The sequence below is a fragment of the Lycium barbarum genome, chromosome 3 (assembly GCF_019175385.1).
Source record: "Lycium barbarum isolate Lr01 chromosome 3, ASM1917538v2, whole genome shotgun sequence".
Classification (NCBI taxonomy): Eukaryota; Viridiplantae; Streptophyta; class Magnoliopsida; order Solanales; family Solanaceae; genus Lycium; species Lycium barbarum.
This window is the reverse complement of record NC_083339.1, coordinates 18,000,662-18,072,514: the sequence shown is the minus strand read 5'-3', so window position 1 is coordinate 18,072,514 and position 71,853 is coordinate 18,000,662. Positions and strand designations below refer to the sequence as shown.

The window sequence follows — 71,853 nt, the reverse complement described above, 5'->3', positions numbered from 1 at the left end:
AGAAAATCTGATTGGAAGTTGCTTGTTTGGAGTTGCTACTTGTTGCTGGGTGATTGGAAGTTACTTGTTTGGAGTTGCTACTTGTTGCTTGGTTGGAGATTCTTTGAGTTGATTTGGTGTGATTTTTTTTTTCAACTCCTAATGAAGATGATGATGATGTTGATGAAGATGAAGGAGAATTAGGTATGGGTTTTCGGATCCTCATATTGAAAATGGAGTATGGAAAATTGGGAGATTTTTTATTTTTTTTTAAGAAGAGTAGATGGATGGAGGAAGGGGGGAAATTAATAAAAAATGGAGGGAAATTAAAGATGTGGCACGTGGGCCAGGCGCGTGTGGACAAGCGCCTGTTAATAATTGGGAGTTGTCATATTGGACTGTCACATCAGCAAAAAAGGGGCATTTTGATACTGAAAGATTTTGTCCAAGGGGGTAATAGGACCCCCGCAAAGGTTAGGTGTGTAGTTGAGATTTTGGTCAAACGTTGGGGGTATTTTGAGTATTTTCTCCCGTGATTTACGACAAGTAACCCCTGAAACCAAACTAAAATTTTGTCAATTTTTTTTCTTGATGTAGGTTGATTTTGGAATTGCAAATTTTAAGTATATTTTACTATTTTTTAAAAAAAAAAAAAACTAAACAAATACTCCATAAATTACATAATGATTCAAATGTTCTAGATTAACAAAACTAAAAGTGAAAATTTTGAAATCTAAGTATTAAACATTTGATATGCACCTTTGATCAAGCCTAATCTCATTTGTACTTAAAAGAATAATACGGACTACCAAATGTGTAATGGAAACACACGAAAGAGTTACAATATAAAATTGAAAATTTCACACGGTATAGCTAATTGTACGAGTTATTTATGGATAATAGTTACTCTTTGTTTTATTTACTTTTCGTAGCTATAATCTTTTTCTAATTTACACTTCGTAACTAGAGCTATACCCAGTGAAAGATACCCCTGTATCTCAATAGTATTCCATTTTCAATTGATTTTCCCTCACCTCCCATATCTCTCTTCTCCCTCACCTCTCTCTCCCCGTTCCCTCTCTCTTCATGCCAAACACACCCAAAGTGTAAAATTTGAAATCAGTAAGGAATTGTTGTTGAAGTCTATATTGCTGCTTTGGATTCACATATTGCTAAAGAAAACATTGTCAACCCTAGCTAAGACATTTGGGTGACACGAAGTGAGAAAAATCTGAAAATCCATTTGAGTTCACCATTTTCATATCTGAAACGGCGGCGGCGGCAAATAGATTTGAGTTTTCATTTTTGAGAAGTGGAGACAATCTCAAGCTTGATATAGCTCCTAAAATACAGTGTATCTGACAATCTTAGGCTTGATATAGCTCCCAAAATACAGTGTATCTTACAATCTCAGGCTTGATATAAGCCTAAGAGCTTCTAAAATTAAAATACAGTGTATATAGCAAATTCTTCATTTTAGTATAAATACACTTTAATTTGTAGATCTGAGAGTATTAGTCTGGCTGGAATCCAAGGCTTCTTCTCCTCCTTGTATCTCAGATCTGCATGTATTTGAGTGGCTTTGTCATTTTTTAGTGTAAATACAAGTTGTATGTATTTTGTTGATTATATTTTTGGGCAAAACTAGATGTATTTGACTGTATGTATTGTTTGAATGATCAATATACAATTTTTTTTTGAGTAAACACAGCGTATCTGAAATTTTGTTGTTTGTATAAAAATTTACCCATGTCATTGTTTGATAAAGTCTACTTACGTTCTGAATACACCCAAATACACTCTATGTCAGTGAAATACTAGCCGGTGACAACACAAATACATTCAAATACAGTTGAATACATTCAACCTTGCGTCGTTCGGGATCGACCTTGGTGATCGGAGCTCGAATACATTCAAATACAGTCAAAGACAAAAGGATAGATCAATATATAAATACACTGGAATATACAACTCCGTCGTGTATTTAAATTCATTGGAATTCAATCTATTTGAATACGCATGTATTCAAAGAAATTAAGGTTGCATGAACACTGTGTATATTCAAATACACTCAAATACAACGAATTGCCCTAAACTAGCTCCGAAATTTAAATACATAAAATGTAGTTACGGATTGTTAAAAGCTCTTAAAACGCAGTGGTTTATGTAAGTTACCCTATAAAAAATTTACTTAGATTCTTGAAATTTCAACTTTGAAAAGGTATAATCACAGGTCATCACGACTAAATTTAATAAAAAACTATTATTTTTTTATAATATAAATCACAATTATTACATTGAATTAGATTTAAGAAGAAATAAATATCATAAGCCACAAGATGGCTATAATCATGACGACAATTTGGACAGATTATTGCCTAAGCATCTCAATTAAAATGCAAACATGAAGAAATATATAATTGCACAGGAGGATGCATATACTCAATCTGTTCAAACTCAGTCAACTAGATGTGACAAGTATCATCTGCGAAGTTTATGTCACCTTGTACTAATAAATATTGTACATAAAGAAATAGAATGATGACTCGTTTGATAGAGTCATTATTATATCCTACTATATATAAATGGGAGTTGGGAGGACAAACAGGGTTAATTATGGAATTTCAAAAGTTTACTTTGATTGTACATCATTTATTTTCTGTTTGTACATTTCGTTATGCTGGAACAAATTGATATATTTTGACCAAATTCTATTTGCATCCCTCTAACTTCAAAGAGCAAACACGTGGTTCCATTTTAATTCCTCTTCGTTCATTCTGAAGGATGTGTGTACTATGTAAGACACGTGATACTATCTCTTTGGTGTTCCAATTACCCACACTTTTTGTCATTTTTCATTGTCGTTTGGTTTCTAATTATGTTGTGATAGTTGTTTATTCAATTGTTCTGCTATTCCCGTGGCTGTGAGTTTCGTTTTGATTGCTTACAAATTTTGCTTATATTTCACATGTATCATTTATAGTTGACTGTTGTTGGCTAATGCAAATCTTTAATGCTTTAGATTAGATAGCTGATTTGAAACGTATATTTTGCCTTTCAACTTCACTCTTTTTTGCCCTCTATTCTTGATTCAGTATGGATTTTGAATGTGTTGCTTCACATGTATTTGTTTAATTTTGATATGTAATTTTGTGATTTTCTCACACTGTTCCATCCAAATATGCTTGTAGTGCAGATAGAACAGCATAACTTGAGAGAAAGGACAATAAAGTACTCAAAACCGTCTCAGGTGATAACACTTCTTCCCACACGATATGTCTTTGACTTCACTGTTACAAGTACATTAATGGAGAACTGGATCACAAATGGTGTTCGTGATAATACATTTTGATTCTATGAAAGGAGGCTTCTTTTTTAGAGGAAATAAGTACTTGATAGCACCAAGTGACTGTTAAATGACAGTTAATGTACAATTAGGCAAAGGCATCCCTCTGCAGCTATGCATGGAGGAAAAACAGGAGATGTTCGATAATATGGCCCATAGGGATACGTTGCCTGCTGTTTTCTAAAATGGAATTGATGTTGGTTGGTGATGATTTGAAAGCACGTCTCCAGCAGTTATGACTTCTTCGGATGAATTTGCAGCATGCGAAAGTTTTATCCTTTCAATTAAAAAATTTAATGTGCTTGGTGAACTTTGGTTGCCTTTTTGGTTTCACAATAAAACATGTTTTATATTATGAGTGCTTGATGATGGACTATAATTTTCATGATTACTATTTATTGGTAACATTACTTCTGGATTGGAGAGGTATCTGTGTATTTACCAAATAGTCCCAAACTTTTACTGTTTACCATCACCGTATTTGATTTTGATGGTCATGTTGGATGTTTGGTCAGGATTGTGAAAGGACAATAAAGCAAACTGTCTACTGCAAGTACAAATGAACCAAACAATATGGGTAAAGCATTTGCCCTTTGACTTCCTCAACTTTAGCAGAAATCCAGTGTTCATTTAGCTGCAAACTCTATTAATAGGTTGGGGCTACAATTTCTTGCAATATGCCATCTTTATATAATAGATCCATGTTGTTATAACGGTGATGCGATAATGCGAAGTCAATTTTTGTGCTTGATAAGTTCATTCAGTCAAGATAAAGCACACAGTTGTTACTATTTGAAGTATCATGTTTACAGTATGTGCATTAGTTTACATTTTTTGCCTATTGAAAGGTTTTTAAAAATTCTAGAGAAACATCTACTCTGAAGGTACCCTCTAAAATCAAGAAGTATGAAGTTTTTTAAAAATGAAGTTGTATAACTTCCTTATAATGTGATGGACATGAAAGAGACCGGCATTTCTTATTTTTCAAAAAGAATATTGGTGAGATATAAAAAATTATAGTTAAGATTAGTGATGTAGTTTACAAGTGTTTGTAAGTCCAACTGTAAAAATAGATATAGTGATCCCACCAAATACATGCTTTAAGTTCTCTCTAATTAGAAGATGATAGGTCCTTAAAAGGGGGAAATGAGTGACCTATTTCCATGGTTAATTTGTAATATAGCATTTCTATGATTTTCTATAATGCTTTTCTTTCTTTACATTTTGCTATGTTCTTCTCTTATTTTGCTCAGTTCCTTTCTTTAACATATTTACTATGTTGCTCCACTTTTCCTTTATTATGTGTCAGATTAAAACTTTTCTATGTTAGTAAAGGATCATGAAAATATTATATTAGATGGACAAACTATGTGAGTAGATCTGAGTTACTTTATGTTTTCAGAGATTCTATACTATTAGGAACAATAGATGTTTGTGAGAATTCAGAGATTGCTGAATGAGTTTGGATGATTAATTATAAAGTGAAAAGGTGAGGGATCTACTATTAAGAGCCTGGCATGTCAAAGCCGGGCTGTTGATTAGATTTATAAATATGATGGGCTAATAAGCTTTGTTTCATAGCTTGATTAGATTTAGCAGTTCCTTGGACTGTTGATTGCAAAAGAATTTGTGTGATCCTTTATGTATTGATAACACAAAAGGACCGCTAATTAATAAACGTTTTGAGAGTCCTGGTATATATGTTGCATCTACATTGTGAAAGAACTTGATTGTGTTTTAAACTTTTATTTGTAATATCAGATGAGAAGAATCTATGGAGGAACTTAGTAATCGAGGTTGCTGGTGATCTGACCTGCGATTTGTCCCTGATAAGGAGGTAAGTGGATTTTTCATATACCTTGTATTTTTCATGTACCTCATAGACGTAGACTTTTCCCTTTACAACTCATGTTTCTCATTTATTCTGATTTTGAAGATTTTACTAGGTAACACTGAGATTGTATATGCAACTTAGTATTAATATTGTTCAATGATTCAAATTGAGGAGACTCTAGCGACATTGATTTATAAAGCTCCCTGAGCTAACTACTATTTGCCCAAATCAAAGAAACTCTTTCAACATAGCTTCCAACAGGGTTCGCTTGGATGTGACTGAAGAGTTCATTGTTGGCATTATTTATTACCGAACACATCTCTTTTCTTTGATAGTACCTTTAATCTACTAAAAGGTGTTTGGTCTAATAATCAGTTGAGGCTGTTGGTCCATAATAATTTCTAAGAACATGCTTAGAGAGTCAAAGTAATTGTTTCATAATTTAACCTCCCAAAAATATACTATCATTAGGTTTACAATACTTTGTAGATATCACGAGGCCTTAGACTACTTTTTGTTTATAGGTTGCTACGCTTCCAATAAGACATGGAGGGAATGTGGACGCTCAGGAAACCAACAACAATTCAAAAGTTGGAACAACATGTAAAGTCAAAGTTGCATCACTCCTCACAATTTCTAAATGAAGAGTTACTTGGCTACTGATATGTTAACACATATATTTAATTTTTACTGTGATATGAGTTTTTCATATTGGAGACTAGATAGTGCTGATTTGTAACAATCTTTAATAGAAATAGTAGCTTGTTCGTCAAGTTATCTGAGCATGGGACTATTGTTCCTGGTAGTGCAGTAACTGAAGCAAAATAGTGGAGAGGTCATGGTGTATTTTTGCAAGTTCTGTTTGATCTTGTAAAGATTGTTTCCCATATATTGAGATTTTCAGCGATTGATGTGTTGTAAGGGTTCTTTAACGATGTGCATATTTGTGTGCTTCACGTTTTTTTTATCTATCGGAGCTTTTATGTACAACTTTTTTCTTATGATATCGCTATTATAACCTTAACTTGGTCCTTGTGTGACTTGTAAATTAATAAGACTAAGATTTAGTACACCAACAATTCGATTGTTGGGCTCGTGCATCGCACGGGCATCCCCTTATAGTGCTTATTATAATAGAATGCCCCTAAAAGGTAAACAAAGTATAACTACAATTATGAAGACTGTAATGGGCTTAATAACATTGGTGGTATAAAGCCAAACTTTAGTAAGAGACTTTGAGTATATTTAATATGACTAGCTTATGCCTACGTTGCACGTGCATTTCGTGTGTTACATGGGTCTTCAATGCATTGCACGTGTATCCCACGCATCACACAATTACAATTTTTAACTAAGTTTACTTGATTCTAAAGTTTTCTACTTTGCAAAATTATATTCACAGGCCATCATAACTAAATTTAACAAAAAATATTACTTTTTAGTAATTCATATTAAAATTATTGTAATGGAACTAGAGTCAACAAGATATAAATTTCTTAAGCCACAAGATCACTATAATCACGACGACATTCAAGACATGTCACGTTCGTAGTTATCCAAATAAGTAGCCAGTCATGATGGTATATATGGCTACACGGGAGAACAAGTATATACTCAGTTTGCTCAAACAAATGTTGCACGTGCATTTCGTGTGTTACATGAGTCTTCAATGCATTGCACGTGTATTCCACGCATCACACAATTACAATTTTTAACTAAGTTTACTTGATTCTAAAGTTTTCTACTTTGCAAAATTATATTTACAGGCCATCATAACTAAATTTAACAAAAAATATTATTTCTTAGTAATTCATATTAAAATTATTGTAATGGAACTAGAGTCAACAAGACATAAATTTCTTAAGCCACAAGATGACTATAATCACGACGACATTCAAGACATGTCACATTCGTAGTTATCCAAATAAGTAGCCAGTCATGATGGTATATATGGCTACACGGGATCGGAGAACAAGTATATACTCAGTTTGCTCAAACTTAGTCAAACAAATGTGAAACATACCATCCGCGAAGTTTACGTCATCTCGTACTAAATATTATACATGAGGGGATAATCTAACGACTCGCCTAGCTAGATCTCATAGCGTCATCGAGCCTAATCCTATAGTGTTCCGCCTCATAAAGTATAAAGATAATAAATGCAATTACGATGAGGGTCGCAACTAAACCTGTTAACCGGACCGGTTAAACCGGAACCGGTAGAACCGGTTCCGGTTAACCATTTAAAAATTATCGGTCCGGTTCCTATTTTTTTAAAACTGGAACCGGACCGGTTTAACCGGTGAAATTTAAAAAAAAAAAAAAAGAGTCGTTGGGCCGCCCAGCATAAACGTTAATGGACCGTTGGCAACGGTCCATTTGCAAAAAATGGTCGTTGCCAAACGGTCATTTGTTAATTTTTGGCCCCCAATTTTTTTTTAACACTTTAACCCATCCCCCACCCCTATATAAACCCTTCTTCATTTTCATTTTAATTTACACCAATTCACTCTTCTTCATCTTTCTCTCAAATATCAATCTCTCAATTATAGTTACTTTGCAATAATTAGCCACAAAGTCTTATTATAGTTTCAACTTTCAATTATTAATTTTGCAATTATAATATTGTTGGTGGAGTTGGTGATTTTGCAACAATCCGAAGTAGCTTTGGTGGATTTGCAATTCTAGCCGCCTTCACTTTGTTGGAAATTAATCCGGCATTTTGGTACCTTCATTCCAACTCTATCTTTATTTTTCGCAATTTAATTTACGCAATTTAATTCTAGCAATTTAATTTGTTGTAATTTATTTTCTTGTGATTTATTTGATTGTGATTTAAATTAATTCTATTTAATAATGTCAAAGAGATTAAGACGTGGTGCCGGTAGTAGTAGTCGTATTGTTAGGGGTGCGCTTAATGAGGAAACATTTGTGGAAGAAACACCAAATTTAGGTATTGATGTTGGTGGAAATAATCCACTTTTAGGTCATGAGGCAAGGCAACAACATTTTACCGACACTTTTAATGAAGACTTAGATGATGATGATGATGAAACACAACCCCCCGAAAATCCCATAGGAGATACATGTCCTGCACAATCACATACACAAGACAAACCGCCTAGAACTCGTAAGCCAACAGCTAAAGTTTGGAAATTTATGACTAAGAATAGGGAAAACCAATCAACTACATGTACCCTATGTGGACAAGTATTTAGTTTTAAGCAAGAAACTGGTAAGGATGGTGGAACAGGTACACTAAATGGTCATATGAGAACCAAACATATGGATGTTTGAGGAGAGCAAATGGGTTCAAATGTGGGGGGGGGGGGGGGGGGGGGGGGGGGGATTCAAATGACGATAGACCCACGAACCGGTATAAATTTTAAGTATGACAAGAAAAAAGAGCGTATAGAAATAGCTAAAATGGTAGCTTATGATTGTTTACCATTTTCCTTTCCCTCAGGTTTGGGGTTTGTTACTTACATTCAACGTTGTTATAATCCGTTATTTGAGGGTATTCCTAGAAGTACTTGTAGAGCCGATGTTATAGATTTGTTTAAAAAATATAGATTTTATTTGCGCCATGTATTTAATTCTTTAAATTGTAATGTTTGTCTTACCGCTGATTTGGGTCTTAGTATTAACCATTTAGATTTTTTTGTTATTACATGTCATTGGGTTGATGACAACTGGGTTATGCAAAAAAGAATTATAGCTTTTTTATATGACGAAGGAAAAGGTCGTCACGATGGAAAATTTTTAGCCGATTCAATGTCTGCTATTATGAGATTTTTTAACATTTATAGAAAAACATTTTGTATTGCTTTAGATAATGCTTCTAATAATACAAAGGCGATAGGTCTTATAAAAAGAGAACTAAACCCTCCGCTAAGAAATATTTTTCATGTAAGATGTAGTTGTCACATTTTAAATTTAATTGTTAAAGATGGTCTTGTGCATTTTGATGATTCTGTTCAAAAAGTTAGAGATGCAGTTGCGTTTCTTTTTTGTAATGCTAATAGGGCAAGAATTAGAGATTTTAAGAATGCTTGTGTGGAAAATAACCTTAGACCTAGGAAAATTCAAGTAGAAATTGAGACTAGGTAGAACTACACTTACATTATGCTACAACAAGCATATGAGTATAGGATTCCCATACAACAAGTTCACAACAAATATAATACTGATAGTGAGGATTGGTTAACTTTTAGGCATTGGGAAGATGTTAAAGAATGTGTTGAACTCTTAGAATTTTTTTATAATGCAACTCTTGCTTTTTCTAGACAATTCTATCCTACGGTAACCGGAATTTTAGCCTACTTAGCGGAAATAGCTAGAGTTTTACAAGAGTATAAATATAAACCCGATTATCAAGTGGCTATTTTTGAAATGATAATCAAATTTAAGAAGTATTTTTTTCCCATCCCAACTTTATTTATATTGGGTTCCCTTTTAAATCCTTGTTTAAAACTGTCTTATACTAAAAATTTGGTTAGTCAAATTTATACATTTTTAGAAATTGAAGAGGGAGTTCAACCATCTTTATTTGAAGCCGAACTCGCTATTGATGAAGAGTTTAGAAAAGTTTTTACTCATTATTCTAGTTTAGAAGAACGTGCTACACCCGTTGCTTCACGCCCTACTACTTCTCAAAGTAGCAAAAAAGGTTTGTCGGGTTTAAAAGTTTTACATTCACAGCCAACTTCTTCTTCTACTGCAAACTTTGATGAATATAACTTTTATTTGATGCAGCCAAAAGTGGATATCAAGGAAATGGATGACTTGGACGTCTTAGCATGGTGCAAGAAGTACAAGGCAAGTTATCCGGTACTTTCAAGAATGGCTCGAGATATCCTTACGGTTCAAGTATCAACCGTGGCTTCGGAGAGCGCATTTAGCCAAGGAAGACAGCAAATTGGAGACCATAGACATTCATTATCCGGCTTTAGCTTGCAAGTACTAGTGTGCATTCGTGATTGGATTAGATTGGAGCGACGCAACCAAAACTTAGCAGCGGAGGAAGGCGAAGAGGAAGAAATTGAAGATTTGATAGCTAGTGGACCGGACCAAATGAAAGACTTTGAAGATATTTCCATGACCGAATATGATGTGGGGGAAATTAACTAAATGGTTCAAAATTAGTGATTTTATTATTCTACTATTTTTATACAACTCATGTATTATTTGCAAGTTAAATACAACTTGCAAATAAATGTTATCCAAGAATGAATAAATTAAATGGCTCATTGAGCTTTCTTCTATTTACTTGTGTTCATATTTTTACTTTTATTAAGTTAGGAATATACCTAAAATATACTAAGAATATACTTATAATATACATCTACTTAAATTAAAAATTAGAAAGTTATATACTTGAAAAATAACTAAAATATATTAAGAATATACTTATAATATATATATATATATATATATATATATATTAAGTTATACATATATAAGTATATATATTAAGTATATATAAGTATATATAGTATATAAGTATATATAGTGTATATAGTATATAAAGTCTATATAGTATTCTGTATTGCTGACTTGCTGTTAGTCTGTTAGTCAGTAAATATTTAAACTTTAATTATAAACTTGTATAACATATGTAAATATACCTACAATATACTAATAAATACTATAATATATATATATAATACAAAAAACAAAAACAAAAAAGATTTTAACCACTTTGAACCGGACCGGTTCCGGTTTGAGATTTCAAACCGGTTAACCGGTTTTTTAACCGGAAACCGGCCGGTTACCGGTCCGGTTCCGAGTAAACCGGTTAACGGGCTTAGTCGCAACAAACATGTTTGAATTGTGTCCAATAACATTAAACCATTTTTCAATTTTTGCGACGACACAATCAATGCTGGAGAGAGCTACGAAAATATATCTAATCCAAGAAAAGAAAAAAAAATTGTAACCAGCTGAAGATATTCAATTAAATAAAAGAAAGTAGTAATACAAATTATGACATTCTTAAGATATATTAGAACATTAGGTTTAATAAGGTATGTGAAAGCTAGACATAGATAAGATAACGTGACATCTATTTATGACAAACATTTCTATTTATCTTTTTTTTCTCATTTTTTGACTTTGTACCTAATTTTTCTTATTAGAATTCAACATATTTATATGGTTACAACAAAATTTAATGTTTACGCATAATTGTAATTTAATTTCAATAAAGACAATGATGAATTACGAAGATAATAAAGAATTGTTCTAAATGAGGATGACATGACACCTTTTATAGGCCAACTCACTCTCCTATAATTAATGTGATTACTTTATATTAAATTTAGAGAGCTGCTAAATTATCATGTCAATTTGGCCCAAATATGACTACAACACCATAACATGATCAGAGAGATTTCATGCAAATTTTAAATTAAGATAAACCTTGGGAGGAAGGGATAGAAATGACTTTGACTTTGTATAAATTATTAGATTTGACCTAGATATCCGCGTGAATTTATTTTGCTACCCCCATTTAGGCCATTGTGGCCAAAATAAGCGTGCTAGAAAAGATTTTTCCTTAAATTTACTAGTAAAATTAAACAACCCGCCCACTCCCTGCATCGAATATATCACTAACATCCCTTTAATCCTCCACTGTAATTAAATGTGATTAATAGCCTGTTTGGCCAAGCTTATTTTTCCCCCAAAAGTACTTATTTTTTCAATAAATGCTTATTTTAAAAAAAGTGAGGTGTTTGGCCAAGCTTTTGGGAGAAAATAAGTATTTTTGGGGAGTAGCAGAAGCAGTTTTTCAGAAGCTAAAAAAAATAGCTTTTGTCCAAAAGCACTTTTTTGAAAAGTACTTTTGAGAAAAATACACATGCAAACACTTTTTAAAAGCTTGACCAAACACTAATTGCTGCTCAAAAGTACTTTTTAAATTAATTGATCTGCTTTTAGCCAAAAGTACTTTTTTTGAAAAGTACTTTTGAAAAAAATACTTTTTAAAATAAGCAGTTTTTAGAAGCCTGGCTATAATTTGCAGTCAACTTGTTAGTAAAAGCAAGGAATTTCCCCCTCCCCACGTCTAAGATCACTAATTGCTAATTTTCTTTTTCTTTGTTAGATAGTTTAGCTTGGTGTTACGTTCCCAAAAATGCTTCAAATTTACGAATTTATAAATCATAATCTGTTATCCCCGTAATCATCTTCAAATTAAATTCATGCGAAAATTATTTTTAAATTTCTCTTTGAATTATTTTTATCAGTTTGTTTCTTTAAAATTGAATTGATTCTTCTTAACAATTTATGATTAAAAAAGAAACTCTAATTTATTTGGATAGTCAATTGTTGAAGCTTTTAGCTCCTTTTTGTATTTATTTGTTAATTATATGTTGTCGATCTGTAAGATTCTTATATTACGGTGTTTCTGTTGTACAAACTTTACGTTTAGTTGAATGATTGTTTTTGTCTTTCTTTTTTATTTTTCATGAAGGAAAGATAACATGTGAGTGTTTTTGTCTTAATGCACTATTTTACCCTTTAGTAGAACTAGTCATTGCACAACACTTTTTCAAGGTTTTTTTCTTCTCATGCTCACACACAGACGGGAATAGCAGAGAACACGTAGATAATTTTGAGCACACGAGAGATAAATGTTTTCGAAAACATAGAAGTAATTGAGTGGAATATTTTAGACAAATCACTTATGCTTCAAAGGTTTTTTTCCCTCATGACCATTAGTCATTAGACTATTGATTTTTCATTTTATGGCACATATTTTTAGAGTATTTGTTTACCCCGAATTTGGATAATCAATTGAATTTGTAAGTGGGTATAGAATATATGCTTGGATCTCAGTATATATATCGTAGGGAGATGGAATGTATGAACGTTATGCAGCAAAGCAATTGATGAAGTGTTTTAATGTTTTGCCAAATGACATGCAACACTTGTTCGAAGAAACACAATGGAAACGAAAATAATTACTATGGGTCGAGCTCAGTATTTGAGAGAGATTGTATATATTATTTTTCTATTATAAATGTTCTTGAAAAGATGAAGAAGCCAACCCCTTCAAAGGAGGGGGATGAACTCTATTTATAGTGTTGCCTCTATGGGTCTCATACCATGTGAATCATAAAATAATAATAATAAGGATAACTCTGAACAGATTTGGTGGGATTAGGTTGGCTGTACGGTCTGATACACGCATGGTTGGTGGTTGACTATGGCAGGACACTACTGACACGTGGATCGCGTGCAACGGCTGTACCGGACCAACGGCCTGGATACTCGGGCTAACGACCTCGACCAACTCAGTGATGAAGGGACCGAACCAAATGGCCCCTCCGATAGCTCCGGACAAGCGCTCCTCCGGCTAAGAATGAAAGTCTTCATGTATGTTCTTGTCCCCTTCTTCCTTCGGTTTCTCGTCTCACCGGTTTGACTCACATCCGGTGTTTACCGTATACAGTATAGATCATTGGGGGTATACAAAAAAAACACTATTGATATGTTAAAAGAGGAATGTTACTTCTCTTATTTGAGGATGTTGTCGCAGTTCGCAGGAACTGTGTTAGAGAATACAGCACACATAAAAATCGAAAATTCATAGATGTATGTCTCTATTATAATATCGATTACTAGAGGTATACAATAAGAACACTATTGATATGTGAAAAAGGATAGTTATTTCTCTTATTTGAGGATGTTATTATAGTTCGTAGGAACTGTCTCAAAGAATGCAACAAACATTGAATAAAAAAAATGCATAGGTGTATATATCTATTATATATCTTATTGCTTTATTTTTATAATATCACGCTTAGAAAGTGTTTGTATTCTTTGATATGTTTGCTTTTTTTTTTTTTTAATAACTTTGTGAAACTTTTAGTACATTTTAATAGAGAAGTCACATGGATATATTTTAAACATGCATTCATAGTTGAATCTTTTAGTTTACGAGTTGAATGGAAGGGTTATATGTAATTGGATTCCTTGGAGATGTCATCCTCTGCGGCAATATTTTTGTTTATCTTAATTAATTTATCAAACATAAATTAATCTTCATGCATTTTAACTGAAAGTATATTATATATTATTATTTTTTGTAAAATTCAAAAATATATTAACTATTATTTGTACTTGTAGAATTTCTTCACAAGAAATGTTAAAAAGGTGGCCGGAGAATATAAAAAAAGAGTAATCAATCTTGATATTACAATTATATGAAGGAACAACCAATAATATTACGATTGATGTATTGATGTAGAGATATAAAATTAATAGTAAAGATAGATATTGTTGATATACAAATTATAAAAATAATTATTTAGTCATATTTTAATTTTTAGTAGTTGCACGAAGCTCGGTAATAGAATAAGCCACTTAGACATACGATGTGGTGGTATATTAGCGTATCTTTTGTAATTTTTGGAGAATAACTAAAGTAGATTGAGAGAAATAGACAAATTGTCACTTTTTAACCGTTAACTAAACTTTAGCCAGCATTTCAAAGCTAATTAAATTCTAGCTATTTTTAATTTACAAACCACATTTGGATGATCAAATCTCTAGACTAAAATATGGAAACCTTGGGGTGTACCCTGCGAAATTTGAGATACATGGACTTTAAAAAATGTTCATGGAATCAGAATTGACAAGACTCAAATTCTAGAAAAGAATTACGGAATTGAAGTTGAAATTGTCAATGATTAAGATAATAATAAGCCAGAAGTTTGTTTCATCGGCATTAAAAGTTAATTTAGTGATGAAAGTCATTTTTAATTGCAAAATAACAAAGCTCTTTTTAGGCAAATAAATAAAAAGTGATTACTTTTTTTTTTTGCACAACATTCTACCTATTTTTTTAAAGTCACGTGACATTATTTTTCTAGTGGGTTGTCTGCTTCGTTTAAAAAAAACATTCATGGCTTAAAAAAAAGGGGCAACTTACATAAATAACTATCTTTTAGGAGTAATTAACCATCCGTAACTACAATTTTCATATTTACAATTCGTAGCTACATTAGACATTTTAGTTGTATTTGAGTGTATTTGAATACACAGTTCAGTTGTATCTAACATAACCTTATCTGACGTCACATGTATTTGATTGTATTCGAGCTGCCGTGAAGTTGGATGTATTCATTGTATTTGAATGTATTTCAAATACACTATGTACATTCAGAATACATATGAAGCCAAATACATTCAGATACAAGACAAGAAGTAAAATTACATTCAGATACAACACGAGAAGCCAATATATATAAGATGCAAGACATATGAGCCAAATACAAATGAGATATATATGATGAAATACAATCAAATACACTTAGATACACTCAGATATGAGATACAAAGAAGAAGAAGCCATGAATTTTGGCTAGATGAGATACATTTTAAAAGGAAGAATACAATCAAAACCGGTCGGATCTCCAGCGTAATACAAAATATCATTGTATTCACACCAAAAAATGAAGAATACATCCAAATCCTTTTAAAAAATACACTGTATTCGGGTTTATTTGATTATTCAAGTACTCATTTTCTCCTTCGAGCAGGTTTGGCTTCTTCGTGATACTTGATATGCCCAAATTTCACTTTTAAAATAGGAGTAAAGCGGTCGTTGTTCAAATATAGAACCCAACGAGGTTGGGGTCGAGTTCCACATGGAATACAATGAAGAAATATACTTACTAAGTGTAACGCTCGACTATTAGTCTGTATTTCTAGGGAAAGGCGGATAATGATTGGTTTGGAGTTTGTCAACTAATTTCTCGCTAATTGTTGTTAAAAAGATAATCTATTGATAAAAGGACTAGGGTTGTGGTTCCAAAGGAAAGTAATGCAAATGGTATTAATTCAACTTATTTATATGCTTAGGTGTGGTAAACGATGGGTTACTTAACTTTACCAAAAGTCTTTCAACCAAATTGGTAAATCTCATTACTAAGCTTTTTCACGCCTTAGAATGTTAAATATGTGAATCTCCATTCTAGTTTCAAGTAACTTTCCTATTTCTAGCTCAAGCTATTAGATGGGATTTAAAGCCCCAAAAATTCTCGCTATTTAACCTTTTTCCTAACTTATATTTCCTTTTCCAAGCAAAATAAAAGTATTTACGCACAAATAATGTTGACCACCATTAAAAGTCATTTGAGCTCAAAGAGTTAATAGAAAACACCATTAACAACAAATGAAGTTTGAATGCAAAAACCCAATCACATAACTAACACACATGTCTGACAACCTTAGCTAAATGTATTAGCTACTCATATTCATAATATAAAAGATAATAACAGATAAAGTATTCATAAAGCTTACAAAATATAATAAAGAAGGAGACAAAAAGTGCAAGATTGCTTCTTAAAAGCTTCAATATTCTATGTATTGAATGCTCCACTACTAAGTTTAAAAGTCAGAATCGTGACTATAAGTCCTAAAAGCTGTATTTATAATGGTCCAAGCATGAAAAATAACTTAAGACAAAACTGTCCTGTCGTCAGAAATACGGACTGTAAAATAAGAATAAGATCCGTAAAATAAGCAATTCCACCGTAGAAGTTTGAAATCTTCAACTCAGGTCTTCTTTCACACTTCACTTTTACTCAACGTACAAAAGACGGTCCGTATAATTCCACCGCAGAATGACGCTTTATGCAATAAGTTCTGTTACAGCTTTTACGGTGGATTTCACGAGCCATGAAACATTTTCACGGTCTGTAAATCCTCACCGTATCTTGACAAGTCTTGAAGAGGTTTCTGCTGATGTGTGAGACAAGAAATACGGTCCGTACAATGTTTTATGGACCGTAAACCTCACCGTAAAATGGGATTCCTATATCTGCCTTCTAAACTTCACATTTTGACCCTTTTTCTTGCAATTTTCCACGTAATCACCATCACATGACTAAAAAACCTACAACAAGACAAAAGACATAAAAAACGACAACAAGTTATTTGAAAACAAGTAAAACTTTGCGTAAAGAGGCATCAAATGTGCCGTAGAAATACTCTTGGATATGACTTCTTCGTGACGAGCAGTTGTTATCGGAATCTCACCGTTCTCTCCGTCCAGATCGGAAAAATCTTCGAGTGTTTCACTTGCAAATTCTAACATTTATGCAGAGATACTAATTCTAATACAGTTCATATGGCACCTTCAAAACCCTTTTTTTCAAGATCTCATGTGAGGAGAGGTTTCATATATGGAAAAATGAAGCTATTAGGAACGCTGTTGTCCTGTATCTTGCGGCAAGATATGACGAGCAACAAATTTGGCCAGAAGCAGAAGGAATCAGGAGAGGTTTGGGGTTTCCACTGAAGGAAAGTGACTAGGATAACAGTCAAGTTTGTATCTTACCGACAGTGTTTTAAAATGTGGGGGCGCGAGGCGAGACGTTTTAGACAGCAAGGGGCGAGGCGTAAGCCCAAGACAAGAGGCCCAAGTCCAATGGATCTAGGAGGCGTATGTCTCATGTATCTTCAATTTTATAATTTTATTACGAAAAAATAAGCAAATGTAAAGGTTTCATTAAAATTCTGCAAATAACTTTAAATAAATCACCAATAATATTAAAAGAATTATTATTTGACAAATGTCACAACACAAAAATGATAATAGCTTAGATAATCTTTTAAATGAAATCTTCATTCACTTCATCATCAATCTCCAAAACTATTAGTCCTTCCCACCCTCAACTAATATTTGCACTGACTTTTATTTATATATTCAAAGAAGGAGAAGGGAAAAAAGCGTAAGAGTAATGACAAAAAAAATGGATGAAGTTGCTTCAGGAATATAGTGATATGAGATCTCTATCATATTAATTTTAGACATAATCATCTAAAAAAAAACTATTTGTGGCAGTGTTATTTTCTGTGAGAGTTGCTTTCTTTAGTTATGTTTTTTAAGAAAATCACTACAACATGAGAACATAAAGTGTATATATCAGTATAACAATAAAAAAAAATCATAATCTATAACAAAAATACTTTTAAAGCAATAAAAATTAAATTAACACCCGGTGCGTGCGCCTTCATGCCCAGAACTTACGCTTTTGCGCCCGGGATTTACGCCCCAAGTTCTAGAGTGTATGCCGTATGAATCTACGTCCCGCAACGTTTTGGGTACGCCCTGCCCAGGGGCTAGCCCGCGGACTCGCCCCAAAAACGCCTATGAAAACACTTCTCACCGGTATATCACAAGGCATAGAAGATGTATGTTAAGGATGTAGCTACAGATGGAAAATGTAGCTACGAATGGCAATCTATATATAATATAAATATAGACATATACAAGATGATGTGACACCTCTCTTTGACTTCCATTTTTATTTATCTTTTTTTTTTTTGACATTTTATCCTATTTTCCTCAGTTATTCTATTTTAAAAATAATTCTTATCTCCAGTTAAATTCAATAATTAATACATATTTATCGTTAAGATTTTTCATCTTCTTCACCTGTTTTTCTCATTTCACCAGTTCATGGGTCAACAAATATTTAATCACCAATTAAGCTTAACAATTAATACACATTAATGTTTATGCTTTTTAATCTCCTTCCACATTAGTTGGCTCTACTCAAATTGTCCATTCATATGTCATATGGTATTTCAATTTTGCAGTTGAAAGCTTATGCCTAAAAGTTTAATTTTCACATTTTTTTCTCTCTCCGTGTGTGCGCGCGCACGCCAAAGTATATGTAGTTGTTTATAGATTATTTGATTTGTCTTCAACTAGATGGCACAAGTTTTTCCAACACAATCATTGAGATATACTCTAAATATCACTGTGTTATTAACAAATCTCTCTCTCTCTATCTCTATCTTTACTTTTAGTTTACTTTATCAATAAATATTTAATTTTTATATTATATGAAAGAAGACTAGATGACTTTGCTATGATATATATTCATATTTCTATTCAAACGTGATATGAATTGTAGATGAATCTTTTGCTCCTCGCTTTCACGGAGTATTAAATTTAACTGTGCGAGGTTTTGTGACATGCTATACAACAATCCCTCTGAAGTCAATTTGAAGAGATTTTCCCCCATTATGTTCAAAATATTCAGACGGTCATGAATGGGTAGCTAATAGCACATATAAGCACTCCTTGTATTTGACCTCCCATAATTCAGAAGATATACTATCTCATTCCAGATTTTCACTATTATAGAATCCTTTTTAGTTTTAAATATTTAAATTTTTTCCTTTAAATATTTCGCTAGCCTTCCTTTCTTTTACTTTTTGGTCAAATGTTCTAGATATTGACAGCCCGTGCAAGATATAAATTTAAAGTAAATTATATTAAGGTTTGTGGTATAATTTATCTTCATTCTTATGTTTATGTTGACAACTTTTATTTCATTGTGGTGATTGTTAAAAAGTTTATGGTAATGTACAACATATTGCCGGGCTTTTATAGCTTTATGTAAGAAAATTATTTTTTTTTCTTCTAAATTTCTAATTTTAAAATTATCTTTTGAACAAAGTTAGTGATGGCGAGAACCTTTTTCATGGCAAAAGCGTGGCGTGCATAACACTTTCTTATTATTGTGATTCAAGGCTTCATAGCAAAATGATGTCTTCTTTTCTTAAGTTTTTTTCATTTTAAATTTGAGTGTGAGTGATAACTTATTTTCCACTTTCTTAAATTATTTAAATTTGTGGTGTTGTTTCAATTGCGTATATACTACATATTGTAGCAAATGCTGCCTTGATTTGAATGACTCCTGAGCCATGGCCTATATGATCCTTCAGAACCAGCTTCATCGTTGACTAAAGAAAAGGTCCTTTAGCCTTTGGATTGGTGCGCACGCAAGAGAAGAACAAAAAAGAGGGGATCTGCCTTACTAAGAAGGATACAAATAACATACTAAGCAGAAGCGTGTAGACTCAAAAGAAAGGCATCACTATCACTTATGTAATTTTAAGAATAATTGTCTCAATAACTCTAATTTTATGTTTTCTTTTCATTTCCTATGATTAATGTTCATTATTTTGTGTAGTCATATACAAATATCACTCCTGTTACGTTTACAAACATGTCCACCGGTCACATATTCTTAATCCTCTTAGTTACTCTTACTCTCCATCATGCTTACTCAAATTCTTGAAATTTAATGTATATTGAATATAGTAATTCATTTGGAATGTGAAAATACGCTTTAATGTTTTGTAACTTTAATTACCTCCTTCTTTTTTTATCCTTTGTCACTAGTTATTTCTCTCTTTTGTTCTCTTTTAATTTTTATTTTTAAATGCATTTTGTTCTAACCGTCTTTCGTTTCCTAATTTAAATTACTATTTTTTTTTTTTTTTGTGATCTTGATATCACAATTCTTTAGATTGGTGATAGAAGAAAACGAGAAAGTGAATAGTAATGAAGTTAGCAAAGAGGAGAAAGAAGCGGGAATGGGGAAAATATTGATGTGAAAAACTAAGCAGCTCAAATTAGAGAGTATCTTATATGCACGACTTGAAAATTGTTCACAAAAGATAGGGTATATTAAATTACTTTTTTTATTTTATTTAATTTCCTTCTTTTAGTTTATTTTTTATTTTATTTAGAGAAATACAAAATGTGAAAGCATAAGTGTCGAGAAATCGTACTAAAAATATAATTAAGATAAGGGCCTCCATGGAAGAAGAAAAAAGCAAACACATCTCAAGTTTCCATTCCACTAATTTTAGTATTTTTTTCTTTTTCATTAATTCTTCTTTTAATATTTTATTTTTTACGTTCACGTATACTGATTTCTTATTTAAGTTGTTTCATATTTAACCTAAAACATTTTTTCAAGGATTCTCTTTTGTGAAATATGTGTGATTAATAAAAATTAGTTCCCTTTTATAAAAGTACTTAGTAACATTAGTATTCAACTTATTTTATTATTTTTTTATGATCGCGCAAAGTGCAGATAGCTACACTAGTAAATATAAAGTGTAGTTATTATCCATAAATAGCTCTTAGAAGTAACTATGCCAAGTAAATTTTTCTAAAAAAATAAGTCAACCCTTTTCTTTAAATGAACCAGACCCGACCCACAAAAAAATTTACCATGTGGCTTTTGAAAAATAAGTTTACTACAAAAATTGGGTAGACTTCTTTTTTGAAAGCCACGTGATATTTTTTTAATTAAAAAATAAACTAATTTTTTTTTTAAAATTCTATCAACGAAAAAAGTACATTTGCACAATTTGTATAACGGCAGAGTATCTATACACCATTTGTTTTTTAATAAGGATATATGTGTTAAAAATGGCAAAAGTAGAGGGGCATATTTGCCCATTTTCCCAAACAATAAAATACAAAGATGTTGTCATATTTCCTCCTAAATTTTTCGAATACTCCCGCGCGTTGCAGATTCTTCATGACGTTCCCTCAATTTGTTTTTTGAACCTTTCCCTCCTTAATAAATAGGGAATACTCTTGTTCCCTCCAAAACCTTGTTAACATTATTTGGCTCTTGGAGACTTAGAAAGTGAAAATGGGTAGACGAAAAAACGAAAACAAGATTGGTAAAGGAAAGGTTACAGCTGTACAAATTGGCTTCATCGTAGATCGATACCTCTCTGATAATAGTTTTACGGAAACTAGAACCACTTTCCGCTCTGAAGCTTCGCATCTTCTCGCTAAGTCTCCCGTTAATGAGGTATCCAAATCTATGGTTTTATTCACTGAGTGCATAATCTAATTTGATAAATTATTGAGGTGAATTACTGTCTCTATCTTTGGTTAATCCTTGATTTTTTTTTTGTGTGTGATAATGAATAGGCGCCAAGGAGTTTATTGAGTTTAGGAGATATGTTGGATGAGTACGTAAGTTTGAAAGAGCAGAAAGTGTTTTTGGATCAAGAAAAGTGTAGACTGGATCATGAAAAAACACGCCTTCACAATTTACTAAATGGGATGCAACATGTTATGAATGCTTACAATGCTAGTGCGAATTTAACGCTGCCTTCCTCAATTGCTGCTGCTTCTTCAATGCCCCACACAGGTGCTTTGCCAAGCATAGTTAATGGATCTTCCCCAGTAACATCAGGTACGAATTCCACCTTTTTGTTTAGCTTTGTCTAAATTATTTTCTTAGTTTATATGACTGCTTTTCAGTTTAAGTAGCTTTAGGTTGCTCAATGTGTTGTTCTACTTGTGATACTATCTTGTTTTTGTACATGAAATGTAAAAACAAGTTTAGATGTATTACTTCAATTTTTTATCCTCAAAGTAAGAGAATTGGCTTTAATACCACAGCCTCAACATGATATTACATCCAACTGAAGCAATTTCCTATCAAAGTTCTTAGTACTAATGTGCACATTGATTCAGGATCTTAAAACAGCTAGTCTGGAGTGCCACTACACTCATTAGTCATTACTATATATGATGATAGTAGGCTCTGTGTAATATTTAAAAATATTTGATGTATAAAAGGTGCAGTTGTATCTGCAGATGCTACATTCCTAGAGACTAGAGAGAGATTTGATCATTGCACTTTCTCTAATTTCAATTGCTTTAAAGTTTAAATTATTACCTGAACATGTGGAAGGTACTGGAAGAATTTTGGATCCCTATTTCTCTTTCAATAAACCATAATAGGTAAACATAATCTTTTGGCATAGTTCTTCCCAAATTAATAGTCTTTGCATTTGTGTGACCATTATTTACTAGTATGCAATAGGATGTAAAACATCTATTTGCTAGACTGCATTTAGCTCCTTACTGAAGTCATGCAGCATATATTTTGGCCTTAGAGCAACACCATCTTCATCTCTAAAGAGAAAAATCTCCAAAAGAAGGATCACCGATTGCTCATGATCATTTTCAAGAAACAGTACGTAATTTTGTTCGTAGAAAGATATGCTTTGCTGTGTATTGGATGTCATTGTTGACCAGTCTATTGATATTTGCCAGAATTTGGATAACTACTTTACTATTTGCCTGAAGAATTATATGTACTACTTTTATCAGGTTATTATTCCGCATACAAAACTGCAGCTCTGATGTCAGCATCAAGGCCTTCAAACACTGCTCTAGATACCATGAAATTTTCTAATGCAAATTCTGTTCCGTCAACCTCAAAAAGAAAAGGCTTCAAAGACGTTTCTGCAGCTCCCGTAACTGCCAAGAGATCTCGTAAACACTTGATCACTAACCAGTTGTCACTTAAAGGTAAATCCATTTGAAGGTGGTCTTTTGTCACTTCATGTGAAATGTCCTTAATACTTTGACATCAAATTATCGTACTTTCTTGCAGATTCTAGTACAGACGCACAACCAACAAGTTCTGCTAAACACAACAACATTGTGAATGATTCTGCAGTTCAGTTATCAGATCCTGCGACTTCATCTGATAAGAGACCAGTTCAAGGATCTAGTGTTGTCAAGTCTTTGTTCAATCAGCTCATTCAGTCCCCTCCAACTAATTCTTCTGGCCCTAAAACACCACCAAAAGCATCTTCATCCCAAACTGACAAATCTATCTCTCCACTGGAAGTTTGTTCAACTGCTACTTCCAGCAAAAATATTACACCGTCTCGTGTAACAGCCACCAATTGCACAATCATCTCGTCAGAAACAATTCGAGTGAGCCCTTCCAAACAAATATTTTACTCAATAGAAAGAAATCACTGCATTTCAACATCCTCACCAGTAAAGACCAACCTGAAGAGGCCTATTAGGCGAGATCAAGTAAAAAGTAGGCTGGACTTTGATGCCCCTGATAACATGCCATGTAATTCAGAAATGACAGCTGGCCCTGACATGATCTCGACATCTGAATCTGAGAAAGAAGGAGATGTTTTTGACTTAGATTTGCCTAATTTAGATGCTTTAGGGGTGGACTTTAATCTTTCTGAACTACTATTTGATTTTGGCCTTGACGGAGAGGGGATTGATTATTCTTGCCAGGAAACATTGCATTCTTCCCCAGATTCTTTTTCAGGGTAAGGTTACCTGCCTTGTTTTTTTCGTAGTTTCCTTGATCTAATGCAAGTTTAGGAATGGTTTCTGAGTCTCCATTTGATGTTTAATGCACAGGTCACCTGATGAATCAGGAAATGTCAATACTGATGGAAACCAGATGACTTCTCAGATTTCGTCGACAGTTACTGAAGTCTTTTCAGAGCAAGACATGAATTTACTAGGTAAAAGGAGATTCTTGACTATGAAATCAACTGTACACTGGTTTCATTGAAATTATTGAAAGAGTTTTGATTTTTTCACATTGATCATTCAGGTTCAGATTCCGTGACCACTACAAAATCAGTAACTAAATGCATTCAAGTTTTAAGCCCTGGTAATTCTTCGACTGTCTGCTTTCTCCTTTTCATTTTGTAAAAGTACAAACTGAAAATATAATTCCGTGACTGTCATTTCTTGCAGTTAAGAGTATCAAAAGCTTGAGGGATTAGGAGAACTATGTGCAAGAAATTGTCCAAATTCGTACACAGATGACTACTGACGCTGAAAGGCCTTACTTAATCACAGTCGACTGGATTTATGCAAACAACTGGATTTACCAAATTAGTTTTACATATTGACTGTTCATTCATTAGCAAAAGGGTGTAAGTGCATTGGATTAGGATTTGTTTCCATAGAATTAGCAGCTGCAGTCCTAGCCAGAATGTTGATTATATGTAGCTTATTGCTAAACATATTAGGAATTTGTATAAATTTATTAGACATGAAGAAGCTTATAGCAAATTTGACTATGAGAAAATCTGATTATCCGGAAATAGCATTCATGCAAGGAAGTCTCCTGGCTTATCAACTCTTCTATGCATCCAATAAGTTTTATGGTCTGCAATTGAATATGCAATGAGGGAAAATGAAGGCCAAACCCATCGACAAACGCTTGTGGTCGTCCACTTCGTTCACTTGAGCACCTAAAGTGGCTCTTGTTCCATTTAGACACTTCAGGTAAGCCATTTCTATTCCAATTAGACACTTTTTGCACCGTTATCGGAGCAAAACCAACACCAGTCGTCTCCTACGTGGATTAAGTGGCCAATTAAATTGTGTCAGCTCATTTAAATTGTGCCAACTCATTTTAATTGTAAATTTACTAATTTGTAAATTCATGGAGTTTTGACCATTAAAATTGGGGCTTTTGGATTGGTTGGATGTGCAATGAGGTGGCGCCCCCTTTGGTGTTGGTTTTGCTCTCATAATGGTGCAAAAAGGGTCTAAGTGGAATAGGAATGACCTACCTGAAGAGTTTAAATGGAACAAGGGTCACTTTAGGTGTTCAAGTGAAAGAAGTGGACGACTACAGGTGTCTCTCGATGGGTTTGGCCGAAAATGAATGATTTATGTCCTCTATGGACTCATAAGATAAAGGTCAGAATGTGGTGTATTAGAATCATTATTTGACGTTCACTGTTGTGTATTTTCTAAGTTGAAAATGTGAAATCTGTCCTCTTTGATGGGTTAGAAACAAACCAAATTATCCAGCCTTTTGGCATTTAAATATCTTAATGTGCAAAACAAAGTCTACATATGTTGGATCATGTAAATGCATACATTCATTTTCATACAGCGAGTGTGTAGACCCCTGAACTTGAATAAAGATTGCTCTGCTGCTACTAAATTGCTCCCTGGCAGGCACTTGCTCACTAAGCACTCCAATTTTGGCTTGGTAAAATTGAAATTATCACTCTTAACGACAATGCCTTTCAAATTTTTGTGGGTGATTTGCTTTCCTCTTTAAATTTGTGCCGAAATGATGTGTAATCATCATCAATGTTTAAAAGACAGTTCTCATCTGGTACCAGAGTCTGAAAATGAAGCCACTGGTTAAGACAGTATCCGTGTATCAGATCTATCAACAGTGTCAAGAAATGCTTTTTATTAGAAATAGATGGATGAATTATTGAACTCGAATGGAACTTGAATGATAAAAAAACCAGCAGACGATAATTTTCAGAACTATGATGGACTTTGTCATGGTTTTTGTTAAAATGGGCTTCAACTTGCATTCATACAAAACCAAGTTCAGTGCTTGGTTACTGCAGCTTCTTGGTCTAAGCTCCTCAGGATTCATCCCTTCTTTTGTTAGTCTTGTAATTTACAATGTTTCAGAGTATGAAGTTAGTTGAGTTGCTGGTAATCTGTATTGGTCCATTTATCCGTTTATTCCCCAACAGAAATAACAAAAAGAGAACGACCACTTTAAGAAAGAGGATGGCAGATTTAAGGCATAGTGGAAAAACCTTTACATTGTTTTATGAATTGAATCACTGCAAAGCTTTTCAATAACCTATAATTACTCGTGAAAAGAATTTCTTTAAGAGTGTTACAAATTCACAGTCTTGTCTTGCTTACAGAATGATCTGAAAGTGGTCAGATCAACACAAACTTGATTTCCACTTTCACCTTGATTTCTGAATTAAGACAAGTACTTCTCCAATTTTTCAACCTCTTCTGTGCTTCCAATGTACAATGGAACCCGTTGGTGGATCTGCCAAGTTACAGACCAAAGAAACACCAAATTAACTGATTGATAAACGCTTATTGGTTACATATTTATCAGTTATCACGTTCTTACCTCAGTTGGTTGGATATCGAGAACTCTTTGGTGTCCATCGGATCCTTTGCCACCAGCTTGTTCCACAATGAAGCTCATGGGGGCACACTCGTACAAAAGCCTCAACTTTCCATTCTTACTCTTTTTGTCTCTAGGATAGCCATAAATGCCACCATATAGAAGAGTCCGATGGAAGTCACCAACCAAACTACCAATGTACCTTGCGGAGTAAGGCTTCCCACTAGGGCCAGGGTCCTTCAAGTCATCAATATATTTCTTCAACTTGTCATCCCAGAGCTGGTAGTTTCCTTCATTGAACGAATATATCTTTCCAGCCTTTGGTATTTGGACGTTTTCTTGGGTCAGAACGAATTCTCCATACATTGGATCCAAGTTAAAGGAAAAAACACCATTTCCCAAAGTGAGTACAAAAATCACAGAGCTCGAGTACATGCAGTAGCCTGCTGCAAGAAGGTTGCTCCCTGGTTGGCATACATTCACGATGCACTTCTGCATCACATTGCCAAGCTGCAATATTGGACAAATATTTGGTGTATCGGTGGTTAGCTATTTACATGTAACGAATGGATTTTGTCTAATGCCAAACTCACAACTACACTGGAAAAATATATGCATCAAAGGTCCAATCGACTATTCAAAACATCACACAGATATAAGAAGCATAGCAGTAAATGGTCCTATTCTCTGTCCATTATGTGTTAAAGACAACACATTGTCACAAGTCAAAATGTAGCTATTTAGGGGTCGTTTGGTAGGAGGTATTAGAGATAAAAATACTAGTATATTATCTTTTTGGTAGTGTTTTCAACCTATGTATAACTGTATTTAGTTAGACACCCTAGTTAGTACTATTCTTACATATAGTAAACCATGACATTAACAATACCAGTACGGTTCCTGTTCTAATACACCCTATTCAGTACTATTTAGAAATTATGCAATGCATGTTATTTAATAAAACAAAGCAACCAGTCTATAAAAACTAATGCCAACATAAGATTACTAATACATCCTATTCAGTACTATTCTTATAAACCCTATCAAATAACCCCTTAGAGTTCTCTTTTGGAGGCAAAGGAAGGCTATCTAATTTGGTGATTACCTCAGTATCATCTCCAAGATCAGCGAGGCACTCATCATTCGGGCTGTATATTCCAAAGATAGAACCAGTAGACACAGCAGCATCAATGTTTGATGATCCATCAAGAGGGTCAAACACCACAATATAGTTGCCTGAGTAACTCTCTTCCACTGCCACTGGTACATCCTCTTCCTCTGATGCTATAATCCCGGTCCTTCCACTCGACCTTAGACAATTGGAGAAAACCTGTTCAATCCATCAAAAAACACTCAACTTTGAGAAACGCAGCACATTAATGTCATACAATTAATGTTCTATGAGCTTAAGTTCTGTGCATTGACAACACATATAATTTAAAGGGATTTTTTAAATTTTTGGCCCGTCAGCCAAAATTAATTACGGTCGCTTGCCAAAATATACAATGCCTATATACTGATGATGTATTATATGTATATTACATGTATATCTTGTGTATACAATATGTATGTTATATGTATATTTATACTTAATATACAAAACCATACAGTTGCTAGCTATTATTTTTTTGAAGGGTCCAAAAATGTAATTATCCTTATTTTAAACCATCTGGTTAAATTGACCTATAAGAGTATATACAATGTCTCGTAGTAAACCTGATACACTAACCTGGAAAATAGAATAAGGACCTGCTATAGCCGGTTAAATTACACTGATAGCGTAAAGATTCTATACACCATCAATGTATATAACTTAACTCCATATAGGATGTCAGTTATATACACTGATATTGTACACAATCCTTACACTATGAATATATTTTAATCTGTTGTAACAAATAACCTACCTCACTTTCTAGATTACTAATTCACTTCTTGTTAGGTGACTTGATAGTCGGTATATAGAAGTTAAACTCATGTAAATAACTTCACATAGACAGAGTACTATGGTGACATACAAACCTCATTAGAGACAACATCAAGCTTCTTTTGATCTTCTCCTTGGATATTGACAGCACCTTGAACTCCAGTAAGGTTAGAAATGCCAGATCGCTGGACCAAGGAAGCAATCTGTTTACAAGCCATTGAAATGCTTGACATAACTATGGTAAGTTCAGCATCAATAACCCCAGCTTGTTCTTGCCTTAATAGCCAGCTTGTTAAAGTTTGCAGCTCATAACCACTCCTTTTCTTGGTTTCTGTAACACCTGCAGCTGTCTCTATTGCCATGCACTTAACTCCTCCATGAAATGATGACCTTTTCTTTGTGCTGTTTTTTGGGCATAAAAATGGAGTCTTTTTGTCTAGAGAACATAAAAAAGGAGTCTTTTTGTCTGCAGCACATAAGAATGAAGTTGTTGCTGTTGCTGTTGCTGATGATGCTGCCATTGTGTTATTCTTGGAATTCCCTTTTCTTGAAATCAATAAATTTTCTCACTTAAAAGTTCATTGTGTAATATTTATTCCAAAAGAATTGTTTTTTGAGGCTCATTGGTAGTTTCTTGGGGTAGGGTGGGTGAGTGGGGTGGTCTTAGATTCAATAGATTGTGTTGGCAATTATGGGGTGGAAAGTGTAAGGCTGGTAGAAGATTTCTTTTAAGGGGGTCCCACTTATCCTACTCCATGTAAATCTTTTTCTTTCATTTGTGGTTAAGCTTTGGAAATCTATAAATGACATCATCTGGGCTAAGAATTTGGGGTATATTCTTGGAGAGTTGTGACACAACTTGCATGGTGTATTTCGGATTAATAAAATGAACCGGTTAGCCCATTGGTGTTAGCCCATTAAAAGGATTGTGACACATTGGTTTGAGCTTGGAACATTATCGAATTATTTGCATACGTACATATATTCGATTTTGGTGCAACTGTTTAAGTTATGTCTTAGGTTTATAAATTTTTGCAAGTCTACCTACTTTGAAACAACTTCAAACATGCGTTTCTGAAGTTAGTCTTCACAAGGCTGTAAGTTTTATATGGCTGAAATTCAGGCATTTATGCTTGACATGCAGTCATATGAAATTTCAGACACCTCATGTTTGAAATTATACCGAAACATGTAATTTTTTTTTTTAAAAAAACCGGGTATAGATTAAATAACGGTATTCAAATAGAATACCAAGTGAAATTTTTACACTAACGTAGCAGGTTAGATTTCACTTTAGAAATAGCTTAGATGAATTTATCTTTTTGCAAATAAATTTAGCCTATTGAACTAACAGAAAACAAAATTTAAATGGTGGCCTCAAAGAAGGTCATTTGTTCAATATTATCTTCTATATGACTAAAATGGTAAAAGGTGTCCAATAACCAAATTGGTAGAAGTTCTGAATCTGATTGCATTTTGGTTAGACAAAATTTCATAAATGGTCACCTAACTATAACTTTTTTTCATCAAAGTCACGTAACTATATTTCTAACAGAAAAATCATAAAACTTTCACCCCAACACAAAAGTCACAAGCCCCAAAACCCAACCTTCCGATGAATGATACTGTTTTATGCTATATTTAAACCTTTTTTTAAAATCTTATAAATACAAACTCAATCAAAAGAGGACTGACCGACCCCTTCTTTAACTTTTAGATAAGTGATAATTCACCAATTTTACCATCTTCAAATTTATCCAAATGACATATTCTATTCATCAGTCAGAAATCCCTATCCAAATTTGCAATCCTATTTTCAAGATTTTTATCCAAATTGATCATAATTATTGTCTGCATAGCTTTATGATTCTAATTAAGTTTCTATCTCTTTATCCATACAAATTTTCCCTTCTCAAAATCTCATTAAAAATACTCCAAGAAAACAACTCTAATCAATCAAACAACTAAAAGGGTCAATGGATTGAAAAGAATTTATTACAAGATTATTACTTTCGATGCACTGATAACTAATATTAATAACTATCACTCCATAAAATTTAATAATGATATAAATGTAATATAAACATATATGCTTTTAAAGTTTCAATACAAACATATATACTTGTTATTGCATATTAAGTGGCCCATGTGGATTGCGGACTGGCCCGATCCGTTTATAAGAGATAAACCTGCAGAAAGTTACCCCACACTATAACTCATGCACTATTCTTTACGTGGGTATGTAATGGGATCAAGAGAAGTTCCAATAACTACTTCTCGCATTGTTTCCAACTTCTCGCACCTCTTTGTCTTCCAAACTACACCTCTTATTTTGATTAGGGGCTCCTCTCCATCTCTTTTCACAATGAAATTCAACTATGGAGCATAGAGAAGAAATGAACCGAACTTATTGACCCAAGGCTGCAGAGATTTCAGTGAAACCACATAAGTGAATTCTTTGGATCAATTTTCAAAATCTTTTCTCAAATGTTTTGATTTGTCACACCTCTGGAAAATGAAAATTTAGACTCTAAAGTTGATTTATTCGTCTCTTTTACATCTCTATTTGAGTATTCAAGTGGCATTGATGCCCTAATTGCCAATTTTACATTGAATTTTTTCCTTTTTCTTAACTTTAAGCTAGTACTAAAGTTATCCTCAGTTGGTTTTTTTTGTTGTCTATACATCTGTTTCTTCAAATTTTCAATTTATTTGTTGGTGTACTGGGATTAACTCTGTATTTGTCTATTATGATTAACTACAAATGGTGTTTTCCCCCAGTTTTACGGTTACTTGCATTGTGGGAAAAATAAACTCCTATTTTAATTTGCTGAATTTGTTGATTTAGTAATGTCTTCCTTTATTAATCTATCAGTGAGTTAACTGATTTAGTATAATCAGTATATATCAGTCCATCAGAAATTGGCAAAAAGCTAAATTGTTTTGGTACAATTTCTAAATTTAGCATTGTTCGAAGAATTCGCATTTTAGTTTTGAGAACGTGTCTCTTAATTCTATTTTTTTTTTACCTTGCAGTATTGGAAATGAAAACCCTATTGCAAGAATTGTTAGCTTTTATGGAATTTTGTTTAAGTTTTCACTATAAAGGTTGGTGCTTATCTCCCTTGATTCAATTGCTCTTTAGTACATCTAATTCTTAAAAAATTGAATTTAAGAACCCTCTTTCAAAATAAAAGTGTAAGGGTCTGCAAGCAATTTCCTTTTTTATAATCATTGAACCCTCTTTTCGGAAATGAATTTATTAAAAAAAAAAAAAAACCTCTTTCAAAATAAAAGTATAAATATCTTATCATGGTTGCATAATTAATAACAATAAAGAAGGTTGTTTATAACATGAAAGGTTTGTACTTTGTACAATAATTATTCTTCAAAGCAATACCTTTGTTCTTAAATACAGGAAAAAGGGCCTTTTAAAAGTTGAATGCTTATTCTTCTTCAAAACAATAGCTTTTTTTAAATTACAGGAAAAAGAGCCTTTCAAACTTGAATTTTCATTTTTTTTTTTTTGCTTTTGTTCCTTTAAGCCGAGAGTGTTTAGATACAACTCCAATTACATTTCAGTTCTTTCTCCCTTCCTCTATATAATAAAGTTCTTAGACATGTCAAGCTAAGTTTGAACGGCAAAAGTCGAATTAATTCTGATATCTTATAACTTTGTGTTCACGTTACAGTGCGGACAAGATTCAAGAAAATTGAATTGCTTTCTTTCTCCATAGAGGGGCTCTATATAAAGTCTTTTTTTTTTTTTTTAATTATCTTTCTAAGTATTCATTGTTTATTTTCTAGATATTCTACTTGGTGCCTCCTCTTCAGATTTGGTCATCCAATTAACATTATGCATGACATAGAGTAGTACTATGTTCATTTGCTCTTTCAGCGATTTAGGGGAGAAATATTTTTATTGTCTGCTGCGTTTGTTATATTTTAATCTTAGGGTTTTTGTATTACATGTATGGTGCATTGATTATCTGTTGTTTGGTATATTGAATAATTATAAGTAGAGAAGAAATGGTCAGAAGAAGCCAACGTCGAATAAATCTTCTCACAAAGAAGAAGGCGAAGGCTGTGAATAAGCTTCCCATTCCTATTTTTGGACTACTAAATGTTGAATTTCCATGAAGTGAACTTTCGAATAAGATGTATGCTAACTATGAGAGTATAAATTATACCGATCTTTTACCTTTCAAGAAAAATTATAGCAGTTTGTACTCTAAAGGTTAACTGAAAGTCGTTTCCTTAATTCGATAACTACTGAAAATATATCAATTTATGGATGCTGATTGGTATGTAGGATACGTGGGTTTTGCAGGTTGAATCCTGAGGAAATATTGGTTGAAGTAGAATTCCTACAAGCTTTCATTTTTTGGAGGTTTGACTTTCATTGTCAAGTGCTTATAGATGACATATTAATTTGTATACACTATCATCAAAAGTATAAAAGATGAATGTATAACTATTAATGCATTATTACCGGTTATAAGATACTAATATTCTATTACCTGTTAAATGTATATATATTCAAAGAGAAAGCCTGACAGTCTATACTTTACAACCATTTTAGTAATAGATGGCCTCCAAGTAACTTTGATTTTCTACAGTAAATTTGGAAAGCATGTGGGAAATGGCTTCAATTACTTCTCATATCCTTTTGTTATGTCTTAATCTAGTATCTAGATTTTGCAAACATATTTATGGCTTTACTTGGTTTAAATGCTTTAAAAGTGAATTTTGTCTTTGGTATTTATTTGACTAACACTCATGATCTTCATTGTGAAGGAAAATGATGAAATTTCCACATTTTATGCAACGGTTACATTCATCGACTACAGTGATCTGGTGAAATGTGCTTCCAGCTAGGTACTTGGAGAATGGAACTCTTAAGGTCATCTTATGGATCAGACGACGTTCCGAATTTGGATTGGACACAAAGGCATGAAATTTGCATAGGATCAACAAAAGGACTTTACTATCTTCATACTGGTTTTCATAGGACAATTATCCACCGGCATGTCAAGTCTTTGAACATACTGCTTGACGAAAATCTCCGGGCTAAATTTTTTGATTTTGGATGATAAAAAATTGGTCCGGAAATTGATCAAACACATGTTCGTATTGCAGTGAAAGAAAGTTTCAGATATCTTTATCAGGAGTATTTGACAAGGCAACTATTAACTGAGAAAGCATATGTTTATTCCTTTGAGGTTGTAATGTTTGAAGTCCTTTGTGACAGGCCTGTTATGATCTCACTCTCCCAAGGAATCGGTAAACATGTTGAACGTGTGATAAAATATTTAATGACAGGAGAATCATAAGCAATTGTTGATATTAGGATTCCCAGCGAGAAAACACCAAAATCCTTGATGAATAATTTGTAAACATTGCTGAGAAATGCTTGGCTGAATATGGTGCAGATCGACCGACTATGGAAGAAGTTTTGTGGAGCTTGGAATATGCATTGAAGCTCCGTGGAGAAGACAAAAAAACGACAGAAGAGAACGAGATCCCAATAATCAATTGGATAACAATGTGTTAAGTACAAAATACAACATAGGGAGTATGACTGATCTTGCTGGTGTTTCAATGAGTAAAGTGTGTTGCCAAATAGTGAAATCTGAAAACAAAGACTTATGTGACATATGTTAAACTCTGCCTCTGGGTTGTATATTTGTCTTCTCATTTCTTTAGATTATGTATATAATGGAGACTTTTGTTGCATGATGGAGCACAATACAAATGCGTCTGTTTGAGAGGGCTAATGACCATTTTATTTGAAATTTTGTATGGCCATTCATCAGCACAAATTCACAATTCAATATCATAATGCTATTGGATCTATAATTTTTGGTCAGTTTATGATATTCTTCAACTATATTCTGACAAAACTCTCCGAGATTATACAAGACATTTACTACCTCTGCGCACCTGTGAGATGAACACACTCCATCAATATTAAAATGTATCTTGCTGATATGTTAATTCCTTTGGTCGCCTAAGTTCAAGAGGGTTCTGCTAAAGATTATCCTTTTTTTTTTTTTCAAGTGAATTGCATGTGAATTGTGATTGATAATTAACTTCTATGAGTTAAAAATTTCATTCCTTTGTTAATATTTCCTGGAGTATTTTATCGGAAGCAAATTTATTGTGTACTTTTTATGTACACAAAAGCAAAAAAAAAACGGTGCTAACAAATATTACAATCCGAAAATTTAGAGAACATATGTAAGACTTTTGCAATTTTTCATTAGAAGTTCTTGAGATATATTAACGACGTTAAATTTTCTAATTAGAATGTTCTTAATATCTTTAGATTTTTTCTTCTTATTTGTAACATTTAAATTTGTAAGTTTAATGAAGTCATCTATGCGCGGGCACATTACCTTGTTATTTTTTAAAGCAAAGATCATCATATATATTTTTATTTAAAGTCCACTCTTCTAGCTTTTTTAGATGCGAAGTTATTGATTACTGTTTCATAATCAATTTGTTCTAACAATATCTTTTTGGTTGATAATATTGCTGTTCTAGTCAATCTTTCTTGAGACATTGTTGATCTTAGATAAAATTCTATCAATTTTAATTTTGAAAAACTTTTATATATAAAATATTTCTTTAAGGAAAAAATGGGCCCCCAAGAGATTGTTTTATTGGCTTTATAGTCGAGCCACCCCTGAAAAGAACATCTAATTCGTGAACAGGATAATATTTTCACAAGAGACGAAGTCGGCTTGAAGTAATTTTTTGATACAGGTTCTATAAAATTTTCGCTGTTGTTAATAGGTACACAATCGTTGTCCCTATTGCTGAATTAAATCTTATATTGGTATTAGAGATAGGTCTTTAATTGTTCCGGTCGCGATGCTTTCTTTCTTGAAGAAATCGCTGTGACACTAGAATATGTACACTTTACTACAATTATGTTTCAATATTACTGCAGTACGAATCTCTCTTCATATATGTTAATTAATATACTAATGAGATAATTTTCAAATGCTTGTGTTATCACAGTACTTCTTGCTTTTTAATGTTTGTTTTATGACATTATAGTAATTCTCTGTACAGTTGTAATTGGAGCACATATATCCATTGATACATTCCCACACAAGCGTAGGTTATATTTTTCATAATGAAATTTCACCAATAAGTTATGACGTAGATGTCAAGATGTGAACAACGAAACCAACAATGTAACACGTAAATTTTTTATTGGTCTGTCAATGCATGCATACTCTCAATTTTCTAACATCTGTTTATAATTAATTAATCTGTTTCTTAAGGTCCAAGAATAATCTGCCTTCCTCTATTTGTCCATGATTCTCTGTAGAAGTTTCCTAATAAGGACATATTGAATCTTTCAACACGCAGACATCAATACACGTCTTTGGTGTTAGGCGTCAAGCAGTCAATTAGAAGGCAAGAGAAGAAAACGTGTTACAAATAATAACATGAAAAATTAAATGTAACTACAGTTAAAAGTAGCTAACCTATTGTAGTCGACTTAGACAAAGAATCATGACAACATAACATTAGTCTTATAAATTGAATTTTAAAGTAGGTAGCGGCTTAGCCCGACCATGTACCAATCAAACAAATTTTTATCTCGAAAATCCTATTTTTTTAAAATAAAGTATCAATGGATTAAGAAACAAGAAATAAGAAATAAGAAATAAAGAAATATTTGAACTTGAATCTTTTAATTTTTGAGATTTATTTTGAACTTTTTATCAACTAAAGTAAGGTCCTAACGATAGATAGAATAACAAATACTTCCTTATCAAAATTTTGAACTTTCCGATAGTTCCTCTTATTTTCCTCCCTTTCTCTCTAATTAGCCAAATTCATAATCATATCCTGACATTTTTTTTTTAAATATGGAGTATTTGGTTTTGATCGTGCCCCCACATTATGGTCATCACACCTCTTTATACTAACCGAATTCCTCATTCCATGTTTTAAGCTTGGGAAAATTTCAAAGACCTCCTCTCACATTTTGCTTCGTTTCACTGATCTCTCCTCACGTTTCCAATATTACGGCTACCTTCCCTATTTTAACTTTTTTATAACAACTATGTTATTCTATTTATTACTAATAAAAAAAATATGTCTGGACTAATTTGCCCTCCCTAAGATCATGCTCTATTAATAAATTCTTATTTGGTCAATATCTCCTTTAAGTTATTTCTTAGGAATATTAAAAAGGAACACCATGGATTGTTCACCCGTTCCAGTGTTTTGATCTTTTTTTGTCTCTTCATCAACATGTTTTAAATTTTTGGAGAATTGATTAAAAATAGGATAAAAATATATTGAAAAAACTTTGAAACTAAATTTTACATATTAAAAAATAGGTAAATATCATGATAGCCACCGAGAACTGACATCCTACAGCAAATACAACCCATTGAAAAAGATGAATAAAAATAACAAAAATTAGTCTATCATATATACATCTAACACATTGTATTGAATTCTGGTAAGAGAAAGAACAACTAGTCCAGAATACTTAATTCCAGAAGCAAAAACATGAGGAGCACTTTGACATATTTACTTACAAGAAGGATTACAAGTATATTACCTTTATTTGTTGAAGACACACTCATTTATTTGTTGAAGACACATTCAGTAATAAATGATTTTTTTTTTTTTTGCAGAAAATATGATGAGAACAATGGAGACGGTTGAAGAGGAATAGAAAAAGAAAACTTTGGCTGCTGATCGAGAAGACTGAAGAGCAATTTCGCTTATTTTATTTTTAGTTTATTAGAAAGGAGATATTGACCAAATAAGAATTAATTCAAAGAGCATGATCTTAGGGAGAGCAAATCAGTCCAAACATATTATTTTTTTATTAGTTATAAATAGAATAAAATAGTTGTTACAAAAAAGTTAAAATAGGGGAGGTAGCCGTAACATTGGAAACGTGAGGGGAGGTCAGTGAAACGAAGCAAAACGTGAAGGGGGATCTCTGGAATTTTCCCTTTTAAGCTTTTATTATCTTTTGCTTTCAAAGATTTTGTATTTTATGTTTGTATAGATGTAATCAACAACGACTCCAATGTATTTCTTAATACTGATTTTTTATTCAGCTCTACGCTAAAAACACAATGCTAATTGAATATTGAATCATATTATTTTGAATTCTTACAAATTTGAGGCCGTGAATTATTGATACTTGAAAATTTTCATAACAATAGTTTAAAGAAATTTACATTTAAAAAAAAAGAAAAGGTTCAAATGCACATTAGAATTAAACGGGTTGACTGTTAAAACTCCGAAATTTTCCAGGCAAAGAAATATTTCTTATTGGCAAGGAATATAAATTAAATTAGGAGAAATGGAACGCGAGGGCTCCAGTAAAATGTCCGAAAATGTCGAATCCGCAAAATTCAGCGTAGATACGTGCATTAATATGACTTATAAGTTCAAACTTTGAACTTATAAAAAGGAAAAAGATCATCAAATATTTAAAATAATCCTCACCAAAGAAAAATTAAACAACTAACTTGGCTGGTTACCAAGCATTTCTATGTTTTTTGAAGGTCATAACACATCTTGAATTTCTCCTCTCTCTTCCTAAACTCCCTATATAAAGTCAAGAAACCCTTCATTCAAACTCATCTCACAAACCCCAAAAAACATTTCTTTCTCCATTTCTTCTTCTAGTTATCCCAACAACACAAAATACAATAACAAAAGAAAACCAAAACAAGAAGAAGAAATGGCCTCCTCAATGAAATCATCTTTGATCATTTTCTTTACCTGTTCCCTTTTCCTCCAAGTAGCTCTTGCTACATACAAAAGTGAGTACTTCTTGATTTCTTATAATGACTGAAAATAATGATTTAAGTTGAATCCGTCGAATCACTCTAGATCCATCTCTTTTCAAGCACGTTATGCATATCTAACTTTCTTTTCTTCTTCACACACAAAAGTGAATTCATAATTTAGAATCATTGATTTCTTAATAATTGTGAACACATTGAGTTCAGTTGAACCTCTCTTGATCAATCTATCTCTATTCATGCACGTTGCGCATATATCTAATTTCTTTTTTTTTTTCATACACAGGCGAATCTAGAATTTAAGGGCTTGTTTGGCCATGAGAATTATTTACTTATTTCCGGAATAATTGTTCACTTTATTTCAAAATCAGTGTTTGGTTATAAAATTTTGAAATTCAACTTGGAGTTGGATTCCAAATTTGAAAAATTGCTCCAGACCTATTTTTCAACTACATTTTCATAAATCTAAATGCTCTCTTCTATACCTTGCAAAAAGTATAACCAAACACAACTCCAGCTTCATAAATTCCAAACAAAGTGAGAATAATTTGAATTTATGGCCAAACGCCAACTCAGAGTCATAGTTTCTTAAAAATTGTGAAAACAATGAGTTCAGTTGAACCGTTCTAGATCAGTTTCTCTTCCTGCGCATGCAAAGAGTCAATTTTGATGATCATATCCTTGTTATAGCTTAATTTTTGTGTTTTTTTTTTCGTTTGTTGATAATATAGGGGAGGTTATTTGTGAGAATTTGCCAAATGGTGTTTGTGCATTCTCAATTGCATCATCAGGGAAGAGGTGCTTATTGGAGAAATCAACAACAGAAGATGGGATAAGTGAGTACACATGCAAGACATCAGAGGTTATTGTTGGAAACATGAGGGAACACATTGAGTCAGATGAATGTGTGGAAGCTTGTGGTGTTGATAGAAACTCTGTTGGAATTTCTTCTGATTCTTTGCTTGAGGCTCAGTTTACCTCCAAGCTATGCTCTCCAGCTTGCTACCAAAAATGCCCCAACATTGTTGACCTTTACTTTAACTTGGCTGCCGGTGAAGGTAACAACTTTAATCTCTCTTATAATTCTTGCACTGTCTGTGTGTGTGTGTCTATATATATTTTGTATTAACGAAATATATTGTTTCGATATTCAAACTATATCTAATTTAAGATATAATTACAATCCAATGGTGATCTAATTTACAAAACAGCCAACAAATGTATAGGTTTTGTATATTTAAGTATAAATATAAGTAAATATACATACAATATACATAATCATTGTATAGGTTTTGTACATTTCGGCTAGCGCCCGTAATTAAGTTTGCGGACAGGACAAAAATGAAAGAAGCCCTTAATTCAATGCAAAGTCATGAATTAAATAAAAAATTGTTTCAACCCTCATAAGATTGTGTTTCTTGTTGTGGCATGACATGATTTTTGGATCATCAAGAAGAAAACTGGGTTCTTTAAAAGTATAAGACTAAAAATGATGCCTTTATTGCAACACAAAATCTTAAAATACAATAGGTTGAACTAGTTAGATTCATAACCTTTTATGATTCATAACTTCATGCTCATCAATCTTTTTCTTTTCTTACAATTGTTTTTAAAGATTTCTCGCTTTAAATTAAGTAGTGGCTCTCAGAATAGCTCGTTTCCTATCTTTGTTTTTATTACATTCTGTCTCATCGTATCACGTTAATTTTGAGCTTTTCAATTAATTTATTTGGTGAAATGTGCAGGAGTATACTTGCCCGACCTGTGCAACAAGCAGAGGACCAACCCACACCGTGCCGCAATGGAGTTGCAAAGCAGTGGTGCGGCTGAAGATTTTGCTGATGCTCCTGCTCCATCTCCTTCTTCTTTCTAAATTGCTTTTGCACCTTTTGTTTTTTTTATGAAGTACATTTTTACAAACGACTTTGTTGTTTGTGAAGAGTTTGCATTCAATTTTTAATTCCTTGGGTTTGCTGGGATACTTTTCCCTGGGACATATGTTTGTACCGATTCTTTTTCCACTGAGACTTGAATAAAGATTCTTCTTCTTTTACGTGGGACTTGTTGTTTGCTTCAATTTATTTTCACCTAGTTTTCCATGTTTGTGATTTTGATCGAATGCAATCTCTACATAAGCATGATTGACTCAACAAATTTCAAATTAAATCTAAATGTTATCACACATTCACACAATCAAAAGAATGTCATAAGTATCCATGTACGCGTAGCTAGACCTCTCACAGTGATATGAAAGAATAACAATGATATGAAAGAATAACAAATTAGCACTTACGAGCCGTTTGAACATGATTTGAAAGCATGAGATGAAATCACAAGATGAAATCATGTTTGGACATGAAATTTGGATTTCTTATGTTGCAGTTTTTTTATAAACATAAAAACCCCACAAGTTGTGAAAACCATCAAAATTTTCCCAATTCTTATACAATCTTACCAAATAAGTAAATCGTAGTTCATAATAAAATTAATACGCTACTAGAAGACTTTTCTAAAAAATACAACATCAATTGATCAAACATTATTTCAATAAAAAGGAAAATTTAACATGAATAGTAATGTAACTATTCTTTAATATAATCCTCCCACGTGGTAAACATGATTGGTAAATATATTTTACCAACTTGCAGATTAATATTTAATACAAATGGTTGGTAAACATGATTGGTAAATATATCTACCAATTTATGGGTCTTTTTTTTTTTTTACAAAATATAAACGTATGAGTCAAATTTTACATTTATATTTTTTGAAATCATGATTTCAAATCCCAAATCATGTCTTTTTGGATGATTTGGGATTTCATCTCATGAGATGAAATCGCATGTCCAAACGCCTACTTAGTAAAATTATGATGATTGAGAGAGTCATAACTCATAATACACATTGTGCAGCACCTGATATTTCTTTTTATCACTTTTCACTAATTGGATTTGTCACTAAAGTAGTTGAGAAACAAGAATACAAATAAAGTTGTCTGTGAACTTTGCAATCTAAAAGAGAGCAAAATCATACAACCAAATTTCTAATGAGACGATGCTATAACACTAATAACCATGCCTCATTATCAAACAAATTAGAGTCATCTATATGAATGCTTACTGGCTGTATTTTTTATTTGAGCTCAACTAATACAATATTATAGTTAATACATAATGATTTTTACCATCTCCTTTAGTAATATATTTTCTTTTGAAAATAACTATTTGGAAACTGCAGACCCTAGACAATTAAATATGTGTAATAACCTAGTACTATTACTCCATAAAGGTATCTTAGTAGCCCCAAAAAAAGGAAAAAATAAAGTCAGGGATTTGAATAATTGTATTATTACGAGTTTGAGTTTAGCCATATGGCTTTTACAAAGACATAAACTAATGGTACCTTACCACCGACGGATGTGTTGCGGAAGAAGGGCCTGCTCTTCCCTTAACTAGATTTCTCGGATTTGAGCCATTAGTATGGAAAAATTCTTGGTAGGGAGCGCTACGTCCCGAATGGGCCCTACCGACGTGAATCCAAATTGAACGGGATCTGATGTGGATACCGAACACCAAATGAAAAAAAAAATATAGTTTTAGTGGGATGAACAACACCTCTTTACCTTTAATTGAAGGTTTCAAACTCTTTAACTTTTGGGAGCCAAAAAATCATTAGTAGGGAGTATTTCCCCCTTTCCTCTACCTTGCACGAGATATTACTTGTTTTACCTTATTAATTAAATACATTTTTATCAGGGAGGAAATCATTTTTTTTAGAAAAAGAACAAATAGACTAACTACATCTCTCAATTATCTCTCTTGTGCTCGAGAAGGTTTGTCGGTTCCTCGACAACATCTCGAGGTACATGCATTTGTCTTACATGTTGAACTTATTGTAAATTATAAAAAATATAAATTTTGTCTTACGTGAATTAAATTCGAATTAGTCAGGCTTCAAAGCCCGTAAAGGACGTGTGCAAAAAAAAAAGGGGTAGTTTAGTTAAAGGGTCATTTTATGCCTCTCATAACAAAAAAAAAAATCATAACATAAGTGCGGTTGCTGTAGGGCCAAAATAGAAGACCAGCCCATTTTAAGGACATGCTATTTACAACTCTACAAGGGTAAAAAAGATGAAGCAAACAAATTTTGAAGGACTTAGCTGTCTTTCACTCTCTCTATAATAAAAATACGTACCTTCACCTGTTTTGCAGTTAGCACTAGGCGGGTACTACTACCCAAACTCACACAAAAAAAACTCAAATTTTAAAACCCCACAAACTATAAAAAAAAAAAAAAAAAAAGATGGAAAACGACACACCGGAAATTCAAGAAGTTACCATCGCGGTTAACGGTTGTTATGGCGGTGATGAAGAGGAAGTGTTAATGTTAGAAGATGGAAGTGACCAAAATAGAAAGAAAACAACAACAACAACATTAGAGCGTGTTAAAGGACCATGGTCACCTGAAGAAGATTCTATACTTAGTCGTTTAGTTAGTAATTTTGGTGCTAGGAATTGGAGTTTGATTGCAAGAGGAATTCCAGGCAGATCAGGCAAATCTTGTAGGTTAAGATGGTGTAATCAGCTTGATCCTTCTGTTAAAAGGAAACCCTTTACTGGTAACTATGCTTTTTTTGTACTTGTGATTTTGTATTGTATTGATGTTTAGTTTTGAGTGAAGTTTGGATTTTGAATGTGGGGTTAGTACAATCTTGATAGTAAGATGTTGACGAATATCGAATGTTATGGTGAATTGTAGTTCCAGCATTGATGTTTAGTTTGAGTGAAGTTGGGATTTTTAACTCCGGGTCAGTAAATTTTTTACTGCAGTCTTTACTGGTAACTTTCAGTTTTCATGTTCTTTTGTTTGTTTGTTTGTGTGTGACTATTTGGGGTTTTAGTTTTAATTATGGAAATATATTTTCTACTTGTGATTTGTCAATTGTCCAGCATTGATGTTTGGTTCGAGTAAAGTTTTGATCTTGAATTTGGGGTCAATAAAATATTCACAGTAAGGTATTGATCAATGATCATAGCTGATTTTGTCCAGCATTGATGTTTAGTTACAGTAAAGTTTGGATTTTGAACCTGGGATAAGTAAAATCTTGCCTTCTGGTATTGACTATAGTTGAATATTCCGGTGAAATATAGTTGCTTGTGATTTTGTAGTGTATTGATGTTTGGCTCAAGCAAAGTTTGGATTCTTAACTTGGTGTTCAAGAAAATCTTGGCAGCTAGACCAGTGTTGAATATTCAGGTGAAATGAGGTTTCTACTTGTGATTTTGTAGTGTATTGATGTTTAGTTCGAGTAAAGTTTGGATTTTTAACTTGGGGTTAGTAAAATCTTGATAGTAAGGTATTGATCATAGTTGTATTCCGGTGAAATATAAGTTCTTGTGATTTTGTAGTGTATTGATGTTTAGCTCAAACAAAGTTTGGATTTTGAACCTGGGGTCAAGAAAATCTTGACAGTAAGGTATTAACCATAGTTGAATATTTCCGTTGAAATGTAGTTTCTACTTGTAATATCAGCTTGATCGTGCTGTTAAACGCAAACCCTTTACTGGTAACTTGAAATTCCCATGTTTTTTTTTTTCTTTTTATGTGTGTGTGACTGTTTGGTAAAAGGGGTTTGTTTTAAATTATGGAAAGTTTGTTTCTACTTGTGACTTTGTACAGCATTGATGTTTAGTCTGAGTAAAGTTTTGATTTTTAACCTGGGTTCAATAAAATCTTGGCAGTAACTTTCAATTTCCATATTTTTTAAAAAGGGGTTTGTTTTTAATGTGGAAATTTTGGTTTCTACTTGTGAATTTGTAGTGTGTTGATGTTTAGTTCTAGTAAATTTTGGATTTTGAACTGGGGTCAATAAAATCTTGAGAGTTAGCTATTGACCCTTTACCATTAACTTTCAATTGCCATGTTCCTTTTTTTTTTTTTTTTTTTTTTTGTGTGTGTGTGTGTGTGAGAGAGAGAGAGAGAGAGAGAGAGAGAGAGAGAGAGAGAGCGACTATTTGGTTAAATGGGTTTTATTTTAGTTATGGAAATTTAGTTTCTACTTGTGACTTTGTCCAGCATTGATGTTTACTTCGAGTAAAGTTTGGATTTTGAATTTGGGGTTAAGAGAATCTTGATAGTAAGGTAGTGACCGTAGTTGGATATTCCCAATGAAATGTACTTTCTACTTGTGATTTTGTAGTGTATTGATGTTTACTTCGAGTAAAGTTTGGATTTTTAATTTGGGGTTAACGAAATCTTGAGAGTGAAAAATTGACCAATGTTGAATATTCTGGTGGAATGTAGTTTCTACTTGTGATTTTGTACTGTATTGATGTTTAGCTCAAGCAAAATTTGGACTCTTAGCTTGGGGTCAATAAAATCTTGACAGTAAGGTCTTGATCATAGTTGAATATTTCGGGGAAATCTAATTTCTTGCGATTTTGTTGTGTATTGATGCTTAGCTTAAGCAGAGTTTGGATTTTGAACCTAGGGTCGATAAAATCTTGACAGTAAGGTATTGATGAATGTTGAATGTTTCGTTGAATTGTAGTTTCGACTTGTGATTTTGTCCAGCATTGATGTTTAGTTTGAGTGAAGTTGGGATTTTGAATTTGGGGTCAATAACATAACATCTTGAGAATAAGGTATTGACCAATGTTGAATATTCCGGTGAAATGTAGGTTCTACTTGTGATTTTGTAGTGTATTTATGTTTAGTTCGAGCAAAGTTACAATCCTTAGTATGTGTGTATGACCATTTGGTAAAAGGGGCTTTATTTTAAATGATGGAAATTTAGTTTCTACTTGTGATTTTGTCCAGCATTGATGTTTACTTTGAGTGAAGTCGGGATTTTCAAGCTGGGGTCAGCAAAATTTTGATAGTAAGGTATTGACCAATGTTGAATATTCATGGTGAAATTTAGTTTCTACTTGTGATTGTGTAGTGTATTGATGTTCTGTTCGGGTAAAGTTTGGATTTTCGACTTCGGGTCAAGAAAATCTTGGCAGTATGGTATTGACCAATGTTGAATATTCCAGTGAAATGTATTTTCTACTTGTGATGTTGTAGTGTATTAATGTTCTGTTCGTGTAAAGTTTGGATTTTGAACCTGACAGTAAGGTAGTGACCAAAGTTGGACTATTCCCGGTGAAATGTAGTTTCTACTTGTGATTTTGTAATGTATTTGATGTTTAGCTCAGTAAAGTTGGATTCCCTGAGGTCCAGATTATTTTTAGCTGAGGTTATAAAAATCTCGGACAAAAGGTATTCACCATAGTTTAGTATTCTGGTGGAATGTAGTTTCTACGAGTGGTTTTGTAATGTATTTGATGTTTAGCTCAAGTAAAGTTGGATTAACTAAGGTCCAGATTAAAGTTTGGATTTTTAGCTGAGGTTATAAAAATCTCGGACAAAAGGTATTAACCATAGTTGAGTATTCTGGTGGAATGTAGCTTCCACTTGTGATTTTGTATACAAGTGATGTTAAGTTCAAGCAAAGTTTGGAATTTCAACCAAAGATTAGTAAAATCTTGAGCAGAAGTTATTCACCATAGTTGTGTAGTTAGGTGAAATGTAGTTTCCACTTGTGATTTTGTAGTGTATTGATGTTTAGTTCGAGCAAAGTTTGGATTTTTAATTTGTGTCGAGATTTAAGTTTGAATTTTCAACTTAAGGTAAATAAATCCCAGTACATAAGGTATTAACCGCTCTTGAGAGATCTGATAATCTTAGATTGGAAATTATGTAGTGATAAGTTAGATAACCTTGAAGGGAGGATTGGATCAGGGCTTGATGAAGTTAACAATGTCCAGAAGCATTTATGTTTAAGTCCGGGATCATTCAAGTGATCACTTGTGCCACATACATTGTTGCCATGTTCCATTCTTTTGGTTCCTTCTGCTATAAAGGGGTTACATGTTGTTGGAGAAAAAGGAAAGGAGATAGACCCAATAGCATATTTATAGGGCGGGATAAAAATCCAAAAAACATATTTACAGAGCTGAAAAAATAAAAGATCCAGTGTTATTTTGTGTTTACAAGGTACACAAAGTAGTTATTACCTTTCTCAAAAAAAAAAAAAAAAAAAAAAAATGTACACAAAGTAGACCTCTACTTAGTGTGGTTAAATTTTAGAAGTTAAGAGTGTAAATCTTCTCAAAGTCCGAACATTGTACTCTATTTTTCCTTACACAAGAGTGCAGTGATGCTTTTTTACAGTGGTACTGGTGTAAACTTAAAGTGGAAAAGCATGGGTGGCTTTTAGAAACCCTGCCTGTCAAATCCTAAATCAAGAGACAGCATAATGAAGAATCTAAGAGATGCTGATATAGTCTGAAGTGCAAAAGTGCATGGTGAAACTTGCAATTGTATTTTCATCCTCAGCTAGTCCTTGTGTCCTGATAATTATAACTTTTAGGCACCATACACAAGTCCAAGTATCTTTACCACTGTGACTGGCCATGTGACTCTGTTACCCCCGTTCTCGAGAAGTAGATAACTGATCGTTAGGAGTAGCCCACCTCTAGGTTGCTCGTAATACCATGAGAGGAAGAGTTTAAGTTTGTACTAGAATATGATAGTAGGTTTCTGCACTAGTCTTGAGACTCAATGTTATTGAATCATGGACTGACTAGGTCCTCTAAAAGTTAGAAATGTAAATCATGACAGTATGGAATAACTCTTGAGTAGAAGATAAAAGAGCACTCAGCTTTGAGAACTTCGCCATGATTAAAACCAGTGGTTTTAAAAGTGAAAGTCCAAAAGAAGAAGAAGAAGACTTGCACACAGAAAAAGAAGAAGAAGTTTTCTGAAGAAGAGAACAATACTGAACACTAAAGAAGCCAAACAAGAAAAGAAATTAATAATAGAAGAGGAATCGCTGCAAACCTTAGAGGAAGTATAAAAAGACAATGAAGAGAAGACTAAAGTATATCTGAAGAGAAATCCTAGTATGAGATAGCAGAAAGCTTCAATTTCAATTAACCTATCGTTTCTTTTTTTATCGCTTCGTAAAGTGTACACTTCTTCGAAGTTGCTTTGCTTCATCCATGCAAAGCGAGGACCCCTCATTTTGCATCTCTTTATCCCTGTAAGCGTCCAAATGTACACATTTTATAATTAGACTAAAACTGACTACAAATAGGTTGCTGCAAATTAATGAACAAGGTTATGCAGAGTAGTGTTATGCCTTTGATGGTTCTTCTCAGCCTCTATTACTTTTGACAGTCTTCCTTGTTGATGCTCCTATTCTGTGCAAATTTCACACATTTTAGGATTTTAACTTAATTGAACTATTCATATTTAAGCTTTTGAGAGGATGTTTTTCAGCAAACTAACTTTGCAACAATCATTTTTATGTTTTCTACCTCCGTCCCAGCCAAACGTGGTCACAAAATGGAAAGAAAGAAGTATTTTTGTTTCTTTTGACTCTTCACTAAAAAGCATAGCTCTGTGAGATAGCAGATAAGTTTGCAGTTTAGAAGAATACATGTGGAGTTAACTAGAAGCTAATAATACCGACCAAGTAGCAATGATGACTTAGGTCCTTCCCCGTGGTTAACATTTATGTGGAGTTCTGCATATACTTATGTGAAGATTTTGTGTTTACATCAAACTAGATATACTTCTTAGTTTCCAGTTGTGTCACCCGTAGGTTCTGATCTAAGAAGTAATTATTGTTATTCAAGCTTATATAAGTAGCTGACGAATGAAACTAACAATTCCACCACTCTTGACAGATGAAGAAGATCAGATTATCCTTCAGGCCCATGCTATTCATGGGAACAAATGGGCGTCAATTGCAAGGCTTTTGCCAGGTAGAACAGATAATGCCATTAAAAATCATTGGAATTCAACTTTGAGGCGCCGTTGTGCTGAACTTGGTAAGTTAAGAAGTGACTCCAGCAATGTGCTGGAGGATGTTAGTGCTGAAAAGTCAAAAGCATCATCTGAGGAAACCCAATCATGCGGAGATGTGAATTCTTTGAAAGCTATTGAAGGAAAAGATATTAGCTCTCAGGAAAACCAAGAAGATAATCATTATGAGGATAAGAGTCAAGGAGAAGTTCAACGGAGTGATGCAGCAGCAAATGATCCTCGTACTCTCTTCCGTCCTGTGGCTCGTATAAGTGCTTTTAGCATATATGGTTCTTTGAATGCCCCAGAAACTCAACTGCAAACTCCGAGGCTAACTCCTATCCAAGCACCGGATCTTGGGATAAGCAAATTGCTTGAAGGAGCTTTCACTGACAGATTAGTGCCTCACCAATGCGCCCATGGCTGTTGTGGCAATGCCAATCAAGAAAGTAATGGAAGTTCACTATTGGGGCCTGAGTTTGTTGACTATGCTGAGCCTCCATCGTTTTCAAGCCATGAGTTGGCCACATTAGCCACAGAGATAAGTAACGTTGCTTGGTGTAAAAGTGGGTTGGAAAACAGCAGCATCGAGGTTATCTTCAATCCAACAACCAGGGCAACGTGTGGTACCTCTCACTTGCCAAGCAGACCTTTCTAATCTTTCAAATGATTAACAATGTCTATTTATATAACTTGGAATTGATAATGGATGCAGCGTCAGCTTCAACAAGTAGGCGATAGCCACTTTATATAAAAGATTTTGAGGCTGAGTTGATTTAATGAACTTATTTTGGTATACGGAGTATAGGATAATGAAAGCTGGGTACCTGATTAAGTTAGTGTCAATGGTCAAAACTTTATTCTGGTTGAAAAGAGTGTAAATGCATTATTTTCCTAGGCCTTCACTTATGGGGAGGTATTTTAGAAATTTTCTTAACTTAGATGAGTCCAATTTCTTGAATATGGTGTGATCCGAAGCTTAATATGTTATAATTTCAACAATGATGATGGATTTTTTTATTCAAAGAGTGTGGTGCCTCATTCCTTTAGCAGTTTTTGGTGAAATTATAACATGTCTTCTGCATGGTTTACTTTGTAGGATGACTTTGAATGAACTTCAAATCTCAGAAATGAGTGAATCTTCTCATTTTTTGGACAATTTGCTAGTTCCAGTCTGGACACTGATTAGTTTCTTTTGTTTGTAACTTTTGTAGCTGGTGTACTATAGGGAACATTGTTCTTCCAATTATTTGAAGCTTCAGTGTCAGTGCTGCTGTGTGATTATAGATTCTTGTTGCTGGCTTCCTGCTGTATTAGCAGTTAAATTTAAAAGGTTAAAGCAATTATTATTGCAGAAAGGAGGTCTAAGTACAATGATATAATTGGTTATTGAGAACTAAGAAGTGAGAATTCTTAATTGCAAGGACAAAAAAAAAAAAAAAACACACACACACACACACAAAGCAAAAAGGAAAAGACATTCCTACAGACAGACCTTGTGAAAGGAAGTACTTTGTGTCGGAAAAATATTAAGTTGTTGCTACCAGACAGCCCTTGTGAAAGAAATAATAAAAAAAAGACTAAACACATACTAACAAGATAGAACAAAGAAAAAAGAAAAAGAGTTGATGAAATGAAATTAAAAACAAAAATACTAGAAGAATCTGGTGTACTGGCTCCTCTTTAACCACCACAATCCACAAAGATTCACTGGTACCATGAAAGCAAAAGAAATCCGTGCTGTATTACTCTTTCTTTAAATCCTATCTTTGGTGTCTTTTGACTCATATTTGGGTATGTGAAAGCGATGGAAAACGGACATGTGCTGATTACGTACCATGCTAATAAGTTTTTATCAAATATCCCTAAGTGTTAGTGATAAAAAAAAAGGGAAAAAGTTTAAATATGCCATCGAACTATCGGAAATGACTCATTTGTGCCACTCGTCAATAGTTTGGCTCATTTATGCCATCGAACTATCGAAAATGGCTCATCCATGCCATTTTTCAATAACGCAGGTTTTACAATACCAGATATGACACTTGACCTCCAATTAGAGGTCCACGTCGTTTAATTAAACCAACACAAATTTGTTGGTCGGGTTTTGGTTTAATTTAGGATTTAATTTGTGCTGGTTAAATTAAACAACGTGGACCTCTAATTGGTGGCCAAGTGTCATATCTGGTATTATAAAACCGGTGTTAATGAAAAATGGCATGAATGAGCTATTTCCAATAGTTCGATGACATAAATGAGCCAAACTATTGACGAGTGGCATAAATGAGCCATTTCTGATAGTTCGATGGCATATTTGAGCCTTTTCTGTAAAAAAAAAAAATCATACTATTTGGGTTTTTAGTCTGGACCATATATAAGTGAAAATTAAACGAAAGCAAGCACATCCAAATTTATAGCAATGTAGTAGTTAAACAACTATTAGTGCGAAGTGCAAGTACAACTTATAAACTAAAGGTGGTTAAAACTTCTTGTTTTCACGAGTTTAAGTTATAAGCATTGATGGCGTAAAAAGAAAAAATTGTCTCTTGATATTGCTCATTAGGTTCACAATATGGAAGTAAACTCTTGAGGATTCATGCTAATAAACTCCGAATTCTAGAACTACCCAACCTCTCGGAAGGTCCCGAACTCGGGCCTGCTCCCATGTGGCGCTGGGTCTGTGTTGCCACTAACTGAGTCAACAACTATGATGAAGGGCTCGATCAATAAAGGTTTGTACCAGAGTACAAGTAATATAGTGTGTTTCTTTCGGACAAAATAAAAAGATAAGGGTACTAGTGTACGATTTAGGTGAGTAACATATTGTGAATGATTAAATCGTACACTGATTTTTGGACGATCAATCCACATTTATCATAGAAGGTTATATGTATTTAACTTTTAGTTAAGCTTGACAGTGAATTTGTTTCTTCTGCTCTAGTGTATAAACTCGTCTACTCCTACAAACATTCAAGCCATTCATCATATAATACCGGAATTTACTTGCACTTCGCACTGATAGTTGTTTAGCTACTACATTGCTATAACTTTGTATGTGCTTGCTTTCTTTTAATTTTCACTTGTATATGGTCCTGTGCCAAAAACAATACTACATGAAAAAACAATTTATCAGCCAATATAATATTGTCCGTTTTCCATCCCTTTGACTATCCAAATATGAGTCAAAAGGCAACAAAGATTAGGAATTAAAGAAAGAATAATACAGCACAGATTTCTTTTGCTTTCATAATATATAAAATATTGTAAAATCAAGTCACCTAAAAATTAATTGCAGGTAAATGTCTACTTCAAGTATGATTTAGTAACTAAAACATTAGGGGATAACTAGTTGAAGCCAATCCACTACATTAAGCGTGTAAATGGTTTTACACCTTCAAATTAAATATCTCCAAATTTTATACCTACTGAAGAGAGGACTTTTCTTTGTTCTTTTTCACAAAGGCGAAGTTTTAATTTGACAGTTCTTCGGATGAAATACTCTTAACTTCTATGTCCACTCACATATAACTTTACAAATCTATGCGAAAAACATATCGCATAACTACAATAATATTATTATCTAATAGTTCAAGTACAGTTGATATAGTAAAAGCGCAGACAAAATATGATTTTTTGGGTGGAATTGTTCCTTGGTATGGCTATCAAAATCGTGAGCATCAACATGTAGATTTCAAATTCCAGTGATAGTACCAGGCCCTTTAGCTCTTGTTCTTGAGAAATGAACCTTATAATGGACTATAATTAAATACTCGTGTCTTGGAGGGAATGTTTAAAGGAAGATAACTTACTCTAAAACCTTTTTTCTTTTTAATTACTAGTTGAAGGAAAAATTTAACAACAAATCTCATTCCTTTTCCTTTTGGGGGGAAAAGGGGGGAAAAGGAGAGACGGTAGTAAAACATAAGTTTTGGTAGATTAGAGTCTGAAACGGAAAAATGATAAAGTTGTCTACGTGTGATTTATAGATCACGGATTTAAGCCGTGAAAACAATTATTAATGCTTGCATCAGGATAGGTTGTCTACATCATATACAATATATCTTTGGAGTGCGTCCCTTTTCTGAATCCTATTAACACTAAGACCCGTTTGGCCGTGAAAATTAATCACTTTTTCCGGAATTTTTTTCACTTTTTCTAAAAATTAGTATTTGACCATGCAAATTCCAAATACAACTTGATTTGGACAACAACCAAAACCTTGTTTTCACTATTTTCACTTTCTAATTTTTAACCCTTGCTTTTGTTTTTTCTTTTTCAAATTTTACCTAAATTTTTTAATTTATAAATTTAACCCCGTTTATTCTAGTATTGGTAGTGTTTACAACTATTTGTTTTAGTTCTTGTTGGGTTTTGTATGGGGTACAAGTGCAAGGTGAATATAGTCCGGATAACAGTGCCATTCTTTCTAGCTTCACATATGCAACAAATATGCTCAAACTCTTTCTAGCTTCGCATATGCAACAAATATGCTCAAACTTATGAATGGCGATATATTAGCGGTAATTTATTGCATTAGTTGATTAAAGAATTTGTTTTCTTCCGGTAAAACCTTAACCCCACTGGGTGTTTACACCCAACAAGTAAATAAATAACACTTGTCGTATTATTTAATTATAAATATTAATATTTAACCATAGTTAACCAAGTATATTTTGCAGATTATCTTAATTAATAACATAAAATATTCTCACGCTATTTCGCTTATCTTCTAAATAATAAGTAGATTGACTGTAATTTTTTTATACTTCTATGTCGGTAATTAACCACATCCCAAAGGCCATAACTATTTTTATTTTTTCATTAGTAGTATGATCATGAAATTTTTTGTCCATTCTTAGATTAGTTAGTTTTAAAAATTTATCATCATATTCATTTATTATACTTGTATTTCACCTCTCTTAACTAAAGCCACTTAGTTAAGACAATGAATGTGATAGATTGTACAATTTTTGGTAATGAAAACAGGATGTTGGTCCAGATATTTGCAACAACAAACCACAAATTTGTAATAACAAAGACCATTGTGTTCTGCTATTAACTTTGCTTTTTTGTTTTTTTAAATTTTTTCTTTATTAAACAAATAAGTATTCTAGATATTTGTTTATTATCCATGATTAACTTAACTGAGATTGGTGTAAACACCCAGTGCGGGTAAGTTTTTACCCTTCCCTCTTCCTCAAGGGGCTTTCATTCCTTTTTTTTTTTAATTTTTTTTAGAGATGGGAGGTTGATGGGTCAGGGGAGGGATTGTGGTATGTGAATTTGAAGTTTCATTCTGCTAAAAGTTGTTTTTACTAATATATCAGTTGTTTTGATGTAATTATGTAATCGATTGATTTGATTCAACCAACTGGTTATGTTTATGAATTGCTTTGGGTGATTTTTGCCAATTTTTTTAAATTTGGGGTATCATATTTCATATTTTTTAGAAAAAGTACATTCAAACAATCAAAATTACTTACAAAAATTATAACCAAACACAACTCCAACTCCAAAAATTTCAATAAAATGATTGTTTTTTAATTTTTATGACCAAACGTCTATTAAATGCTTTGAGCACCAAACTGTCCTTTTACGATCGAAACAAAAGAAGGGGCGGAGGAATGGGAATGGTAGTGGGAACGGTGGTATTTGTTCAGCTTTTCCAACTTGTCACGCAAAGCTCTCCACATACAAACAAACGTCACTGCGAAGACCCACTGGTCCATTTCTCCTCTTATTATTCCACTGTAAATTTCTGTGCTGCTACTCCTGTCCTGTGTACACAACCCCTTTTTTCTTTTTCTTTTTTGGTTTTGTATTTTTTTTTTATCGAAGAGGATTCACTATTATAAAAGAAAATAAAAATTAGCAATAGACAAATTTATAGCTAATTACTAAAATTCGTCGCTAATTTTATTATTAACTTTTGTTGGCTACAAGAAATTTGGCAACGTATTAGAAATGAAATTCATAACTAATTCCAGTCTTTTCTTAAAGTAACTGATAATAGTCCTTATATTTATATTTTTACTTGAAGCCATTCTGGAAGAAGTAAAAAGTGTAAAACCTCTCCTCAATACGTCGATTATGTGCGTACACAGGTGTATATATAACATCTAATTTAGAGTCCTACAATTACTCAAGTACAATAACATATCCAACACAAACTAGGAGATAAGAGACTAAATCCTAGTTGGACTATACAAGCTACAAAACGTTATCTTTCATTCCCCCTCAAGTTGAGCAGGGTGTTGAACCACTATCAACTTGGTCTTCAAATCAAGAAAGCGAGACTTCGACAAGGGCTTGGTGAGCACATTAGCAACTTGATCATGAGAACTCACATATCGAACTGAAAGTGACTTGGCACGAACCTTGTCACGAACAAAATGAAAATCAATTTCCATATGTTTCGTACGAGAATGGAAAATGGGATTAACAGTCGAGTAGGTAGCACTAAGGTTATCACACCAAAGGATAGGAACAATAGACGTGAAGCAGCCTATATCCCGAAGAAGGAATTCAACCCAGGTAATTTCAGATGTAGCCGCTGCTAATGCCCGATACTCAGCCTCAGTGTTGGATCTAGAGACAGCTCGCTGCTTCCGTGATGACCAAGAGATCAAGTTATCACCAAGAAATATAGCAAAACCAGTGGTGGATTTACGATCATCCACATCTCCCCCCCAATCCGAATCACAGTATCCATGAAGTAAGTTATTTGAAGCACGTTTGAAAAATAAGCCATGGGAAGCAGTAGCTTTAACATACCGTAAAATACGTTTCACAGTTGTCCAGTGAACATCCATGGGACAATTCATGAATTGGGATACTTTGTTCACAACATAAGCAACGTCCGGTCGAGTGAAGGTGAGGTACTGAAGCGCACCAACGATGTTGTGATATAAAGTGGGATCACTAAAAGGAACACCAGCATAAAAGGATAGCTTTGACGCAGAGGAAATGGGCGAGCAAACAGGACTACAGGCAGCCATATACACTCGGTTAAGAAGGTCCTCAACATATTTAAGTTGAGACAAAAATAATCCCTCACTTGTCCAGGTTGGCGCAATGCCCAGAAAATAAGAAAGAGTGCCAAAGTCACGAACAATAAAACGAGACTGAAGCTGTGGAACGAGCGACTTGAGTCGAGCAGGATTATTGCCCATCAATAAGATATCATCGACATATACCAAACAGAACACCTTATCAGTAGCAGTAGACATGTAGAATAAAGAGCTATCGGTCTTGGAACCCAAGAATCCAAGAGAAAGAAGTACATCGGTTAGTCTCTTGTTCCACATGCGAGGTGCTTGTTTAAGACCGTAGAGAGAGCGTTTCAGCATACAAACATGATCAGGACGAGATGGATCAACAAAACCGGGAGGTTGCGACATATAAACAACTTCATCCAAGTTCCCATGAAGGAACGCATTCGAAATGTCCAGTTGTGTGATATTCCAACCATTGGTCACTGCTAAGGATAGCAACAATCTGATTGTTGCCGTCTTCACAACCGGACTAAATGTATCCACAAAGTCAATCCCAGGATGTTGATGATACCCCTTGGCAACTAAGCATGCCTTGTAACGATCGTGGGACCCATCAGATTTCAACTTTGTCTTGAACACCCAACGACAACCAATAACATTCTGCGAAGGTGATGAAGCTACAAGTTCCCAGGTCCCATTCTAAATAAAAGCATTATACTCCTCAGCCATAGCACGACGCCAACGCTCATCCTTAGCAGCTTGTGAATAACAAGCAGGTTCCTCACCAGAATGTGTAATAGCAGACAAGGAAAAGGACAGCTTTGGCTTCAGCGTTCCTGTTTAAGTACGAGTGACCATGCGTTGAACAGGAGGCGGAGGAGTAGGAGATGAATTAGTAGCAGAAGAGGTAGTAGGTAAGGCAGTTTGGTTCAACACAGATGGTGTGGTGGAGCTAGGCAGTGGTGAGTGTATGTCTGTTCCGATTGAAGGTTGGTGCACAACTGGATTAGGTGAAGGTAACAGAGAAGTGCTAGCATCTGTCTCTGAAGACGGATGAGGTGTTGGCTGTGAAGGCAACAAAGGTAGTTGTAAAGTTATGGGGTCATTAGCAGAATTGGTCGATGATCCGGACACCTCTGCATCCTGCGAGGAAAATGGAAACACGCGTTCATCAAAGATGACATGACGAGATACATAAAATCTACCTGAATCAGGATCAAAACATTTATACCCCTTGTGAATCTTACTATATCCCAGAAAAACACAAGCTTTGGACCTAAGTGACAATTTGTCCTTCGCATAAGGATGAAGCCAAGGAAAACAAACACAACCAAAGACACGTAATAGGGAGTAATCAGGATCTATTTGAAATAGCACATGAAACAGGGATTGATGTTGTAGCCGTGGTGTAGGTAGTCTATTAATAGTATACACAGCTATTTCGAAAGCATTGGTCCAAAAACGAGAAGGAACATTAATATGATGCAAGATTGTTCTTCCTGTTTCAACAATATGCCTATGTTTTCTTTCCGCACAACCATTCTTTTCCGGAGTATAGGGACAAGATGATCGTTGTGTAATCCCACTGTCTTGTAAATATTGTGTCAAGTCTTGAAACTCGCTTCCCCAGTCAGCTTGAAAAGATTTAATAGATCGCCCAAAATACTTTTCAACAATAGTATGAAATTGAATAAATACAGAAAGAACTTCAGATTTGAAACGAAGAAAGTAGATCCAGGTGTATTTACTAAAATGATAAAAAAAAAAAAAAAAAGACATAATAACGATAACCATCGTTAGAAACAACCAGAGCAGGGCCCCAAACATCTGAACAAATTAAATCAAGAGGGCCAGAGGCCTGAAAACTAGACTCACTAAAAGGAACTTTATGACTCTTACTAACAGCACAAGTAGTGCATAACTAGATGATTTACTAGAAGTTAAAACAGTAGTTACTAATGCTTGACGAACTATCGGATAAGATGCATGCGCCGGACGAGCATGCCAAACACCAAGAGAAGCAGCAAAGGAAGCTGGTGAGCACAATTTCGTCACAGGAAGAGAATAGAGTCCATCACTACTCGGGGCGGTGTGCAGTATTCCTCTCGTTACCAAGTCCTTAATCAGATAATAGTCAGGAAAAAATTCAACGAAACAATTGTTAGACTTAGCAAAAGAACTAATAGAGAGCAAGTTGTGAGTAGCAGTAGGAACATGTAGAATATTATCAAGTGTAAATTTTTTATCAGAAGCAGTGATGGAACTTTTACCTATGTGAGATATGGGTAGTTTAGAATCATTACCTAGAGTGACTTCCTCAGGACCATGATATTCAGAATGAATAGCAAGGTTATCAAGATCAGAGGTAAGATGATGCGTGGTGCCACTATCGATCAACCAATTCTGTGTAGGTGAGCTTTGGGTGCTGGCCAAATTTGCGGTAGGACGACCGGATATTCTGGTTCCATTAGGTGTTTTAGGTGAGGGACAGACTCGTGCAATGTGCCCTTTGCCTTCACAATTGTGACAGATAATTGTTGACGTGTCTGAAGGTAGAGGTTAGAGGGCTGGCAGGAAAGACGATTTTGAGTCGACTGAGAGAATCCCTGATTATGAGAGAATCTTTGATTCTGAGAGCGTCCACGACCTCGATTACCTCTTCCTCTCCCACGACCACGATTTGGAGTGAATGAACTATGAGTGAACTGTGCCGTGGGTGAAATAACATTAAGAGATTCATCTTTTATTAATTGTCGTTCTTCATTCAACAACAATCCATATAAAGCGTCAAAAGAAATCTCCTCTTGACGTGATTCAAGCGACCTTGTGAAAGGACGATAAGTAGGTCCTAATCCAGCAAGAACAAATTCAACCAAATCATCATTAGAAATCGGATGCTACAAAGCAGCCAACCTGTCCGAAATTCCCTTTGCCTTTTGTATACAAGACTCAATGCTTGTATTTTCTCAGTAGATTATGCAACTGAGCTTTTAACTGACGAATCAGTGGCTTTGAACTAGAAGCATAAGCAGCCACAAGTTTAGTCCAAGCTTTCTGAGCAGTTTCAGCACCAACTAGTTGAGGTAATATACCTTCAGATACCGAAGCAACAATCTAACTTAGGACAAGTTGATCTTCGCTTACCCAAGAATTATACTCTGGATTGGGTTTATTATCTAGAAGCCGTTCTGGAATCACTTCGTCAACTTCAATATGATAACCAAGACCACAACCCCTAACCATAGGGAGAAATTGTGTCTTCCACAACAAGAAATTAGAGGACGTAAGTTTCACAGGCAATTGATGGGCAAGGTTTGGAGAGGACAAGGCAGTAGCAAAGGAATATGTGTATTGGGAGATGCTACCGACATAGTAGAAGAGTCGCATGCCATTGCTGCCGAAGTTGTGCTCGTTGAAAAAAAAAAGGGTTTTTTTAACCTCTTAGGGCTCTGACACCATGTAAAACCTCTCCTCAATATGTCGATTATGTGAATACACAGGTGTATATATAACATCTAACTTAGAGTCCTACAATTACTCAAGTACAATAACATATCCAACACAAACTAGGAGATAAGAGACTAAATTCTAGTTGGACTATACAAGCTACAAAACGTTATCTTTCAAAAAGATGTAGAAGCTAAAACCCCAACATTAGAAATTCACATTTATTCATATTATGAAGAAAAGAAAGTAGACTCTCCAGTGATCAAGAAAAGAAAGTAGACTCTCCAATGATCTTTGATACACAAAAATATGATATTCCAAGAGTTTTCTCTACTAAGGTAGGTAGTGAGTTCTCACCCAATTATTATTACTATTTCTTTAATTATCTCAGAATTTATTGGTCTATTTAAAGTAAAGCTGATAATAAACATGAAATTATACTGAAAACTAGATGGTGGATATTAATATTTTGCAATGTCAAAGTAAAACTCCTTTTAGTCCTTACTGTATTTTATTAAAGAATTGTTTAATTGTTCTCTAGATTTGCTCAGCACAATGTAGGAGTACAATACCATCGCTAATAGTACAAAAAGACAGAAATAATAATGTGTATTAATTATAAGTTATAACAACACAATAATCTAACTCCTTCATTTATTCATTAAAGTGGGATGAAGAACAATATTATTATATGCATAGTTTAGTTACAATAGCATAGACTTGTTGTATTAGAGCCCGTTTGGATTGGCTTATAAGTTGACTTATAAGCTGTTTTCAGCTTTTTTGAGTGTTTGGCTGGCCAGCTTAAAGTCATTTTATGCTTAAAATAAGCTCAAAAAAATAATTGGACCCATTTGACTTAGTTTATCTAAAGCAGCTTATAAGCTGCAAACAGCTTTAAGCTGTAAGCCAATCCAAACGGGCTCTTAGTTGGCAAATCAGTCAAAAAGTCGTTCTTCTTACTTCTTTATAGTTTAGACCAAACTTTGACGTAAAATTTGGTTGGAAAATCAGGCAAAATTTCATTCTTCTTACTCCAAACTTTAACGTAAATTTTGGTTTGGGAGTCAAGTTGACTTTAGAGGACTTTACAAGTCTATGCTATTGTAACTAAATTATACGCAAAAGCAACTCCACCAAAAAGTTTGAAATTGTGTGCGCAGTCTGGGCGGAGTTTAAAAAACAATAGATTTTTTAAAGTTTATGAATTAAAATAATTTATAGATATTTGCATAGTTAAATTTTTTTCTTGAAGGATAAAATCAACAGTTTAAATTTGAATTATTTGTAAATATAAAAATATATTATTCTTTTGAACTAGACGGAAAAAAAGTGAATCACATAAATTAAAAAGTAAAAATATTAAATTAATGGTTATGTAGTTTTCTACAATTCTATGCTAAATGACAAGCCAATAATACCTACCAAACGTAAAACATAAATTATAGAATAGAATAGTACAAAAGATATAAGATCCACACTGACCCGATTGTCAGAATCAAGAACACGGAGGTTGGTCTATAATTGTTTTTCGTAAATATGGTATTAAGGTCGCAAATAAGACAATACAATACCTGAAAAAGGTAAACTTACACAATAGTCTAACAAAAATATATTCAATGATATAAAAGGGAAAAAAAGGAGTAAATAACTAGAAGGTGCACAAATGTATTGAGCGGGGAAGAAAAAAGATAATTTTTTCCTCAGTTTCACAATTTCAACAAATAACTCATAAAGATAGCCCATCATTTTTATCAAAATAATTCACTGCCCAGATTCACCAACTCCAAAGAGATTGGGAAAATATATTTAAAAAAGGAGAAAAAAGAAACCACTACTCGAATGCTTATAATTATCTTACTCCACAAACGATTACAATTTACACCAACCACAATCATTTTCACCACGAACAGAAACTATTGAAACGAGAAACTAGAAAAGTAAAAAAATATTGTAAGGACCTGTTGATTTTCACTTTTTTCAAAAATTTATTTGAAAATCAACGTTTTGTCATGAAAATTCAAATACAACAAAATACCTAAAACTCTATTTTCACTTTTTTCACTTTCAGTACATTCAAACAACTAAACATTCTTTGCAAAAACTATAAATCAAACACAACTTCATCTTCAACTTCAAAATTCTAAGGACCCGTTTGGCCATGAGAAATTTTTACTTTTTTCCGGAAAACTTTTTCACTTTATTTGGAATCAAAGTTTGGCCATGAAAATTTCAAATACAAAAACACCAAAAACCCGTTTTCACTTTTTTCACTTTCAATACATTCAAATAACCAAATATTATTTGCAAAAACTATAACCAAACACAACTCCATCTTCAACTCCAACTTTAAAATTCCAAAAAAAGTAAAAAAAAAAATGATATTCATGACCAAATGCTTACTAAATAAAATTAAAAATATTTATTTTTTCATGGCCAAACGCCTACTAAGAAAAACCAAAGTATCCATCACAGATTTTTATTTTCACTTTTCACATCTAAAAAAAAATAAAAAAATAAAAACAAAGATCTTGAATAGACGGTCCAGATAATTTGACAAAGTACTTGTTACTTCACCAACTAGAGTACAATCATTGTCATGTCTCAAAAGCGGGCCATAAAACACATCTACTCTTAACAGAACCATATGACTCTCTTTTACGTTCTTGTTTTTTTCCTCCTCAAACTCTGCTCATCACTTTCCATATAATTCTTGAACTAAAACATTTTTACCTCTCTTTGCTTTCTTTTTTGCTTTGCTGCTAAACTTTAGAAAATGGGGTGTTAATGTGTCACCTAATCCATCACTCAACTTCCTTATTTTTTCTTATTAATAGAGCTAGAAGTGAGGCATTGGGGCCTTAACTCATGCAACACTAAAAAGGGTATTAAAAAAAAAAAATCTTGGGAGTTGAAATCCTTCAAAGTTTCAACTTTTATGGTTTTAAAAAGTGTTTTCTTGGTTATGGGTTGTTGAAATGTGAAGAGAATTGAATCTTTGAAGTTGAAATCTTTCAATGTTTCTATATTTAAGGTTTTTTTTTTTTTTTTTTTGCTATGGGGTTGTTAAAATGGGGAGAAAATTGAATTTTGGAAGTTGAAACCCTTCACAGTTTTGACTTTTTAGGTTCTTTTTGCTTATTGGTTGTCAAAATGGGAGAGAATTGAATCTTGGAAGTTGAAATACCTTCAAAGTTTTGATTTTTAAGGTTTTTTTGCTTTTGGGTTGTTAAAATGGAGAGAAAATTGAATCTTGGAAGTTGAAACCCTTCAAAGTTTTGATTTTTAAGTTTTTTTTTTTTTTTTGCTGTGGGGTTGTTAAAATGGGGAGAGAATTGAATCTTGGAAGTTGAAATCCTTCAAAGTTTTAGTTTTCTTGATTTGGGTTGTTGAAAATGGCAAGTGTAGATGTGTCTCATGTTGATTTAGAGGCTGGCACCAGTGGTAGCAGTGAAGAGGGTAGTGTTTGTTTCTCTGATGCAGATGAGGGTTCTTGTTATTCTCAGTTTTATTCAACTGTTGATGGTTCAAATTATGATGATTATAGTTTTGCTTGTGCTACTGAGTCTGAGATTGGTGAAGCTATGGTAGAGTCTAGAAGAGTTTCATCTGTAGCTGAGTCTGATAGATCAGTGGATTTAGAAAATGGAAATGGTGAAACAAAGTTGCATGTTGGGAAAATTATTGAAAGAGATTGTAGGATTTGTCATTTGAGTTTGTTGAGTTCTGATACTCCTGAATCTGGTGTTGCCATTGAATTAGGATGTTCTTGTAAAGATGATTTGGCTGCTGCACATAGGCATTGTGCTGAGGCATGGTTCAAAATCAAAGGAAATAAGTGAGTAGAGCAAAACCTTAGTTAATTTTTCAAGTTTCTGCCTTTAATTTAACCTATGGTCTCTGATTTTGATGCATTAGATTGCCTATGTGATTAATCTGGATGCTTAAGTGATAGTTGTTGTTTAATTTTCTGGTCTTCAAGTATAATTGCCTGCATATTTCCTTCAATGGCTTTTCTTCTGTTCTAGATTCTTCTGCCCTTAATGGTTTTCAATGAAAATGATTTGTTGAATCTTCTGTTGGAAGTGTTTGATTTATTTGTATAATATATGGTCTCTGAATTATACATTAAGTTGCCTATGTGATCAATCCAGATGCTTAAGTGGTAAAGTTACCATCTTGAAACACATTATTATTTAATTGCTACTATGGCTTCTCTTTTTGTTCTAGATTCTTTTTCACTTAATGGTTTGCAATGAAAATGATTTGTTGAATCTTCTGTTGGAAGTGTTTGATTTTTTTATTGAAACTGGCAGTACATGATCTGTTAGAATAACCCTTTTTTTTCGGCAGGGTAACGTAAACGTTTGGTCTGTGATGTCTGTTCTCTTGGGAAAGAGATAGCATGGTTTATTTTATGGGAAAAAGAGGAAATGTTAATAAAAGAATCTGAAGGGAATAAATAAAATGAAAAGTGAGAGACTAAATCAATGGTAACTTGACAAGTATCATTAGGACTTTTAATTACTTTATGGAAAGAATTAGGATGTATTCTAATTACACCGACAATTTTCCCTACCATGCCCTCTAATTGTCTTTAGTTTCTAAGCTCTTCCTGATATTTGATATGCACTTTTGTTTTATCAAAGTGAAGATTTGACCTTAGTGGATAAAGCAATAATTTTATTTTCCCCCTCAATATGATAATATTTTGCTGTCTTCCACTCTGCATATTCTATTACTTAGATACTAGATCTTTACTTTGATTATCTATTCTCTGACAGTGACTTCTGATGTTTACACAGTCAAGATTCTAGTGTCATTTTCAGGTAGAAACTTTCATCAATGAGTCTTTTGATTTTTTAAGAAGTGCACACTAGAGACGCACGTTATTAGTACTCACTGTACAAAATGTGTGATCTCATCGGAAACGAAGTTATTTGAAATTATGGCTACTTAAATTCGTCCTTTTGCTCTGATAACGACCAAGTAATTGAAAGGATCAAATGGAATTAAAAAGCAAACAATCTTGTAAATGTGCTATATAAATTTGGACATGGAACTGCTACATTGTTTTGGACAGCTTGAAAATTTTGATTGTTGGAATCTCCAAAACTTAATTTTGATTTATTGGTCTTTGAAGAATCAAGATGCATATGCAATCTTTAACACAAAATAGTAAGGTGATATTAACAGAGAAGTAGCACTAGTTTTAAACACGATAATCCATGCTTTTCGTCTCCAATTAGAAATAGCTGAACCCTGTTGTGCATAATGAACTGCGTGTGTGCTTTTCCCAGTAAAAATGCTACTTTTGAAGATAAGGATATAATGATCAAATTCTCCTTCAGTCCTAGTATTGTGGAAAAAGTAAATATTCGCACTATGATCTGTTCTGTTTATTTTGATATTTGTCTTGAATATTTTTGTTTTGTTTTATGTTTGTGATCATTATTCAGCTATAAAGCCACTGAACGAAGTGTTCATTATTCCAACAGACCGCTGTGGTAAAACCGGTCTCCAAAACCATATTGTATCAATTGGCCATTAAAGTTTACTGACTTCATTCCTTGGTTCCGTTGCACTTTGTTTGGTAATTTTCCCATCCATACAGTTGATTTACTGATAGATCTGTGTAGTGACTAGTGAGTGAAATCTCACTGACATACGATACTTTTCAAGTGTCCATAAGTGCATTTAAGTATGTACAGACACGTGCATTTAAGTATGTACAGACATACTAACTTACAAAAATAGTTGTCGTTCTATATGAATATCTGCATACACACACACACATGTTGATTACTCTCGCTACTGCTGTCTGGTATGCTCTACTTTGGAACTTCCTCCCTTCACTGGAGGAGCTGATTTAATGTTCCTGACGTTGTATTTTGTAGCATGATCTGCATTATTAAGTCAGTAAATGTTTCTATAAAACCTCAAGAGTCGTTGACCCATTGTCATCATAAGGGTTAGTTTGTTATATTCTTACTAATTTTGTTTTGCTTGTCATTCCTTCTCAGTATGGTTGCAAGTGAATAACTGAGATTTGACCGTCAATCTGTTATGGAGTAGTATATTTTTTTCCGATGGCAACATCAATTGTCTTCTTTTCCCCCTTTTCAAAATAAATTGTCTGATAAATGCATTTCGGTTATCTTCCTGGTCAAATTTATGACTAGTTCTTGTGGAGCAACGTAAAAAAAGGGCAGCCTGGTGCACAAAACATCCCATGTTAGCAGGGTTCAGGGAAGAGCCACATAATTGTAGATTTTATCTCTTTTGAGAGAATTACATATTCTCATCATTCAGTAATTAGAAAACCTAGTTAGACAAGGACCTTGGTAGGTAATTCGACAATCATGAGAAATGACAGCTTAAGCCTTAAACTTCTGCCAAAATAGTTAGCGTAATATGCTAAGTATCTCCAGTTATATGAACAGACGTCTAGTTAGAAAACATGGAAGTGCTAAAGAGTACAAACTTGGATAGGATACCATAATCTTATGGCAGTCCTAATTTTTCGAATTTAGTTCTTCTATGTTCTAAAGGATAAGTATCTTCTGACAAAAAAGTTTGGTATTTGTTCAATCTGGGGCATCTGCACAACCCTTATTTATCTGATTCCATCTTTATGCTTCTGTGTAACTTGTGTCGACATTGGAATTCTTTCCACTCTTGTTCTTTTACATATTCCCACTCGGTTTCATCTTTTTCCAGTATGTTAAAGTTTACTCAGAAACAGTTATTGTGATTCTTCTATTAGCTCAAGTATCTGGCTATCTGCCCTTGGAATTAGTTTAACATTTGAAGTTGTTTTTTCAGGACTTGTGAAATATGCAATTCCATCGCACGCAACGTTGTTGGTCCAAATGATGTTGAGTCAGCACAGCAAACTAATGAATCAAGCGCGGTGGCTACAAGTGCAGTGTCTGCACCGGTGTCAGCAACTTCAGAAGCTCGAACTTGTTTGAATGGTCATCGGTTCTTGAATTTCATCTTAGCTTGTATGGTATTCGCGTTTGTCATCTCTTGGCTCTTCCACTTCAACATCCCATCATAGGGGGTAGTATAGGAAAGAGTTCACGTGCCATGAAATTCGAAGGCAGTTATAGGCTTATGGTGGTAAAAAGAAATGTTTAACACGTTTTTGCGGACTAGCTTTGGGAATGTATCTACCTATAGGGCAACATTTCATCTGCCTACACCTTAGATCTAGAAATCAATTTGTAAGTGTGTCATCGTCGATTTATTAACTAATATTGCCCTTTGATATTATGAAAATGCCAGCATTTGTTTTAGTTTATTATGTTCCAAGTTTAAACTTGACCCCTTTTTCATCAAATTTGGGTAGTTGATTCATGCATTTTCTTTGTAGCTAGTCCTTGTTTGGTTTTAGAGAAGTAGGGTGTTTACGACAAATTAAACGAGTTAGAAAGACTTTGAAAAAAGCAGGGAGTCGATTACTCATGAGGAGACTCGACTAATGGAAGTGAACAGGCAGAGGCGGATGGAGCATTATAATTTGAACCCCAAATTTTCGATGCGGTGTATAAATTTATATGTAAAAATTTATTAAATTTACAATAACTAGTAGATATGAACTCATAACTTTATAAATATAATGGTTTAATGCTAAAAAATTTTAAAAGTTGAACCCAAGAGTTAAATTTTAAATCCGTCTCAGTGAAATGGGAAATAATCTGAAGTACCACATCGGACATATAGAGACCAATACCAGCCTATATAAAGGGTACATATGGATGGTTGAATCGCCGAGCCTGATTACGTGTGCTTCTGACCCCGTGGAGCCAATAAACTGGCGGGAAATGTGAGGAGCGGTCCCATTTGGTTGGATCCACGTTGGTACATGCACGATTGAGTGCATTGCCTTGGAAGGAGAAAGCGCACCGTAGACTGCTTGACAGAGCGCACGGTCGTGTTTGGACGCGTCCTAAATTTGGACGGTCACTATTAACGTACGGCGGTCTTTACAGTCACTTTGGATATTGTTTTTTTTTTTTTTTTTTGTCTAGTATAATTTTTGTATGAACTAAATTTTCCGATATAAGTTGTATAGTAACTAATTCGCTTGAGATTACACAACTTATGCCGGAATTGAGACTGCACAACTTATGTCAGAAAATTTAATTCCTATAAAATTTATGCTGAAAAAGGCAAAGGTTCTCTAAAATTGTCTTACGAATTAGTTACTACACAACTTATGTCAGATAATTAAATTCCTACTGAACTTATGCACGACAAGGCAAAGATTCTATCAACTTATGCCAAGTGAATTCACCGCCTCTGCTAGGAGAAAGCGCACCGTAGACTGCTTGACAGAGCGCACGGTCGTGTTTGGACGCGTCCTAAATTTGGACGGTCACTATTAACGTACGGCGGTCTTTACAGTCACTTTGGATATTGTTTTTTTTTTTTTTTTTTGTCTAGTATAATTTTTGTATGAACTAAATTTTCCGATATAAGTTGTATAGTAACTAATTCGCTTGAGATTACACAACTTATGCCGGAATTGAGACTGCACAACTTATGTCAGAAAATTTAATTCCTATAAAATTTATGCTGAAAAAGGCAAAGGTTCTCTAAAATTGTCTTACGAATTAGTTACTACACAACTTATGTCAGATAATTAAATTCCTACTGAACTTATGCACGACAAGGCAAAGATTCTATCAACTTATGCCAAGTGAATTCACCGCCTCTGCTAGGGATCGAACCCAGAATTTCTGGTTTCGTAGATCAGTGCATAAGAATACTTTGGTCCGCAATTTTTCATTAAATGAGACGTAGAGACAAAAATTAAAGATTAAAAACATCTTTAATTTTAATTTCATAAAATTCAACGTCTCACTTTATTTTTAGTGTCTAGTCTAACCAAGTGTTTGCAAAATCCAAAAGTCTCACTTGAACACTTCTTTAATTTAATAGATATTGCATTTTTTTAAAAATGCCTTCTAGTAGCGTATTAGATTTGTTATGAACTATGGTTTATTCATTTGGTAAGATTATATAAGAATTAGGGAAATTTTGATAGTTTTTACAACTTGTGGAATTTTCATGTATCTACACCTTAGATTTAGAAATCAATTTGGAAGTGTGTCATCGTCGATTTATTAACTAATACTGCCCTCCCTTTTTTTTTTTTCCAACAACTAATATTGCCCTTTGATATTATGAAAATGCCAGCAGTTGTTTTAGTTTGTTATGTTCCAAGTTTAAACTTGACCCCTTTTTCATCAAATTTGGATAGTTGATTCATGCATTTTCTTTGTACCTAGTCCTTGTTTGGTTTTAGAGAAGTAGGGTGTTTAAGGCAATTAAAAAGCAGGGGGTTGATTACTCATGAAGAGACTCAACTAATAGAAAATGGCAAGAAAATCATTTTTTTCAGTTTTGTAACAGAAAAGTCACTTTATTTTTGTCCTTCTTTATTTTGTAACAAAAAAAATCACTTACTCACTATACTCAAGTGAAATTTTCGGCCATTTATCTGACGTGATAATATTTTACCTTTGTTAAGATTACCCATCTCACTAATGGATTTACATCAAGCTAAAGTACACAAAACTATATTCATCTGTATATATCCAAAATAACTTCCATACATTCTCTCTGATGGGATTCAAAATTTCAAATCACAGAAGGTAAAGAATGACCTCTATTATCCCAAATTGGCAAACATCTTGTTCTCAAAAAGAAAGAAATGCAAAGTGCACAAGTATGGGAACTACTCTCATGTACCACATCGGATGTATGGAGACCATTACCAGCCTATCTAAAGTAAACATACAGACCGATTCACTGCCGAGCCCAGTTACGCGGGCTTATAACCCGAGTGGGGGTAATAAAATGATGGGAAATTTAGGTTTGGTCATGCATGGACTCGTGCTATACGTACGCCATCGGATTGCGTGCTTGAAAGAGCGGAAGCGCACCTAGACCAGACTGACTTGGCAGAGCAGGGTGGTGAAAAGTTTGCACGTCCTAATTTGGACCATCATTTTTTATTTCGTAAAATTCAAAAGTTTTACTTTATTTTTTAATGCATAAAATTCAAATCATTAAATGATAAAAATATATCTACAAACATAGATAAATATTAAACTAGACTTGACAGAGTAGGATCGTGAAGTTTGCACGTTCTAATTTGGACCATTATTTTTTATCTCCATAAAATTTATGAGGCTAAAGTCTAAATACATCTTTAATTTAATATCGTAAAATTCAAAAGTTTTACTTTATTTTTTAATGCATAAAATTCAAATCATTAAATGATAAAAATATATCTACAAACATAGATAAATATTAAACTAGACTTGACAGAGCAGGATCGTGAAGTTTGCACGTCCTAATTTGGACCATCATTTTTTATCTCCATAAAATTTATGAGGCTAAAGTCTAAATGCATCTTTAATTTAATATCATAAAATTCAAAAGTTTTATTTTATTTTTTAGTGCATAAAATTCAAATCCTTAAATGATAAAAATATATCTACAAACATAGATAAATATTTACCTTAAATCGAGGAAAAGCCCCCGACAAATCAAATGTATTGTGGTGTAATTCGTGTTAAAGTGCTCTCCTGCGAGAGAACTAGAACCGTGCCTTCCCGAACTTGAGGTTGTGCTCAATTCACCCACCATTCTGGTTCCGGAATTAGAACAACCTCTCCATCCTGGTATCCAAAGGAGGACAGTTTTTTTTCTTTTTTTCTTTTTTTCTTTTTTTCTTTTTAGTGCCTAGCCAAACTAAGTAAGCATTTGGCCTTGCAATATGAAATCGTGATTTCATATTTTAATTTTAAAGTAGCGTTTATTTATAAAAAATTACACAAGATTTTTCAACTTTAAACTCCAGATTCTCCAAATAGTAGGATTTGGGATTCCAAATATTGATTTCAAAATTTTAATTATTCCATAAAGTTTTCATGTTTATGAGAAAAAAATATACAATTTAAGAAATTCAAATTTCATATCCAAACGAAACTTCAGCTTAAATCAACTTGATTTCAAATCATGTCCAAACGACGCCAATTTATATGACACTCTTTCTTTTTTAGTTAGCCAAAAAAGAATGACACTTTTCGATATTTATTAACAATTTAACTTAAAATACTCATTTTACCTTAATAAAATAATTAATAACCACATAAATATCTATAATTCATTTTAGACCTTACTTTCTTTCTTAAACTCCATGTCAAGTCAAATACCATCATCATAAATTGAGACGGATTAAAGTAATAATTATTAATTATTGTTTTTGGGATAAAAAGAAGTTAAGTTTTAAAAAAGGAAAAAAAAAAAAAAAAAAAAAACGTAGGTTTTTTTGTCTCAACATCGTAGGTTTGACTTTGAGTGACAAGTTAAACTCAATATCATTAAACATTAGTTTAACCTCAAAACTCAAAACCCTTGCAGTCTTTTTCTCTTCTTGCGCCTCTCATTCTTCCATCCACGCTATACAACTAATTCCAAGATTTTATTTCTTCCAACCTAGAAAAGGTATGTAATTATCTTATAAACTTCATATTATTTTGTTGGGTTTTAATTCTTACATGTAACCTAATCTTTCTTTACTTACTTTTCCAGTTCTAATGGCTGCTGTTCCTTCACAGATGGAAAGAGAACAGGTTTTTTTTTTTTTTTTTTTTTTTTCACTATATACTCCCTGTGTCGCAATTTATGTGATACAATTCGGATTTCGAGAGTCAAACTTCTTTATTTTGACTGTGATTTCGTACATACAATCTTTAAGTTTTCCGAAAAATAGAAATTACATAAAAAGTACTGTAACAATAATTTAAAGGGCATACTAATAAATCCCGGTCAAAGATTTTCTTGTTTGACTATCGCAAAAACAAAAAGTATCATATAAATTGAGTCAAAGGGAATACTATTTATTGTTTCTGCCTTAATGGGTGTCTGTTTCTGATCTATTAATGTTAATTTGAAACTCAAAATCTTGTTTTTTTTGTTTTGTTTTTGGCTGAGCAGATATTCTCTATGGCAGAAAAAGAGATGGAGTACAGAGTTGAAATGTTTAACAAGTAGGTACCTTTTTAGCTTTCTTGAATGTTTGGGAATATACCCATTTGTGTGAGTTTGCTTAGACAATCAAATTGTATGAGGATGATTGGTCAATGTGCAGTAATGTACATTGAACAATTAGGGGTCGTTTGGTAGGGTGCATAAGAATAGCACTCAATAGGGTGTATTAGTATTGCTAGGATTAGTTATGTGGATGTTATTTTTTATCGATTGTTTGGTTTCTTGTGTTAAATAACATGCATTGCATAATTTATAAATAATGCTGAATAGAATAGTATTAGTATTGTTAATGTCATGGTTTTCTATAAGTATAGTACTGAATAGGGTGTATAAGTAATACTGGTATAAGTTGTACCAAACTTAAATTTCCAACCAAACATTGTATAAAATTTAGTACCGGCATTATTCTACTTAATACACCCTACCGAGCAACCCTTTACACTTGTAGTTTTACATGAAATAAGTAAGTGCCACACAATTTTATGCTGATTCTTTGTTATACATAATATTTTGCTTTAACATTTGGGCTGGGATTGATGGTATTTGTCCTTTTGAATATCAAAAGATCCAGATATATTGTAGAGGAAGACCTGCTATGCATTGTGTAAACCTTCTTTAACTAGTTATAGTGGGGACACTTTTGAGTGGGGACACTTTTGCTTATTTATTTTAAGTTTTATAGACACCTTTCACATGTGACCTTATTCTTTTTCTTTGGACAAGCACACAAACAATATTTTGTTGATGGGTGGTGCAAGATTCGAGCATAGGATATTGTGTAAACCGCTTCATAAATGGACACTTCTGTTTGTTTAACTTTTTGAAACTGGTAACTGTATCTGTTTGTCTAATTAAGGTTTTTAAATGTGTAAACATGCCCTGATCATGTCCCTCGAAAGGTGCTCTGGGAACATATATAGTACAAAACTCTTAATATAATGTTTGGAAGTAATTTTTTTCTCTGCATAAAGGTAGTGTTATCTGTTAACCTGGTACCACGTTATAAATTCACGTTATAGGACCTGGTGTAAACCGCTTCACGAATGGACACTTCTGTTTGTTTAA

At 33.4% G+C, this 71,853-nt stretch overlaps 6 protein-coding genes across 6 annotated transcripts in view; 5 read left to right on the top strand and 1 right to left on the bottom strand.

Annotated features, from left to right (window-relative positions):
• Positions 1-21,612: 21,612 nt before the first annotated feature.
• LOC132633785 (cell wall protein RBR3-like) lies at positions 21,613-24,879 on the top strand. The gene is made up of 7 exons (XM_060350250.1): positions 21,613-21,805; positions 21,928-22,195; positions 23,122-23,322; positions 23,408-24,095; positions 24,190-24,296; positions 24,389-24,448; positions 24,535-24,879. The coding sequence occupies exons 1-7, from the start codon at positions 21,641-21,643 to the stop codon at positions 24,561-24,563; spliced, it is 1,518 nt and encodes a 505-aa protein (XP_060206233.1). The 5' UTR covers positions 21,613-21,640; the 3' UTR covers positions 24,564-24,879.
• A 1,442-nt stretch (positions 24,880-26,321) lies between these two features.
• On the bottom strand, positions 26,322-29,300 carry LOC132630619 (fructose-1,6-bisphosphatase, chloroplastic). Its single transcript, XM_060346184.1, has 4 exons — positions 28,718-29,300; positions 27,801-28,025; positions 26,699-27,205; positions 26,322-26,611 (listed from the first exon to the last, which is right to left on the bottom strand). Exons 1-4 carry the CDS (start codon positions 29,141-29,143, stop codon positions 26,540-26,542), a joined length of 1,230 nt encoding a protein of 409 aa, XP_060202167.1. The 5' UTR covers positions 29,144-29,300; the 3' UTR covers positions 26,322-26,539.
• An 8,938-nt stretch (positions 29,301-38,238) lies between these two features.
• On the top strand, positions 38,239-40,475 carry LOC132633784 (uncharacterized). The gene is made up of 3 exons (XM_060350249.1): positions 38,239-38,440; positions 39,154-39,480; positions 40,168-40,475. Exons 1-3 carry the CDS (start codon positions 38,359-38,361, stop codon positions 40,293-40,295), a joined length of 537 nt encoding a protein of 178 aa, XP_060206232.1. The 5' UTR covers positions 38,239-38,358; the 3' UTR covers positions 40,296-40,475.
• Positions 40,476-42,559: 2,084 nt separating this feature from the next.
• Positions 42,560-49,329, top strand: LOC132630618 (transcription factor MYB1). Its single transcript, XM_060346183.1, has 2 exons — positions 42,560-43,040; positions 48,160-49,329. The coding sequence occupies exons 1-2, from the start codon at positions 42,725-42,727 to the stop codon at positions 48,933-48,935; spliced, it is 1,092 nt and encodes a 363-aa protein (XP_060202166.1). The 5' UTR covers positions 42,560-42,724; the 3' UTR covers positions 48,936-49,329.
• Positions 49,330-61,347: 12,018 nt separating this feature from the next.
• LOC132630617 (uncharacterized) lies at positions 61,348-66,017 on the top strand. Its single transcript, XM_060346182.1, has 2 exons — positions 61,348-62,554; positions 65,542-66,017. Exons 1-2 carry the CDS (start codon positions 62,112-62,114, stop codon positions 65,777-65,779), a joined length of 681 nt encoding a protein of 226 aa, XP_060202165.1. The 5' UTR covers positions 61,348-62,111; the 3' UTR covers positions 65,780-66,017.
• Positions 66,018-70,119: 4,102 nt separating this feature from the next.
• LOC132630615 (mitochondrial import inner membrane translocase subunit TIM10-like) overlaps positions 70,120-71,853 on the top strand; it is a 6,422-nt gene continuing 4,688 nt past the window's right edge. Inside the window, exons 1-3 of the mRNA XM_060346180.1 lie at positions 70,120-70,242; positions 70,330-70,370; positions 70,735-70,787. Of these exons, the coding sequence (XP_060202163.1) occupies positions 70,335-70,370; positions 70,735-70,787 (89 nt within the window). The 5' untranslated portion in view covers positions 70,120-70,242; positions 70,330-70,334. The remainder of the gene's footprint in view (positions 70,243-70,329; positions 70,371-70,734; positions 70,788-71,853) is intronic.

What these genes read in the sequence shown, in the direction of transcription:
- LOC132633785 (XM_060350250.1), top strand. Translation starts at nt 21,641, where the DNA reads ATGGGTAGACGAAAAAACGAAAACAAGATTGGTAAAGGAAAGGTTACA. An exon ending in CTAAGTCTCCCGTTAATGAG is followed by an intron (nt 21,806 to 21,927) that starts GTATCCAAATCT and finishes GATAATGAATAG; the next exon opens with GCGCCAAGGAGTTTATTGAG. An exon ending in CATTCAAGTTTTAAGCCCTG is followed by an intron (nt 24,449 to 24,534) that starts GTAATTCTTCGA and finishes CATTTCTTGCAG; the next exon opens with TTAAGAGTATCAAAAGCTTG.
- LOC132630619 (XM_060346184.1), bottom strand. Translation starts at nt 29,143, where the DNA reads ATGGCAGCATCATCAGCAACAGCAACAGCAACAACTTCATTCTTATGT. An exon ending in TTGATGTTGTCTCTAATGAG is followed by an intron (nt 28,026 to 28,717) that starts GTTTGTATGTCA and finishes TGGATTGAACAG; the next exon opens with GTTTTCTCCAATTGTCTAAG. An exon ending in ATCTTGGAGATGATACTGAG is followed by an intron (nt 27,206 to 27,800) that starts GTAATCACCAAA and finishes CCAATATTGCAG; the next exon opens with CTTGGCAATGTGATGCAGAA.
- LOC132633784 (XM_060350249.1), top strand. Translation starts at nt 38,359, where the DNA reads ATGGCCTCCTCAATGAAATCATCTTTGATCATTTTCTTTACCTGTTCC. An exon ending in AGCTCTTGCTACATACAAAA is followed by an intron (nt 38,441 to 39,153) that starts GTGAGTACTTCT and finishes TTGATAATATAG; the next exon opens with GGGAGGTTATTTGTGAGAAT. An exon ending in TAACTTGGCTGCCGGTGAAG is followed by an intron (nt 39,481 to 40,167) that starts GTAACAACTTTA and finishes TGAAATGTGCAG; the next exon opens with GAGTATACTTGCCCGACCTG.
- LOC132630618 (XM_060346183.1), top strand. Translation starts at nt 42,725, where the DNA reads ATGGAAAACGACACACCGGAAATTCAAGAAGTTACCATCGCGGTTAAC. An exon ending in TAAAAGGAAACCCTTTACTG is followed by an intron (nt 43,041 to 48,159) that starts GTAACTATGCTT and finishes CACTCTTGACAG; the next exon opens with ATGAAGAAGATCAGATTATC.
- LOC132630617 (XM_060346182.1), top strand. Translation starts at nt 62,112, where the DNA reads ATGGCAAGTGTAGATGTGTCTCATGTTGATTTAGAGGCTGGCACCAGT. An exon ending in TTCAAAATCAAAGGAAATAA is followed by an intron (nt 62,555 to 65,541) that starts GTGAGTAGAGCA and finishes TTGTTTTTTCAG; the next exon opens with GACTTGTGAAATATGCAATT.